Source organism: Triticum aestivum, chromosome 2D (genome assembly GCF_018294505.1).
Source record: "Triticum aestivum cultivar Chinese Spring chromosome 2D, IWGSC CS RefSeq v2.1, whole genome shotgun sequence".
Classification (NCBI taxonomy): Eukaryota; Viridiplantae; Streptophyta; class Magnoliopsida; order Poales; family Poaceae; genus Triticum; species Triticum aestivum.
The window spans coordinates 89251619-89323707 of NC_057799.1; positions in this window are offsets into that span (position 1 = coordinate 89251619).

The following is a 72089-nucleotide window of genomic DNA, read 5'->3' on the forward strand; positions in this document are numbered from 1 at the left end:
AATATGCCCTCATGAACTCTAGCCTCAAATTTAGACAAACGAACACCTTTCTTGAGAATGAAGCACTTACACCCGAACACCCGGAAGTACTTGAGGTTGGGCTTGTTACCAGTGAGTATCTCATATGGAGTCTTGTTCAAGCCTTTGCGGAGATAGAGCCGATTGGATGCATGACAAGCGGTGCTGATGGCTTCGGCCCGAAAGTTGTATGGAGACTTGAACTCCGCCATCATGGTCCTTGCCGCATCCATAAACGTCTGGTTCTTCCTCTCCGCTAGACCATTTTGTTGAGGGGTGTATGGTGCGGAATATTGATGCTTGATCCCCTCATCACTAAGAAACTCGTCCAAGGTGTAGTTCTTGAACTCGGTGCCGTTGTCACTTCTTATCGTCAAGATCTTTGCATTGTGTTGGCGTTGAGCTTCATTTGCAAAGTCAATAACGGTTTGTTGGATCTCACTCTTCCTCTTGAAGAAATATACCCAGGTGTATCTTGAATAATCATCCACAATCACGAAGCAATACTTTCTACCCCCAATACTATCAAAGGATGGAGGTCCAAAGAGATCCAAGTGAAGGAGCTCCAAGGGCCTCTTCGAGTAGATGATAGTCGTGGGAGGGTGAGCCTTCTCATGTAGCTTTCCTACAATACAAGCACTGCAAGCACGATCTTTGGCAAAACTAACATTTGTTAGTCCACGGACATGGTCCCCCTTGAGAAGACTTTGCAAAGATCTCATATTGACATGGGCTAAACGGTGATGCCAAAGCCATCCGACGTCAACTTTAGCCATTAGGCATGCCGCGGTCTTAGTGGGTCGCTCCGAAAAGTTAATCACATAGAGACCATTCTCGACATGCCCAACAAAGGCTACTTTAAGAGTCTTGTTGCACAAGAGGGCCATGGTATCAATATCAAAGAAAGTGGCAAAGCCCATGAGTGCAAGTTGACAAACAGAAAGTTAATTGTATGCAAGGGACTCAACAAGCACGACTTTCTTGATCGTGAGATCATGAGAAATGACAACCTTATCAAGTCCCAATACCTTAGAAGACGAGGCATCACCCCACTCGACATTGGTGGGCATATATGGAATCTTGTGCAAGTCCACCAACAAGTCCTTGCTTCCGGTCATATGATTTGTGGCTCCACTATCGAGCAACCATGATCCCCCACCAGAAGCAAACACCTACAAGAGATCAATGCTTGGTTTTAGGTACCCATTTTGTAATGGGTCCTTTGTTGTTAGTAACAAGGGTCTTAGGAACCCAAATAGACCATTCAATGTACTCATAAGGAGAACCAACAAATTTAGCATAAACATGCCCATCACTAGCACGGCATAACACATAAGAAGGGTTAAAGTCGCCGGCTTTGTTGGAAGGGATGGTGTTGCCCTTCTTGGCACCACCACGCTTCTTAGTGTTCTTCTTCTCCTTAGAAGCACCCTCTCCCTCCTTCACAAAGGTTTACTTGAGAGGAGGAGGTCGTTTTTACTTGAGAGGAGGAGGTCATTTGGCCTTGTCATTCTTCTTCTTGTTCTTGGACTTGGGTGCGAACCCAATTCCCTCCTTGGCCACAACTTCCTTTTGATTGCTCAAAAGGTCGTTGAGGTTCTTCTCACCTTGTATGCAAGACACAAGGCCTTTCTCAAGTTGCTCCTTCAACTTTGCATTCTCCTCAACAAGATGCACATGCTCACAATATGGGTTAGTAGCATTTGCATTATCAATTAAAACCATATGAGGAAATGTGGCTTTCTCCTTGGTTAGATTCACTTGGAGTTGATCATGAGACTATTTAAGGCTAGAATGAGTACCCTTAAAGGCCTTGTGAGCCTTTTCAAGTATATCAAACTCCTCCTTGAGTCTAGCAAGATCAACCCCAAGTTTGGCCTTTTCGGAATTGAGCACACAAGATACAACAAGAGCATGATCAAGATCTTTCTTTAATTTAGCATGGTCATCGTTTTGTGACTCCTCAAGAGCCAAACAATGACCACGCTCTTCCTCAAGCGCGTTAGAGAGATCCGATATCTCATCAGCATAGTCATGACTATGCCCCTCCATCTTAGAAATGGTTTCTTCGTGAGCCTCGTTGGCTTCACCAAGTTGTTCCAAGAGAGCAACAAAGTGCTTCTTGGACTTACCCTTGAGCTTACCCATAAAAGACTCAAATTCATTTTCTTCCTCATTAGACCCCTCACTTTCATCAATGCAATCCATCAAAGAAGGATTACTAATGATGGTAGTTATGATGTTGGGGTTACCTTGTTGGTGGCTTTAGCCATGAGGCACTTGGCGGTGATGTTCTCATTGGGTGAGTCGAAGAGGGACACCCGTGGAGTTGTCGCAATTGGCCACGGAGGCCATGGCAACCGACTCACTATCTTCATCATCATCATCATCATCATTGTACTCTTCTTGTGCCACCAACCCCTTGGGAGGAGTCTTCTTGGAGAAGTTGTTCTTGTTGGGGAAGGACTTGGCCTTGTCTTTTCGGATGAGCTTGCCACCATTGTCTTCCCTCTTCTCATATGGGCACTCCGCAACAAAGTGGCTCACATTGCCACAATTATAGCAAGTCCTCACACGTTGCTTGCCCTTGGAGACACTTGAGTTGTTCTTGTTGAAGTTGGGTCTTGAGCTCTTTTTGCTCCAAAATTGCCTTGAAGCGAGAGCCATGTGCTCATGATAAGCATATTTTGTATCTTCAGGGTTACTATACTCTTCTTCCTCTTCATCCTCTTCTTCAACACTAGCCTTGGCCTTCAAGGCACGGTTGGGCTTCTTTGCTCTTTGAGAACGCAACACCGCATTGTCGGCGTTCTTGTCCAAGATCCTCATCGCCACAAACTCATCCAACACTTCACTTGAGGACAAGGTGTGGAAGTCCGGCCTTTGACGGATGAAGGAGGACACGGCCTTATGGTAAGGCATCATGGCCTTGAGAAACTTGCGCTTGATCCAATTGTCATCCGTATCCTTGCTCCCATGATCTCGGAGTGAGACCGCGAGAGTGGCCGATACGTCCATTTTGCATCATGCTTTTATATCGATATTTATTGCATTATGAGCTGTTATTACACATTATGTCGCAATACTTATGCCTATTCTCTCTTATTTTACAAGGTTTACATAAGGAGGGAGAATGCAGGCAGCTGGAATTCTGGGCTGAAAAAGGAGCAAATATTAGAGACCTATTCTGCACAACTCCAAAAGTCCTGAAACTCCACGAAAGTTGTTTTTGGAAATAATAAAAATACTGAGCGGAAGAAATACCAGAGGGGGCCCACACCCTGGCCACGAGGGTGGGGGCGTGCCCTGCCCCCCTGGGCGCGCCCCCTGCCTCGTGGGCCCCCTGTTGGCCCTCCGGTGCCCATCTTCTGCTATATGAATTCTTTCGTCCGAAGAAAAATCATAAGCAAGCTTTTGGGACGAGACTCCGCCGCCACGAGGCGGAACCTTGGCGGAACCAATCTAGGGCTCTGGCAGAGCTGTTCTGCCGGGGACACTTCCCTCCGGGAGGGGGAAATCATCGCCATCGTCATCACCAACGCTCCTCTCATCTGGAGGGGGCCAATCTCCATCAACATCTTCACCAACACCATCTCCTCTCAAACCCTAGTTCATCTCTTGTATCCAATTCTTGTCTCTAAGTCTGGGATTGGTACTTGTAGGTTGCTAGTAGTGTTGATTACTCCTTGTAGTTGATGCTAGTTGGTTTATTTGGTGGAAGATCATATGTTCAGATCCTTTATGCATATTAATACTCCTCTGATTATGAACATGAATATGCTTTGTGAGTAGTTACGTTTGTTCCTGAGGACATGGGAGAAGTCTTGCTATTAGTAGTCATGTGAATTTGGTATTCATTCGATATTTTGATGAGATGTATGTTGTCTCTCCTGTAGTGGTGTTATGTGAACGTCGACTACATGACACTTAACCATTATTTGGGCCTAGAGGAAGGCATTGGGAAGTAATAAGTAGATGATGGGTTGCTAGAGTGACAGAAGCTTAAACCCTAGTTTATGCGTTGCTTCGTAAGGGGCTGATTTGGATCCATAAGTTTCATGCTATGGTTAGGTTTACCTTAATACTTCTTTTGTAGTTGCGGATGCTTGCAATAGGGGTTAATCATAAGTGGGATGCTTGTTCAAGTAGGAACAGCACCCAAGCACCAGTCCACCCACATATCAAATTATCAAAGTACCGAACGCGAATCATATGAACGTGATGAAAACTAGCTTGGCGATAATTCCCATGTGTCCTCGGGAGCGCTTTTCATTATATAAGAGTTTGTCCAGGCTTGTCCTTTTCTACAAAAAGGATTGGGCCACCTTGCTGCACTTTATTTACTTTTGTTACTTGTTGCTCATTACAAATTATCTTACCACAAAACTATCTGTTACCTATAATTTCAGTGCTTGCAGAGATTACCTTGCTGAAAACCGCTTATCATTTCCTTCTGCTCCTCGTTGGGTTCGACACTCTTACTTATCGAAAGGACTACGATAGATCCCCTATACTTGTGGGTCATCAAGACTCTTTTCTGGCGCCGTTGTCGGGGAGTGAAGCGCCTTTGGTAGGTGGAATTTGGTAAGGAAAAATTTATATAGTGTGCTGAAATTTACTGTCACTTGTTACTATGGAATGTAATCCTCTGAGGGGCTTGTTTGGGGTATCTTCACCCCGACCAGTAGAGCAAAGAGTTGCTCCTCAACCTACTGAACCTACTGAAAATGAAAATGTCTACTTTGAAATTCCTTCGGGTATGGTAGAAAAACTACTAGCTAATCCTCTGAGGGGCTTGTTTGGGGTATCTTCACCCCGACCAGTAGAGCAAAGAGTTGCTCCTCAACCTACTGAACCTACTGAAAATGAAAATGTCTACTTTGAAATTCCTTCAGGTATGGTAGAAAAACTGCTAGCTAATCCTTTTGCAGGAGATGGAACATTACATCCTGATGAGCACCTAATCTATGTGGATGAGGTTTGTGGATTATTTAAGCTTGCAGATGTGCCCGATGATTTTATTAAGAAGAAGGTCTTCCCTTTATCTTTGATGGGAGATGCATTGACATGGTATAGGCTATGTGATGATATGGGGTCATGGAACTACAAACGATTGAAATTGGAATTTCATCAGAAGTTTTATCCTATGCATCTTGTTCATCGTGATCACAATTATATATATATAATTTTTGGCCTCGCGAAGGAGAAAGCATAGATCAAGGTTGGGGGAGGCTTAAATCAATGTTATATTCGTGCCCCAATCATGAGCTCTCAAGAGAAATGATTATTCAAAAATTTTATGCACGGCTTTCTGATAACAATCGAACCATGCTAGATACTTCTTGTGCTGGCTCTTTTATGATGAAGACTATTGAATTCAAATGGGATTTATTGGAAAGAATTAAGTGCAACTCTAAAGATTGGGATCTCGACGAAGGTAAGGAGTCAGGTATGACACCTAAGTTTGATTGTGTTAAATCTTTTATGGATACCGATGTTTTTCGTAAATTTAGCACTAAATATGGACTTGACTCTGAGATAGTAGCTTCCTTTTGTGAATCTTTTGCTACTCATGTTGATCTCCCTAAGGAGAAGTCGTTTAAATATCATCCTCCCATAGAAGTAAAAGTAGCTGCACCTATTAACGTTGAAGAAAAGACTATCACATATAATGATCCTATTGTTCCTACTGCTTATGTTGAGAAACCACCTTTTCCTGTTAGGATAAAGGATCGTGCTAAAGCTTCAACTGTGGTTCGTAAAAGCAATATTAGAACTTATACACCTCCTGAGCAAGTTAAAGTTGAACCTAATATTGCTATGGTTAAAGATCTCTTGGCTAATAATATTGATGGGCATGTTATTTATTTCTGTAATGAGACTGCTAGAATTGCTAAACCTTGTGCTAAAGATAAACATAGACCTGTGGTAGGCATGCCTGTTATTTCTGTTAAAATAGGAGATCATTGTTATCATGGCTTATGTGACATGGGTGCTAGTGCTAGTGCAATACCTATTGACTTATACAAAGAAATTATGCATGATATTGCACCCGCTGAGTTAGAAGATATTGATGTCAAAATTACACTTGCCAATAGAGATACTATTTCACCAATTGGGATCGTTAGAAATGTTGAAGTCTTGTGTGGGAAAACTAAATATCCTGCTGATTTTCTTGTTCTTGGTTCGCCACAAGATAGCTTTTGTCCCATTATATTTGGTAGACCCTTCTTAAACGTTGTTAATGCTAAGATAGACTGCGAAAAGGATGTTGTTACTATTGGTCTAGGTGATATGTCTCATGAGTTTAATTTCTCCAAATTTCGTAGACAACACCGTGAAGAGGAATTGCCTAGTAAAGATGAAATTATTGGTCTTGATTCTATTGCCGTACCTCCTAATGATCCTCTAGAACAATATTTGCCAGACCATGAAAATGATATGTTTATGAATGAAAGAAGGGAAATAGATGCAGTGTTCTTTAAACAGGGTCCTATTCTGAAACACAACTTGCCTGTTGAAATCTTAGGGGATCCTCCTCCACCCAAGGGTGATCCTGTGTTTGAGCTTAAACCATTGCCGGATACTCTTAAATATGCTTATCTTGATGAAAAGAAGATATATCCTGTTATTATTAGTGCTCACCTTTCAGAGAAGGAGGAACAAAAATTATTGAAAACTCCGAAGAAGCACCGTGCTGCTATTGGGTATACTCTTGATGATCTTAAGGGCATTAGTCCCACTCTATGTCAACACAAAATAAATTTGGAGAAAGATGCCAAACCAGTTATTGATCATCAACGACGGCTGAATCCTAAAATGGAAGAAGTGGTAAGAAAGGAAATATTAAAGCTCCTTGAGGCAGGTATAATCTATCCCGTTGCTGATAGTCAGTGAGTAAGTCCTGTCCATTGTGTCCCTAAGAAGGGAGGTATTACTGTCGTTCCTAATGATAAAGATGAATTGATTCCGCAAGATGGTAATTGAGTTCCGCAAATTAAATAAATCTACAAAAAAAGACCATTACCCCGTACCTTTTATTGATCAAATGCTAGAAAGATTATCCAAACATACACATTTTTGCTTTCTAGATGGTTATTCTGGTTTCTCTCAAATACCTGTGTCAGCTGATGATCAAGCAAAGACCACATTTACTTGCCCTTTTGGTACTTTTGCTTATAGACGTATGCCTTTTGGTTTATGTAATGCACCTGCTACCTTTCAAAGATACATGATGGTTATATTCTCTGACTTTTGTGAAAAGATTTGTGAGGTTTTCATGGACGATTTCTCCGTTTATGGATCCTCTTTTGATGATTCCTTGAGCAACCTTGATCGAGTTTTGCAGAGATGTGAAGAAACTAATCTTGTCTTGAATTGGGAGAAGTGCCACTTTATGGTTAATGAAGGCATTGCCTTGGGGCATAAAATTTCTGAAAGGGGCATTGAAGTTGATAAAGCTAAAGTTGATGCTATTGAAAAGATGTCATGTCCCAAGGATATCAAAGGTATAAGAAGTTTCCTTGGCCACGCCGGATTTTATAGGAGGTTCATTAAGGACTTCTCAAAAATTTCTCGGCCTCTGACTAATTTATTACAAAAAGATATACCATTTGTCTTCGATGATGATTGTGTAGAAGCATTTGAAATACTTAAGAAAGCATTGATCTCTGCACCTATTGTTCAGCCACCTGATTGGAATTTACCCTTTGAAATTATGTGTGATGCTAGTGATTATGTTGTAGGTGCTGTTCTAGGGCAAAGAGTTGATAAGAAATTAAATGTTATTCAATATGCTAGTAAAACTCTAGACAATGCCCAGAGAAAATATGCTACTACTGAAAAAGAATCCTTAATTAGCAGTTGTATTTGCTTGTGATAAGTTCAGACCTTATATTGTTGATTCTAAAGTAACTATTCACACTGATCATGCTGCTATTAAATATCTTATGGAAAAGAAAGATGCTAAACCTAGACTTATTAGATGGGTTCTCTTGCTACAAGAATTTGATTTGCATATTATTGATAGAAAGGGAGCTGAGAACCCCGTTGCAGATAACTTGTCTAGGTTAGAAAACGTGCTTGATGACCCACTACCTATTGATGATAGCTTTCCTGATGAACAATTAAATGTCATAAATGCTGCTCATACTGCTCCATGGTCTGCTGATTATGCTAATTACATTGTTGCTAAATTTATACCACCTAGTTTCACATACCAGCAAAAGAAAAAGTTTTTCTATGATTTGAGACATTACTTTTGGGATGACCCACATCTTTATAAAGAAGGAGTAGATGGTGTTATTAGACGTCGTGTACCTGAGCATGAATAGGAACAGATCCTACGCAAGTGTAACTCTAAGGCTTATGGAGGACACCACGCTGGAGATAGAACTGCACATAAGGTATTGCAATCCGGTTTTTATTGGCCTACTCTCTTCAAGGATGCCCGTAAGTTTGTCCTATCTTGTGATGAATGTCAAAGAATTGGTAATATTAGTAGACGTCAAGAAATGCCTATGAATTATTCACTTGTTATTGAACCATTTGACGTTTGGGGCTTTGATTATATGGGACCGTTTCCTGCCTCTAATGGATATACACATATTTTAGTTGCTGTTGATTACGTTACTAAGTGGGTAGAAGCTATTCCAACTAGTAGTGCTGATCATAACACCTCTATTAAGATGCTTAAAGAAGTTATTTTTCCGAGCTTTGAAGTCCCTAGATTTTTAATGACCGATGGTGGTTCACATTTTATTCATGGTGCTTTCCATAAAATGCTTGCTAAGTATGATGTTAATCATAGAATTGCATCTCCATATCACCCGCAGTCTAGTGGTCAAGTAGAATTGAGCAATAGAGAGCTCAAATTAATTTTGCAAAAGACTGTTAATAGATCTAGAAAGAATTGGTCCAAGAAACTTGATGATGCATTATGGGCCTATAGAACTGCATATAAAAATCCTATGGGTATGTCTCCGTATAAAATGGTTTATGGAAAAGCATGTCACTTACCTCTCGAACAAGAACATAAGGCATATTGGGCCATTAAAGAGCTCAACTATGATTTCAAACTTGCCGGTGAGAAGAGGTTATTTGACATTAGCTCACTTGATGAATGGAGAACCCAAGCCTATGACAATGCCAAATTGTTTAAAGAAAAAGTTAAAAGATGGCATGACAAAAGAATACAAAAGCGTGAGTTTATTATAGGTGATTATGTATTATTATACAACTCTCGTTTAGGATTTTTTGCAGGAAAACTTCTCTCTAAATGGGAAGGTCCTTACGTTATCGAGGAGGTCTATCGTTCTGTTGCCATAAAAATCAACAACTTCGAGGGCACAAATCCGAAGGTGGTGAACAGTCAAAGAATTAAACATTATATCTCAGGTAATCCTATAAATGTTGAAACCAATGTTATTGAAACAATAACCCCGGAGGAATACATAAGGGACACTTTCCAGAACGTTTCAGACTCCGAAAAGGAATGGGTACGTGGTACGGTAAGTAAACCGACTCCAAAACAGTTCTAATGGCAATTTTTCTCTGTTTTGGAATATTTAGAAAAATAGAAAAATAAGAAGCAGTCCGGGAAGGACACGAGGTCTCCATGAGGGTGGAGGGTGCGCCCTACCCCCCTGGGCGCGCCCCCTGCCTCGTGGGCACCTCGTGCGCTCTTCGGACTCCGTTTTCTTGCATGATACGTATGTTGGTCGGTAAAAATTCATTATATAATCTCCCGAAGGTTTTGACTCCTGTATCATGCAAATATCCTCTATTTTCGTTTCGAGCTGTTTTTTTGACAGATCTAGATCATCATGACGTCTCCAAGCGCCCCCAAGGACAAGTTCTTCGAGAAGGTGATCAACCCTTACCTCGCGGAGGTGCTGCGACACCCGCAAACCATTGAGATGCGTGATGGGTTGCTGCACATCCGCGATGTTGAGGGACCGAAGGGGACGGAAGCGTGGAGACGAGGCTCGAAGTAATGGAGCAACAAGTTTTCAAGTGCCAGGGGATGGTGGAACGTGGACTCAACTCCAACCACATGATGATCGCGGAGTTCACCAACAACCACAAGCTGGATGCCAAGAACATTGGGGAGACCATCTTCAAGCTTCACGAGAAGATCGAGCACCTTCAAGCCCAAATCTATGACCTGCAAAACCAAAACTGTGAGTATGAATATAGATTCAAAAGGATGAGTTTGGCTGCAGATTTGAGGATCCCGGAGACTCGATCATCCTTCTATGATGGTGAGCCTATGCCTTGGAAGATGGACGACAAGCCCACATCATCAACAACTTCGCCACCTTCTTCACCAGCAAAGGAGATATAATCATATGGGTATGGGCACTCCCCTTGGCAACTGCCAAGCTTGGGGGAGGTGCCCCGGTATCGTATCACCATCACATCTCTATCCTTACCGTTTTTCTTAGTTCGATCCTTTTAGTAATATCTTGATCTAGTAGAATAAAGTTTTGGTATGATCTAGTTTTGAGTTTTGCTTTATGATCCCTCTATGTAATCGAGTCCGTGAGTTATATAATAAAGATTAGTGTTGAGTCAAGGGCTTGATCATCTTGCTATGATCTTGAGGGAATAAAAGAAAAGAGAGAAACAATAAAAAGAAATAAAGAGATCATATTAATCTTATGGAGAGTAATGACTTCACATATAAAGAGTATGATGATTAAAAGTTGTTGAGAGTTGGCAAACATAGTTTTGGTCATCGTTGCAATTAATAGAAAGTAATAAAGAAAGAGAGGTTTCACATATAAATATACTATCTTGGACATCTTTTATGATTGGGAGCACTCATTAAAATATGACATGCTAAAGAGTTGATGTTGGACAAGGAAGACAACGTAATGGGTTATGTTTTCTTATATCTGAGATAAAGTATATTGTCATGGATCATCCAACATGTTGAGCTTGCCTTTCCCCCTCATGCTAGCCAAATTCTTTGCACCAAGTAGAGATACTACTTGTGCTTCCAAATACCCTTAAACTAGTTTTGCCATGAGAGTCCACCATATCTACCTATGGATTGAGTAAGATCCTTCAAGTAAGTTGTCATCGACGCAAGCAATAAAAATTGCTCTCTAAATATGTATGATTGATTGGTGTGGAGGAAATAAGCTTTATACGATCTTGTGATGTCGAAGAAATAAAAGCGACGGACTGCATAATAAAGGTCCACATCACAAGTGGCAATATAAAGTGACGTTCTTTCGCATTAAGATTTTGTGCATCCAACCCTGAAAGCGCATGGCAACCTCTGCTTCCCTCTGCGAAGGGCCTATCTTTTACTTTTATATTCTACCTTATGCAAGAGTCATGGTGATCTTCACCTTTCCTTTTTACATTTTATCCTTTGGCAAGCACAGTGTGTTGGAAAGATCCTGATACATATATCTAATTGGATGTATGTTAGCATGAACTATTATTGTTGACATTACCCTTGAGGTAAAAGGTTGGGAGGCCAAACTATAAGCCCCTATATTTCTCTGTGTCTGATTAAAACTTCATAACCACGAGTATTGCGTGAGTGTTAGCAATTGTGAAAGACTAAATGATAGTTGAGTATGTGGACTTGCTAAAAAGCTCTGACATAGACTCTTTCTGATGCTATGATAAATTGCAATTGCCTCAATGACTGAGATTATAGTTTGTTAGTTCTCAATGAAGTTTCTGATTCATACTTTGCATTATGAATAGATTATTACTTGAGCATAAGAAATCATCTGACAATATCTATATATGTTGCTGTTATAAGATTAACCATGATGCCCTCATGTCCGTATTTTATTTTATCGACACCTCTACCTCTAAACATGTGGACATATTTATCGTTATCGGCTTCCGCTTGAGGACAAGCGAGGTCTAAGCTTGGGGGAGTTGATACGTCCATTTTGCATCATGCTTTTATATTGATATTTATTGCATTATGGGCTGTTATTACACATTATTTCACAATACTTATGCCTATTCTCTCTTATTTTACAAGGTTTACATAAGGAGGGAGAATGCCGGCAGCTGGAATTCTGGGCCGGAAAAGGAGCAAATATTAGAGACCTATTCTGCACAACTCCAAAAGTCCTAAAACTCCACGAAAGTTGTTTTTGGAAATAATAAAAAATACTGAGCGGAAGAAATACCAGAGGGGGCCCACACCCTGGCCACGAGGGTGGGGGGCGTGCCCTACCCCCCTGGGCGCGCCCCCTGTCTCGTGGGCCCCCTGTTGGCCCTCCGGTGCCCATCTTCTGCTATATGAAGTCTTTCGTCCGAAGAAAAATCATAAGCAAGCTTTCGGGACGAGACTTCGCCGCCACGAGGCGGAACCTTGGCAGAACCAATCTAGGGCTCTGGCGGAGCTGTTCTGCCGGGGACACTTCCCTCCGGGAGCGGGAAATCATCGCCATCGTCATCACCAACGCTCCTCTCATTGGGAGGGGGCCAATCTCCGTCAACATCTTCACCAGCACCATCTCCTCTCAAACCCTAGTTCATCTCTTGTATCCAATTCTTGTCTCTAAGTCTGGGATTGGTACTTGTAGGTTGCTAGTAGTGTTGATTACTCCTTGTAGTTGATGCTAGTTGGTTTATTTGGTGGAAGATCATATGTTCAGATCCTTTATGCATATTAATACTCCTCTGATTATGAACATGAATATGCTTTGTGAGTAGTTACGTTTGTTCCTGAGGACATGGGAGAAGTCTTGCTATTAGTAGTCATGTGAATTTGGTATTCGTTCGATATTTTGATGAGATGTATGTTGTCTCTCCTATAGTGGTGTTATGTGAACGTCGACTACATGACACTTAACCATTATTTGGGCCTAGAGGAAGGCATTGGGAAGTAATAAGTAGATGATGGGTTGCTAGAGTGACAGAAGCTTAAACCCTAGTTTATGCCTTGCTTCGTAAGGGGCTGATTTGGATCCATAAGTTTCATGCTATGGTTAGGTTTACCTTAATACTTCTTTTGTAGTTGCGGATGCTTGCAATAGGGGTTAACCATAAGTGGGATGCTTGTTCAAGTAAGAACAGCACCCAAGCACTGGTCCACCCACATATCAAATTATCAAAGTACCGAACGCGAATCCTATGAACGTGATGAAAACTAGCTTGACGATAATTCCCATGTGTCCTCGGGAGCGCTTTTCATTATATAAGAGTTTGTCCAGGCTTGTCCGTTTCTACAAAAAGGATTGGCCACCTTGCTGCACTTTATTTACTTTTGTCACTTGTTGCTCGTTACAAATTATCTTACCACAAAACTATCTGTTACCTATAATTTCAGTGCTTGCAGAGAATACCTTGCTAAAAACCGCTTATCATTTCCTTCTGCTCCTCGTTGGGTTCGACAATCTTACTTATCGAAAGGACTACGATAGATCCCCTATACTTGTGGGTCATCAAGACTCTGATACGTCTCCAACGTATCTACAATTTTTGATTGTTCCATGCTATATTATATTCTGTTTTGGACATTAATGGGCTTTATTATACACTTTTATATTATTTTTGGGACTAACCTATTAACCGGAAGCCCAGCCCAGAATTGCTGTTTTTTTGCCTATTTCAGAGTTTCGCAGAAAAAGAATATCAAACGGAGTCCAAATGGAATGAAACCTTCGGGAACGTGATTTTTGGAACGAACATGATCCAGAGGACTTGGACCCTACGTCAAGACATCAACCAGGAAGGCACGAGGTAGGGGGCGCACCCTCCACCCTCGTGGGCCCCACGTAGCTCCACCGACGTACTTCTTCCTCCTATATATACCTACGTACCCCCAAACTACCAGATACAGAGCCAAAAACCTAATTCCACCGCCGCAACCTTCTGTACCCGTAAGATCCTGTCTTTGGGCCTTTTCCGGAGCTCCGCCGGAGGGGGCATCGATCACGGAGGGCTTCTACATCAACACCATAGCCTCTCCGATGATGTGTGAGTAGTTTACCTCAGACCTTCGGGTCCATAGTTATTAGCTAGATGGCTTCTTCTCTCTTTTTGGATCTCAATACAATGTTCTCCCCCTCTCTTGTGGAGATCTATTCGATCTAATCTTCTTTTGCGGTGTGTTTGTTGAGACCTATGAATTGTGGGTTTATGATCAAGTTTATCTATGAACAATATTTGAATCTTCTCTGAATTCTTTTATGTATGATTGGTTATCTTTGCAAGTCTCTTCGAATTATCAGTTTGGTCTGGCCTACTCGATTGATCTTTCTTGCAATGGGAGAAGTGCTTAGCTTTGGGTTCAATCTTGTGGTGTCCTTTCCCAGTGACAGTAGGGGCGGCAAGGCACGTATTGTATTGTTGCCATCGAGGATAACAACATGGGGTTTATATCATATTGCATGAGTTTGTCCCTCTACATCATGTCATCTTACCTAAAGCGTTACTCTGTTCTTATGAACTTAATACTCTAGATGCATGCTGGATAGCGGTCGATGTGTGGAGTAATAGTAGTAGATGCAGGCAGGAGTCGGTCTACTTGTCTCGGACGTGATGCCTATATACATGATCATACCTAGATATTCTCATAACTATGCTCAATTCTGTCAATTGCTCAACAGTAATTTGTTCACCCACCGTAATACTTATGCTCTTGAGAGAAGCCACTAGTGAAACCTATGGCCCCCGGGTCTATTTTCCATCATATTTAATCTCCCGACAACAAGCTATTTCTGGCGCCGTTTTTATTTTACTTTCTTTACTTTGTATCTTTATCATAAAAATACCAAAAATATTATCTTATCATATCTATCAGATCTCACTCTCGTAAGTGACCGTGAAGGGATTGACAACCCCTTTATTGTGTTGGTTGTGAGGATTTATTTGTTTGTGTAGGTGCGAGGGACTCGTGCGTGGCCTCCTACTGGATTGATACCTAGGTTCTCAAAAACTGAGGGAAATACTTACGCTACTTCACTGCATCACCCTTTCCTCTTCAAGGGAAAACCAACGCAGTGCTCAAGAGGTAGCAAGAAGGATTTCTGGCGCCGTTGCCGGGGAGTCTAATCTCCAATAAATCTCACGAGGTTCTTCATCTTCATTCATTGCAAATTCATCCGCTTCATCTTGCACCACTTCATAGTTGGAGCGTTGAATGCTTGCGCTTCCCTTGTAAATGGAAACAACATGGTGTCATGCTTCCTTGGCCACGGTGAAAGATCGGGGATGCGCAGTATCTTCGGATGGAATTGCATCCTGGATGATGAAGAGAGCATTCTCGTTGAATTGATGATCCGAGGCTTCTCTAGGGGTGAAGTTGCTTGGGTCATGCAGATAGAAAACTTGCTCAATGATTCTCTAAAGATTAGTATTAACATGATTTAAATGACATTTAAAGCGATAGACCCAAGAGTCAAAATCCTCATTTTTCACAATCTTAGGAGGAGGACCAATATGATTCAAATGAGTGGAGGGAACCGGTCCTCCATAAGTAAGTGGAGCTTCAACATGGGCAAAGATGCCACTTCCATTTCTACCACTAGATAGAGAGACTTTTTCACTAGTAGCTTCCCCCTTGTCGGAGTTCGCATCCGTCACCTTGTTGGCGGGATCACCCACTTTCATAGGTGCGGTGGATAATTTAAGGCCTTCTAAGAACTTGTTGAGCATGCCTTCAACTTCGGTCGTCATGGAGGTTTTCAATGTGTCCAAAGCCGCATTGAATTCCTCACGAGAGACCGAGGATCCCCCATCGGTCGTAGATGAGAACGGATTCACACCGGAGTGCTCCTCCCCACCATCTACGATGTCAACCATACTCTTCGGATGGCAAAATCCTTAATAAAGAGACGAGGCTCTAATACCAATTGAAAGGATCGATATAGTTGACTAGAGGGGGGTGAATAGGAAACTAACAATTTTTAGTTTTTCTTTACCAATTTAAACTTTGCATCAAAGTAGGTTGTCTAGATATGCAACTAGGTGAGCAACCTATATGATGCAATAACAACAAGCACACAAGCAAGCAAGGGATACAACACGATATAGGCTTGCACAAGTAAAGGTAAGAGATAACCAAGAGTGGAGCCGGTGGAGACGAGGATGTGTTACCGAAGTTCCTTCCCTTTGAAAGGAAGTACGTCTACGTTGGAGCGGTGTGGAGGCACAATGCTCCCCAAGAAGCCACTAGGGTTACCGTATTCTCCTCACGCCCTCACACAATGTGAGATGCCATGATTCCACTATTGGTGCCCTTGGAGGCGGCGACCGAACCTTTACAAAGAAGGTTGGGGCAATCTCCACAACTTAATTGGAGGCTCCCAGTGACACCACGAAGCTTCACCACAATGGAATATGGCTCCGCGGTGACCTCAACCGTCTAGGGTGCTCAAACACCCAAGAGTAACAAGATCCGCAAGGGATTAGTGGGGAATCAAATTTCTCTTGGTGGAAGTGTAGATCGGGGCCTTCTCAACCAATCCCTAGAAAATCAACAAGTTTGATTGGCTAGGGAGAGAGATCGGGCGGAAATGGAGCTTTGAGAAACAATGGAGCTTGGGAAGGTAAGAGGTAGTCAACTTGGGGAAGAAGACCCCCCTTATATAGTGAGAGGAAAGATCCAACCGTTACCCACCTACTCAGCCCACGACTTGCGGTACTACCGCACAGGATTGCGGTACTACCGCTGGGACGTGTGGTACTACCGCTCGCGCGGCAGGAGCCAGGTGAGGCTCTGTTGCACGGGGCAGTGACCGGTAGAACCGCCAGAGCGGTACTACTGCGCACCCTTGCGGTACTACCGCAAGGCAGAGCTCACACAAGGCTGGGAAGGCACAGACTAATAAAAATAAATCCGTGGCTACTTCCACTGAGTATCAGTCAGTGCAAAAGTCCGACACGATACTACAACTCTTAGGGAACGGTACTACCGCGTAGGGTGCGGAAGTAAAAAAATTACTTCTGCCCCTACATCCGCTCATGCCACAGTACTGGGCCAGAGGCCACGGTACTACCACGATCCAGGAGCGGTACTACCGCTTCCCTGGGCACTACTACCGTGGCCGCAAGGCACAGACCAGTAGCACTGGGAGGCCATCATCTTCGCAATGACAAGGGGAACAACTGGTTCTCCAATGAAGTAAGGAAAGGTGGTGCAAAGGACAGATGTGTACGTGTTGATTCCACCCTAACCTTTCCGAAGCGGACCTCCTCTTAATAGTACGGCTTTCCTACGACTCAATTCCACTAAAAAGAAACATAGAGAAACACCGTCTTTGAAAAGCTCCGAGGGGCACCGAATCGTCTTGTGCTATACATGAGATATCTGAAATGCTCAATGCACACGATTAGTCCGCAAAAGCATTGTCATCAATCACCAAAACCACTTAGGAAGAAATATGCCCTTACAAGGTTGCCGCCAAAATAGAGCATGAATAGTTGGATATATGCGCATCAACACATCACTAACGAAGACATGACAGACAAAACCACTAATTAGCCGTTGAGCGGGTTCTTGCCTATGGGCCGTACAGATATATGTGCCTCTCCATCCTCACCACCTATGCCATAGTCATGCCCCAAGCCCACCAAAAATGCATAGAACGTCGGCCACGCGCCCCTGCCATCTAGTCTCTCACGCACGGCCGACAGACCCAAGTCCGTCTAAGGAAATGGACGAAATGGCCTCGGCCGCACCAGGGAGCATCTCCGTGATGTGTGCAACGACTACACTAAGGGTCGTGGTCTCGACCCAAAGACCATACCCGCTGCCTTGGTTTCTTCCTCATCTTAATCCTCCTTGTTAGCGAAAAGATTCTTGCTGAAAACATTTCACGACTGATTAGTAAGATTGCAAGCCATGGCCTTCCAAAATCCATTCGCAGCTAGTATACATGATGGCAAATGGCTTAGATTAACAACACAAGAAATAAACCAATTGCCAGAGACTGAAGTACAACCAAGGCCTTGGATTGCAAATAAAATAAACTAAAATGTGCTACATTATTTTAGCTAAAATATCTGGAAATGGTATTATTAGTATTTTCGAATTGCCGGTAATGTATACACTTGTAATAACATAACCAGTCCCTTTAAAAACTAACACATCACTTCCCATTTTAGAGAGTGATACAAGAATATAAGACTAACTCAATTGCCAATAATGTGAGATAATGGTTTCTTTTTCTCCAGACTGGTGATGAATAAGCTTGACTGGACTAATGGATAGTGTGATGCATTCCTCAATCATTTGACATTGAAATTTTAGAAATGGGAAGATTATAACTAACCATTTAAGAAACTTCAGTCAAACAAGACAGTACAGCTCCACCGAAAACCAGCACGAGAGAACCTACTACCAGTAAAGAAGGCGTCTGCAATAAGAGAACAACATAAGTATCTCTTTCTGCACATTTTATTTGTCAGGACGGACCACTTAAGAAAGCCTGAAAACAAATACCTGTGCAAGGAAGAAGACAGAGAATAGAATAGACAATATGGCCTCCATGGAGTGTGTTAAGGAGACAACTACCTTTCCCAAACTCAGTGTACCTATTTGTGTGTCTCGAACCTTCAGGGCACACACCAAAAAGCCTATTACAAGATAGGAATTTTGTTGCTTCCCTCCAACCCCAATTGCAATTGAAGTCTGACAAAAGAATGAATTACCACAATGATCAATAACCTGAAGGACATTAAATCTGCACTTGTTGTTCACCACTGGTGACTTTCAATTTCTATCCCTGGTGACGCATACAAAAGAACACAGTTATTTACGCTGCAAAAATTAATATCTTTATATCAATAGATCACCAGAACTAACGAGAGTGCGAACGTGGACTGTACATGAAATAATGAAGTGGCAGAAATAATTATAGAGATCATCTTTTACCACCAGAAAACATCAATACAACCAAAAGTTGTACCTGGTGGGGGGTCCTAGATCTTCCCTTGAGATAATTCTATCATATTAAAAGATAATCATGCTAATCAGAAACTAAAGAGGATGAGAAGACCATGGATCAGACAAAAAACATACCAGGAGGTTGCCACAAGATCGAGGCACTCGGAATAGGGTCATTGCGGACAGGGAAAGGACCTTGATAGAGGAAGTGTGAGAAGTGGTAAGGCGTTCAGAGCGGGGGAGGGGCAGGGGAGAATGATAGCGGGGTCCTAGACAGAAAAGGGGATCCTTTCCCAGGGATGTCGCTGCCGCCGACGCCGTGTTGTGCAAGGGCATCTGCGTCTCTAGACCTGCCGCCTCCGATCTGCCACCTACCCATCGATTGATCTCTTGGACAGCCTAGCAAAAATCTACCTACAGATGATCCTGGCGACTCCAACATTGGAAGAGGACAATGAGGCGGCGAGGGGATCCCGACGGAGGCGGCAGCACGGGTGGGGACGATTGGTAGTGAAGCGAGCCATCGCCAACCTCAGGTAGAGGGTTAGAGGACGGGGAAGGAAATACCAGGGGCACGATGCTGTCTTGTTGGTCTCCGGTCATCGCCACAGGGGGGGAGGAGGCGGCGGACGAAGACGGGATCCGGCGAGGAGACGAACGGGGCACAAGAGATGCGTGATGTGTGGATCTGGAGGGACGGCGGAGGCGGCGATCTGGAGAGACGACGATGGCGGCGATCTGGAGAGACGGCGACGGCGGCGATCACGCACAGGGATCGATCAAGAGACGTGCGTTGGTAACGGGGAGGCGGCGAGGGAATCGAAAGACATGCGCGTGGGGTGGGGGCGGCGGCGAGGGGATCGTGCATGGGGTGGGGAGTGAGGGGACGAAAAAACAGACAAAAAAACGGTTGAAAGTGGTGGGACAAAAATAAACCGTGGATACTATTCAACCAACTCAGACATTAGGAGCAGAGATTGCCGATTGTTTGGCAAAACACTGCTTTAGATCTAGTATGCCTGAATTGTGGGATTCTATTGCCCCTGATATTATTCTTCCGCAAATTGTAACGATATGGCTATTGTTTGAGGAATAAAGTTATCTTATGTTCAAAAAAATCGACCAAAATGGTTATTTAAGAGCGAGCAAAAAGAAGCGAAAACCTCTGCAATAAAAATTAATAAATACTTTTTGCAAACAAAATATCAAATAGAGAAGTATGTTTAGCCTACATGTCATGTGAAAATAAATAAGTGTGATATGGGCGAATAAACATGTTTCCCGATAAAAGGTGAAACTAACATTCAAATATATTATAAAAATTAAGGACACCTTGCTACTTACTCGGTTGAAAAATTAATAACCTATTGCATGAAGTTGCAATATGTTCACTCATGAATTAATTAGTAAGGTGTGAAAACCTTCATGATAATCCTCGCAATGAAAATATGCTAATGCCGATCATGATCGTTTATATTATGTGAGTTTGGATTATTTCTGATGGATTCATGCATATATATTTATCTGCACCTCATAAACTCATTGACTATGTTCTTACAAGCAGTGTTACTTACTCGGGACGAACAAGAGTTAATCATAGAAGAGTTGATGAGTCCAAATTTTAAGTTACTTTTTACCTTTTGTCTTGCACCTTAGTTGTAGGGTTTGCCAGATTTTACCGTGTTCGCGTACCTCTTTTGTCTGTTTTAGCCAGGATTGCGCCTTCAAAGGTACTTTGGGATACAAGAAAAGAACTCCAAGCATATGTTGTTCAAATCACATTGATTGACGTGATAAAATTCTATCATAAAAGAGAGAAGAAAAAGGGAGAAGAAAGAAAAGCAACATAAGTGCCACCGGTCGTACCAGCGTCGCCGCCGCTTGATCCAATATTTCTTCCCCGTGTGATCGGATCGAGGGTCAGATGCCCACAAACACTAGAAACCTTTCCATAACAAATAACCCTAACCTCTGAAAGGCATTCAGAGGGGGAATTGACGAGGACACCTCCATCCCCAACACCTTGTAGACACTGGCATCAACCATCTCGTCATCATCTTCACTGTCATCCATCTCCATTCATTTGTAATACTGAAACCTAGAGGATTCCTACGTGTATTACTCTAATCTATCATCCATGTTTGTTACCGCCATTCATATGATGCCTTTGATACCCACGTATGAGTAGTTCCCTTAGTTTTTAGGGATAGGGATGAACCCTGATATGTATATGCTTCGAACACTTATAAGGATCTGAGATCCTCTGCTGAATGTTTAATTTAACAGCCTCATGAATATTGCGAAGGGGCCTCACTTAGCATTTCCGCCCTATATGGCCATGGTGCATATTACTATGGTCGTAAAGGTTAGGACACAAGGGTAAAGAGGTGATAGTAAAATCCTCTCATACTAACTTTTGCAATTGATATGGGAATAACAAAGAACTCTTAATGTGCCCACGTCCATGGGGAATCCCTTAATTACTATATTGAGAACCAGAGTGAGGAAACTATGATAGTGATGTGCGTGATACGAAGACTACTTAAAGTAGCTCATATATTGTACCCGGTTCCGCCCACTTACAAACATGAAGAGTAGCTTAAGTATCCAACTTAGAACTATGAAATCACATATGTTACGTTATTGTAGGATCTAAGTATATCGTCCAGAGAGGGTGAATGGGATAATTAAAATTTCTTTCGAAAATTGCTCTTATAACAACACATCGACATATACTGAAACAAATGCAATACCACATAAGATAAACTACTGAAGGGAAAAACACTTACAAGAAAAACTAGGCAAATATTGCGAGATGTTCATTAGAGCTAACGACGGAAGAATAACTAAGTAGCTATGGATGAAAACCAAGCAAATAAACAGACAAACTATCTTAAGCAAGATGAGAGATAACACGAAATAGAACACGATCTCGACACGAATAAAATTGTGTGAGGTAAATGACCATACAAAGTCACGGAAGAATAAGCACATGAGATATAGCTCAACCGAAGGTTACTAAAAGTAATGCGGTAATGATAACGAACCAGTGGTCCTTGATGGTGACAAGGAATTTGTTCTGCTAATTCACTCATTTGCAAAATAGCTACGTCTAGTTGAAGGGACTTGTGAATGAATACACCGAGCAAATCTCTCTCCGTCCTACTCTCCTCTACGTGTTTTTCTCAAACTTCAGTTGATTTTACTCGTGGTAGATGTTGGGAATCGTAGCATAATTTTAAAATTTTCCTACGTTCACCAAGATGCATCTATGGAGTGTACTAGCAACGAGGGGAAGGGAGTGCATCTACGTACCCTTGTAGATCGCGAGCGGAAGCGTTCCAATGAACGTGGATGACGGAGTCGTACTCGCCGTGATCCAAATCACCGATGACCGAGTGCCGAACGGACGGCACCTCCGTGTTCAACACACGTACGGTGCAGCGACGTCTCCTCCTTCTTGATCCAGCAATGGGGAAGGAGAGGTTGATGGAGATCCAGCAGCACGACGGCGTGGTGGTGGATGTAGCGGGTCTCGTGCAGGGCTTCGCCGAGCTACTACGAGAGAGAGAGAGGTGTTGCAGGGGAGGAGGGAGGCGCCCAAGGCTGTTGTGTGCTGCCCTCCCTCCCCCCCTTTATATAGGCCCCCAGGGGGGGTGCGCAGCCCTAGGAGATGGGATCTCCAAGGGGGGGCGGCGGCCAAGGGGGGAAGGGGTTGCCTTGCCCCCCAAGGCAAGGGGGAACTCCCCCCTAGGGTTCCCAACCCTAGGCGCATGGGGGGAGGCCCAAGGGGGCGCCCCAGCCCACTAGGGGCTGGTTCCCCTCCACTTTCAGCCCACGGGGTCCTCCGGGACAGGTGGCCCCACCCGGTGGACCCCCGGGACCCTTCCGGTGGTCCCGGTACAATACCGATAACCCCCGAAACTTTCCCGGTGGCCAAAACTGGACTTCCTATATATAATTCTTCACCTTCGGACCATTCCGGAACCTCTCGTGACGTCCGGGATCTCATCCGGGACTCCGAACAACTTTCGGGTTTCGGCATACATATATCTCTACAACCCTAGCGTCACCGGACCTTAAGTGTGTAGACCCTACGGGTTCGGGAGACATGCAGACATGACCGAGACGCCTCTCCGGTCAATAACCAACAGCGGGATCTGGATACCCATGTTGGCTCCCACATGTTCCACGATGATCTCATCGGATGAACCACGGTGTCGAGGATTCAATCAATCCCGTATACAATTCCCTTTGTCAATCGGTATGTTACTTGCCCGAGATTCGATCGTCGGTATCCCAATACCTTGTTCAATCTCGTTACCGGCAAGTCTCTTTACTCGTACCGCAATGCATGATCCCGTGACTAACGCCTTAGTCACATTGAGCTCATTATGATGATGCGTTACCGAGTGGGCCCAGAGATACCTCTCCGTTATACGGAGTGACAAATCCCAGTCTCGATCCGTGCCAACCCAACAGACACTTTCGGAGATACCCGTAGTGCACCTTTATAGTCACCCAGTTACGTTGTGACGTTTGGCACACCCAAAGCACTCCTACGGTATCCGGGAGTTGCACGATCTCATGGTCTAAGGAAAAGATACTTGACATTGGAAAAGCTCTAGCAAACGAAACTACACGATCTTTTATGCTATGCTTAGAATTGGGTCTTGTCCATCACATCATTCTCCTAATGATGTGATCCCGTTATCAATGAGATCCAATGTCCATAGCCAGGAAACCATGACTATCTGTTGATCAACGAGCTAGTCAACTAGAGGCTTACTAGGGACACTTTGTGGTCTATGTATTCACACATGCATTACGATTTCCGGACAATACAATTATAGCATGAATAATAGACAATTACCATGAACAAAGAAATATAATAATAACCATTTATTATTGCCTCTAGGGCATATTTCCAACAGTAGATTCTTCTCAGCAATCTCCAAACCTTCGACAGACTTTGTCTTCAGTGACCATAATTACTCTTGGTCATTCTAGACTGATGCCTAACCATCTAGAGAGTGTGCAACTCTCGAGATTAATAGGCACAAGTTATCTCAACTTAGTTCTACGTGATGCTCAACCACAACTAAGTTTTGTCTCTAGGGTTTTTTCTCAGTGGATTCACTCAAATCTCCCAGAGAGGGGTGCTCAGACAAACACTTTTTGAATCAAACGAAGAAGCCAACCAACAATGGTTGGGTGGGGGTGATTGTTTATAGCTGATACTTCTCCAACTTATCTATAATTTTTTATTGTTCCATGTTATTATATTACCAATCTTGGATGTTTTATATATATTTACAAGCAACTCTATATCATTTTTTGGGACTAACCAATTAACTTGGTGCATAGTGCCAGTTCCTGTTATTTTGGCTTATTTTTGACTTTGAAGAATATCAGTACCAAACGAAATCCAAATGCCACGAAACTTTTTGATTTTTTTTCTGGCGATAAGAGACCCTAGAAGCTTCGGGAGGGAACCAGAAGATGAAGGAGGGGCCCACTAGGCACCAGGGCACGCTAGGGGCCTCTAGCATGCCTTGGTGGGTAGTGGGGCCCACATGCATCGTTTTGACCTACCTCTGCCTCTATAAATACTCTAAAATCCCAAAACCCTCAAGGGAGTCCACGAAACACTTTTTCTGCCACCGCAAGTTCCAGAACCACGAGATCCAGTCTAGAGGCCTTTTCCGGCACTCTGTCGATGGGGGAAACAATCACAGAGGGGTTCTTCATCATCCTTGCTACCCGTCAGATGATGCGTGAGTAGTTTACCACAGACCTACGGGTCCGTAGTTAGTAGCTAGATGGCTTCTTCTCTCTTTTTGATCTTCAACACAATGTTCTCCTTGGTGTTGTTGGAGATCTATTTAATGTAATGGCTTTTTGCGGTGTGTTTGTTGGGATCCGATGAATTGTGAGTTTATGATCAGATCTATCCATGAATATTATTTGGGTTTTCTCTAAACTCTTTTATGCATGACACTACTGGAGGATGCTGCTAACGCGACACTACGATCAGAGACCCTTCGACGAAACTGTGTGCGATGCCATAATCGCAAACGGTGGTGTAAAAAACCGTCAAAAAAGGTGCAAAATGTTTGCGAGGGAGGATGCATCAAACACGGTTCAGAGTTTAGTTGCGTGTGCAATGCAGGGCATACTATTCAGCTCAATCAACCGTTTGCGATGACGAGGAACAAAAGAAATAGGTAGACAGATGAAGGTCTATGCGATGTACATCATACGGTTCACTCGGACGAACTGTTTGTGATTAGGCAACATGAAAGAAACGGTCAGCCAGATCAACGTATATGCGATGTACAGCATACGGTTCACTCGGATGAACTGTTTGCGTTGAGATATGTGCTACCTCTTCAGCATGCGTTGGTTTTCCCTTGATGAGGAAAGGGTGATGCAGCAAACTAGCGTAAGTATTTCCCTCAGTTTTTGAGAACCAAGGTATCAATCCAGTAGAGACTACACACCAATCGCCTAGTACCTGCACAAACAATCAAGAACCTTGCAACCAACGCGAGTTGTCAATCCCTTCACGCCCGCTTGCAAAAGTGAGATCTGATAAAGATAATAAGATAAATATTTTTGGTATTTTTGTTGTATAGATTGAAAAGTAAAGATTGCAAAATAAATAGTAAACTAGAATTGTAGATTGGAAACTTATATGATGTAAAGTAGACCCGGGGGCCATAGGTTTCACTAGTGGCTTCTCTCAAGATAGCATGTATTACGGTGGGTGAACAAATTACTGCCGAGCAATTGATAGAAAAGCGCATAGTTATGAGAATATCTAGGCTTGATCATGAACATAGGCATCACGTCCGTGTCAAGTAGACCGAAACGATTCTGCATCTACTACTATTACTCCACACATTGACCGCTATCCAGCATGCATAGTTGGCCATATCATGTCACTATTTATGAGAATATCTAGGCTTGATCATGAATAAGTGTTTTTCAATGAAGGACAGTGGCATCATGAGCCAGGCCTATGCGTAGTTACTATGCACGAGTAGAACACAAAGCAGTTGTGGGCGTTGAGTTTGCCAATTCTTCTTGCCGCTACTAGTCGTTTCTTGTTTCGGCGGCATTGTAGGATGAAGCGGCCCGGACCGACCTTACACGTACGCTTACGTGAGACTGGTTCTACCGACTGACATGCACAAGTTGCATAAGGTGGCTAGCGGGTGTCTGTCTCTCCTACTTTAGTCGGAACAGATTCGATGAAAAGGGTCCTTATGAAGGGTAAATAGAAATTGGCAAATCACGTTGTGGTCATACGTAGGTAAGAAAACGTTCTTGCTAGAAACCTACAAACCATGTAAAAACTTGCAACAACAATTAGAGGACGTCTAACTTGTTTTTGCAGCAAGTGCTATGTGATGTGATATGGCCAGAAGATGTGATGAATGATATATGTGATGTATGAGATTGATCATATTTTTGTAATAGGAATCACGACTTGCATGTTGATGAGTATGACAACCGGCAGGAGCCATAGGAGTTGTCTTTATTATTTTGTATGACCTGCGTGTCATTAAATAAACGCCATGTAAATTACTTTACTTTATTGCTAAACGCGTTAGCCATAGAAGTAGAAGTAATTGTTGGCGTGACGACTTCATGAAGACACAATGATGGAGATCATGATGATGGAGATCATGGTGTCATGCCGGTGACAAAGATGATCATGGTGCCCCGAAGATGGAGATCAAAGGAGCATGATGATATTGGCCATATCATGTCACTATTTGATTGCATGTGATGTTTATCATGTTTTTGCATCTTATTTGCTTAGAACGACGGTAGCAAGTAGGATGATCCCTTAAAATAATTTCAAGAAAGTGTTCACCCTAACTGTGCACCGTTGCGAAGGTTCGTTGTTTCGAAGCACCACGTGATGATCGGGTGTGATAGATTCTAACGTTCGAATACAACGGGTGTTGACGAGCCTAGCATGTACAGACATGGCCTCGGAACACACGTAATACACTTAGGTTCACTTGACGAGCCTAGCATGTACAGACATGGCCTCGGAACACGGAGGACCGAAAGGTCGAGCATGAGTCGTATAGAAGATACGATCAACATGGAGATGTTCACCAATCTTGACTAGTCCGTCTCACGTGATGATCGGACACGGCCTAGTCGAATTCGGATCATGTTTCACTTAGATGACTAGAGGGATGTCTATCTGAGTGGGAGTTCATTAAATAATTTGATTATATGAACTTAATTATCATGAACTTAGTCTAAATCTTTACACTATGTATTGTAGATCAAATGGCCCACGTTGTCCTCAATTTCAACGCGTTCCTAGAGAAAACCAAGCTGAAAGATGATGGCAGCAACTATACGGACTGGGTCCGGAACCTGAGGATCATCCTCATAGCAGCCAAGAAAGATTATGTCTTAGAAGCACCGCTAGGTGAAGCACCAATCCCTGAGAACCAAGACGTTATGAACGCTTGGCAGCAGCGTGCTGATGATTACTCCCTCGTTCAGTGCGGCATGCTTTACAGCTTAGAACCGGGTCTCCAAAAGCGTTTTGAGAAACATGGAGCATATGAGATGTTCGAGGAGCTGAAACTGGTTTTTCAAGCTCATGCCCGGGTCGAGAGATATGATGTCTCCGACAAGTTCTTCAGCTGTAAAATGGAGGAGAACAGTTCTGTTAGTGAGCACATACTCAGAATGTCTGGGTTGCACAACGGCTTGTCTCAGCTGGGAGTTAATCTCCCGGATGATGCAGTCATTGACAGAATCCTCCAGTCGCTTCCACCAAGCTACAAGAGCTTTGTGATGAACTACAATATGCAGGGGATGGAAAAGACCATTCCCGAGGTATATTCAATGCTGAAATCAGCTGAGGTAGAGATCAGAAAAGAACATCAAGTGTTGATGGTGAATAAAACCACTAAGTTCAAGAAGGGCAAGGGTAAGAAGAACTTCAAGAAGGACGGCAAGGGAGTTGCCGCGCCCGGTAAGCCAGTTACCGGGAAGAAGTCAAAGAATGGACCCAAGCCCGAGACTGAGTGCTTTTATTGCAAGGGAAGTGGTCACTGGAAGCGGAACTGCCCCAAATACTTAGCGGACAAGAAGAAGGCCGGCAACACCCAAGGTATATGTGATATACTAGTAATTGATGTGTACCTTACCAGTACTCGTAGTAGCTCCTGGGTATTTGATACCGGTGCGGTTGCTCATATTTGTAACTCAAAACAGGAACTACGGAATAAACGGAGACTGGCGAAGGACGAGGTGACGATGCGCGTCAGGAATGGTTCCAAGGTCGATGTGATCGCCGTCGGCACGCTACCTCTGCATCTCCCTACGGGATTAGTTTTAAACCTCAATAATTGTTATTTAGTGCCAGCTTTGAGCATGAACATTGTATCTGGATCTCGTTTAATTCGAGATGGCTACTCATTTAAATCTGAGAATAATGGTTGTTCTATTTATTTGAGAGATATGTTTTATGGTCATGCCCCGCTGGTCAATGGTTTATTTTTTATAAATCTCGAACGTGATGTTACACATGTTCATAGTGTGAATACCAAAAGATGTAAAGTTGATAACGATAGTCCCACATACTTGTGGCACTGCCGCCTTGGTCACATTGGTGTCAAGCGCATGAAGAAGCTCCATGCAGATGGACTTTTGGAGTCTCTTGATTACGAATCATTTGACACGTGCGAACCATGCCTCATGGGTAAGATGACCAAGACTCCGTTCTCCGGAACAATGGAGCGAGCAACCAACTTATTGGAAATCATACATACCGATGTGTGTGGTCCAATGAGTGTTGAGGCTCGCGGAGGATATCGTTATGTTCTCACTCTCACTGATGATTTAAGTAGATATGGGTATGTCTACCTAATGAAACACAAGTCTGAAACCTTTGAAAAGTTCAAGGAATTTCAGAGTGAGGTTGAGAATCAACGTGACAGGAAAATAAAATTCTTACGATCAGATCGTGGTGGAGAATATTTAAGTCACGAATTTGGTACACACTTAAGGAAATGTGGAATAGTTTCACAACTCACGCCTCCTGGAACACCTCAGAGAAATGGTGTGTCCGAACGTCGTAATCGCACTCTATTGGATATGGTGCGATCTATGATGTCTCTTACCGATTTACCGCTCTCATTGTGGGGTTATGCTTTAGAGACTTCCGCATTCACTTTAAATAGGGCACCGTCTAAATCCGTTGAGATGACACCGTATGAATTATGGTTTGGGAAGAAACCTAAGCTGTCGTTTCTAAAAGTTTGGGGATGCGATGCTTATGTCAAGAAACTTCAACCTGAAAAGCTCGAACCCAAATCGGAAAAATGCGTCTTCATAGGATACCCTAAGGAAACTATTGGGTATACCTTCTACCTCAGATCCGAAGGCAAGATCTTCGTTGCCAAGAACGGGTCCTTTCTAGAGAAGGAGTTTCTCTCGAAAGAATTGAGTGGGAGGAAAGTGGAACTTGATGAGGTGATAGTCACCCCTTCCGAACCGGAAAGTAGCGCAGCACGGGAAAATGTTCCTGTGGTGCCTACACCAACTGGGGAGGAAGTTAATGATGATGATCATGAAGCTTCAGATCAAGTTGCTGAACTTCGTAGGTCCACAAGGACACGTTCCGCACCAGAGTGGTACGGCAACCCTGTCCTGGAAATCATGTTGTTAGACAACGGTGAACCTTCGAACTATGAAGAAGCGATGGCGGGCCCGGATTCCGACAAATGGCTAGAAGCCATGAAATCCGAGATAGAATCCATGTATGAAAACAAAGTATGGACTTTGACTGACTTGCCCGATGAGCAGCGAGCCATAGAAAACAAATGGATCTTTAAGAAGAACACGGACGCAGATGGTAATGTGACCATCTACAAAGCTCGACTTGTCGCTAAGGGTTATCGACAAGTTCAAGGGGTTGACTACGATGAGACTTTCTCACCCGTAGCGAAGCTGAAGTCCGTCCGAATCATGTTAGCAATTGCCGCATACTATGATTATGAGATAAGGCAGATGGACGTCAAAACGGCATTCCTTAACAGCTTCCTTAAGGAAGAGTTGTATATGATGCAGCCGGAAGGTTTTGTCGATCCTAAGAATGCTAACAAAGTATGCAAGCTCCAACGCTCAATTTATGGGCTGGTGCAAGCATCTCGGAGTTGGAACATTCGCTTTGATGAGATGATCAAAGCGTTTGGGTTTACACAGACTTATGGAGAAGCCTGTGTTTACAAGAAAGTGAGTGGGAGCTCTGTAGCATTTCTCATATTATATGTGGATGACATACTATTGATGGGAAATGATGTAGAATTCTTGGAAAGTATAAAGGCCTATTTGAATAAGTGTTTTTCAATGAAGGACCTTGGAGAAGCTGCTTATATATTAGGCATCAAGATCTATAGAGATAGATCAAGACGCCTCATTGGTCTTTCACAGAGTACATACCTTGACAAGATATTGAAGAAGTTCAGTATGGATCAGTCCAAGAAGGGGTTCTTGCCTGTATTGCAAGGTGTGCAATTGAGCACGGCTCAATGCCCGACCACGGCAGAAGATGTAGAACAGATGAGTGTCATCCCCTATGCCTCGGCCATAGGGTCTATTATGTATGCCATGCTGTGTACCAGACCTGATATAAACCTTGCCATAAGTTTGGTAGGAAGGTACCAAAGTAATCCCGGCAAGGAACACTGGACAGCGGTCAAGAATATCCTGAAGTACCTGAAGAGGACTAAGGATATGTTTCTCGTTTATGGAGGTGACGAAGAGCTCGTCGTAAAGGGTTACGTCGACGCTAGCTTCGACACAGATCTGGATGACTCGAAGTCACAGACCGGATACGTGTATATTTTGAATAGAGGAGCAGTAAGCTGGTGCAGTTGCAAGCAAAGCGTCGTGGCGGGATCTACATGTGAAGCGGAGTACATGGCAGCCTCGGAGGCAGCACAGGAAGCAGTCTGGATGAAGGAGTTCATTACCGACCTAGGGGTGATTCCCAATGCGTCGGGCCCAATGACTCTCTTCTGTGACAACACTGGAGCTATTGCCCTTGCGAAGGAGCCCAGGTTTCACAGGAAGACCAGGCATATCAAGCGTCGCTTCAACTCCATTCGTGAAAGTGTTCAAAATGGAGACATAGATATTTGTAAAGTACATACGGACCTGAATGTAGCAGATCCGTTGACTAAACCTCTCCCAAGAGCAAAACATGATCAACACCAGGACGCAATGGGTGTTCGACTCATCACAATGTAACTAGATTATTGACTCTAGTGCAAGTGGGAGACTGTTGGAAATATGCCCTAGAGGCAATAATAAATGGTTATTATTATATTTCTTTGTTCATGGTAATTGTCTATTATTCATGCTATAATTGTATTGTCCGGAAATCGTAATGCATGTGTGAATACATAGACCACAAAGTGTCCCTAGTAAGCCTCTAGTTGACTAGCTCGTTGATCAACAGATAGTCATGGTTTCCTGGCTATGGACATTGGATGTCATTGATAACGGGATCACATCATTAGGAGAATGATGTGATGGACAAGACCCAATTCTAAGCATAGCATAAAAGATCGTGTAGTTTCGTTTGCTAGAGCTTTTCCAATGTCAAGTATCTTTTCCTTAGACCATGAGATCGTGCAACTCCCGGATACCGTAGGAGTGCTTTGGGTGTGCCAAACGTCACAACGTAACTGGGTGACTATAAAGGTGCACTACAGGTATCTCCGAAAGTGTCTGTTGGGTTGGCACGGATCGAGACTGGGATTTGTCACTCCGTATAACGGAGAGGTATCTCTGGGCCCACTCGGTAATGCATCATCATAATGAGCTCAATGTGACTAAGGCGTTAGTCACGGGATCATGCATTGCGGTACGAGTAAAGAGACTTGCCGGTAACGAGATTGAACAAGGTATTGGGATACCGACGATCGAATCTCGGGCAAGTAACATACCGATTGACAAAGGGAATTGTATACGGGATTGATTGAATCCTCGACACCGTGGTTCATCCGATGAGATCATCGTGGAACATGTGGGAGCCAACATGGGTATCCAGATCCCGCTGTTGGTTATTGACCGGAGAGGCGTCTCGGTCATGTCTGCATGTCTCCCGAACCCGTAGGGTCTACACACTTAAGGTTCGGTGACGCTAGGGTTGTAGAGATATATGTATGCGGAAACCCGAAAGTTGTTCGGAGTCCCGGATGAGATCCCGGACGTCACGAGAGGTTCCGGAATGGTCCGGAGGTGAAGAATTATATATAGGAAGTCCAGTTTTGGCGATCGGAAAGTTTCGGGGGTTATCGGTATTGTACCGGGACCACCGGAAGGGTCCCGGGGGTCCACCGGGTGGGGCCACCTGTCCCGGAGGGCCCCGTGGGCTGAAAGTGGAGGGGAACCAGCCCCTAGTGGGCTGGGGCGCCCCCTTGGGCCTCCCCCCCATGCGCCTAGGGTTGGGAACCCTAGGGGGGAGTTCCCCCTTGCCTTGGGGGGCAAGGCAACCCCTTCCCCCCCTTGGCCGCCACAACCCCCTTGGAGATCCCATCTCCTAGGGCTGCGCACCCCCCTGGGGGCCTATATAAAGGGGGGGGGAGGGAGGGCAGCACACAACAGCCTTGGGCGCCTCCCTCCTCCCCTGCAACACCTCTCTATCTCTCTCGTAGAAGCTCGGCGTAGCCCTGCCGAGACCCGCTACATCCACCACCACGCTGTCGTGCTGCTGGATCTCCATCAACCTCTCCTTCCCCCTTGCTGGATCAAGAAGGAGGAGACGTCACTGCACCGTACGTGTGTTGAACACGGAGGTGCCGTCCGTTCGGCACTCGGTCATCGGTGATTTGGATCACGGCGAGTACGACTCCGTCATCCACGTTCATTGGAACGCTTCCGCTCGCGATCTACAAGGGAACGTAGATGCACTCCCTTCCCCTCGTTGCTAGTACACTCCATAGATGCACGACGGCGTGGTGGTGGATGTAGCGGGTCTCGTGCAGGGCTTCGCCGAGCTACTACTACGAGAGAGAGAGGTGTTGCAGGGGAGGAGGGAGGCGCCCAAGGCTGTTGTGTGCTGCCCTCCCTCCCCCCCCCTTTATATAGGCCCCCAGGGGGGTGCGCATCCCTAGGAGATGGGATCTCCAAGGGGGGGGGGGCGGCGGCCAAGGGGGGAAGGGGTTGCCTTGCCCCCCAAGTCAAGGGGGAACTCCCCCCTAGGGTTCCCAACCCTAGGCGCATGGGGGGGAGGCCCAAGGGGGCGCCCCAGCCCACTAGGGGCTGGTTCCCCTCCACTTTCAGCCCACGGGGCCCTCCGGGACAGGTGGCCCCACCCGGTGGACCCCCGGGACCCTTCCGGTGGTCCCGGTACAATACCGATAACCCCCGAAACTTTCCCGGTGGCCAAAACTGGACTTCCTATATATAATTCTTCACCTCCGGACCATTCCGGAACCTCTAGTGACGTCTGGGATCTCATCCGGGACTCCGAACAACTTTCGGGTTTCCGCATACATATATCTCTACAACCCTAGCGTCACCGGACCTTAAGTGTGTAGACCCTACGGGTTCGGGAGACATGCAGACATGACCGAGACGCCTCTCCGGTCAATAACCAACAGCGGGATCTGGATAACCATGTTGGCTCCCACATGTTCCACGATGATCTCATCGGATGAACCACGGTGTCGAGGATTCAATCAATCCCGTATACAATTCCCTTTGTCAATCGGTATGTTACTTGCCCGAGATTCGATCGTCGGTATCCCAATACCTTGTTCAATCTCGTTACCGGCAAGTCTCTTTACTCGTACCGCAATGCATGATCCCGTGACTAACGCCTTAGTCACATTGAGCTCATTATGATGATGCGTTACCGAGTGGGCCCAGAGATACCTCTCCGTTATACGGAGTGACAAATCCCAGTCTCGATCCGTGCCAACCCAACAGACACTTTCGGAGATACCCGTAGTGCACCTTTATAGTCACCCAGTTACGTTGTGACGTTTGGCACACCCAAAGCACTCCTACGGTATCCGGGAGTTGCACGATCTCATGGTCTAAGGAAAAGATACTTGACATTGGAAAAGCTCTAGCAAACGAAACTACACGATCTTTTATGCTATGCTTAGAATTGGGTCTTGTCCATCACATCATTCTCCTAATGATGTGATCCCGTTATCAATGACATCCAATGTCCATAGCCAGGAAACCATGACTATCTGTTGATCAACGAGCTAGTCAACTAGAGGCTTACTAGGGACACTTTGTGGTGTACGTATTCACACATGCATTACGATTTCCGGACAATACAATTATAGCATGAATAATAGACAATTACCATGAACAAAGAAATATAATAATGACCATTTATTATTGCCTCTAGGGCATATTTCCAACAGTAGATTCTTCTCAGCAATCTCCAAACCTTCGACAGACTTTGTCTTCAGTGACCATAATTACTCTTGGTCATTCTAGACTGATGCCTAACCATCTAGAGAGTGTGCAACTCTCGAGATTAATAGGCACAAGTTATCTCAACTTAGTTCTACGTGATGCTCAACCACAACTAAGTTTTGTCTCTAGGGTTTTTTCTCAGTGGATTCACTCAAATCTCCCAGAGAGGGGTGCTCAGACAAACACTTTTTGAATCAAACGAAGAAGCCAACCAACAATGGTTGGGTGGGGGTGATTGTTTATAGCTGATACTTCTCCAACTTATCTATAATTTTTTATTGTTCCATGTTATTATATTACCAATCTTGGATGTTTTATATATATTTACAAGCAACTCTATATCATTTTTTGGGACTAACCAATTAACTTGGTGCATAGTGCCAGTTCCTGTTATTTTGGCTTATTTTTGACTTTGAAGAATATCAGTACCAAACGAAATCCAAATGCCACGAAACTTTTTGATTTTTTTTCTGGCGATAAGAGACCCTAGAAGCTTCGGGAGGGAACCAGAAGATGAAGGAGGGGCCCACTAGGCACCAGGGCACGCTAGGGGCCTCTAGCATGCCTTGGTGGGTAGTGGGGCCCACATGCATCGTTTTGACCTACCTCTGCCTCTATAAATACTCTAAAATCCCAAAACCCTCAAGGGAGTCCACGAAACACTTTTTCTGCCACCGCAAGTTCCAGAACCACGAGATCCAGTCTAGAGGCCTTTTCCGGCACTCTGTCGATGGGGGAAACAATCACAGAGGGGTTCTTCATCATCCTTGCTACCCGTCCGATGATGCGTGAGTAGTTTACCACAGACCTACGGGTCCGTAGTTAGTAGCTAGATGGCTTCTTCTCTCTTTTTGATCTTCAACACAATGTTCTCCTTGGTGTTGTTGGAGATCTATTTAATGTAATGGCTTTTTGCGGTGTGTTTGTTGGGATCCGATGAATTGTGAGTTTATGATCAGATCTATCCATGAATATTATTTGGGTTTTCTCTAAACTCTTTTATGCATGACACTACTGGAGGATGCTGCTAACGCGACACTATGATCAGAGACCCTTCGACGAAACTGTGTGCGATGCCATAATCGCAAACGGTGGTGTAAAAAACCGTCAAAAAAGGTGCAAAATGTTTGCGAGGGAGGATGCATCAAACACGGTTCAGAGTTTAGTTGCGTGTGCAATGCAGGGCATACTATTCAGCTCAATCAACCGTTTGCGATGACGAGGAACAAAAGAAATAGGTAGACAGATGAAGGTCTATGCGATGTACATCATACGGTTCACTCGGACGAACTGTTTGTGATTAGGCAACATGAAAGAAACGGTCAGCCAGATCAACGTATATGCATGTACAGCATACGGTTCACTCGGATGAACTGTTTGCGTTGAGATATGTGCTACCTCTTCAGCATGCGTTGGTTTTCCCTTGATGAGGAAAGGGTGATGCAGCAAACTAGCGTAAGTATTTCCCTCAGTTTTTGAGAACCAAGGTATCAATCCAGTAGAGACTACACACCAATCACCTAGTACCTGCACAAACAATCAAGAACCTTGCAACCAACACGAGTTGTCAATCCCTTCACGCCCGCTTGCAAAAGTGAGATCTGATAAAGATAATAAGATAAATATTTTTGGTATTTTTGTTGTATAGATTGAAAAGTAAAGATTGCAAAATAAATAGTAAACTAGAATTGTAGATTGGAAACTTATATGATGTAAAGTAGACCCGGGGGCCATAGGTTTCACTAGTGGCTTCTCTCAAGATAGCATGTATTACGGTGGGTGAACAAATTACTGCCGAGCAATTGATAGAAAAGCGCATAGTTATGATAATATCTAGGCTTGATCATGAACATAGGCATCACGTCCGTGTCAAGTAGACCGAAACGATTCTGCATCTACTACTATTACTCCACACATTGACCGCTATCCAGCATGCATATAGAGTATTAAGTTCATAAGAACAGAGTAACGCATTAGGCAAGATGACATGATGTAGAGGGATAAACTCAAGCAATATGATATAAACCCCATCTTTTTATCCTCGACGGCAACAATACAATACGTGCCTTGCTGCCCCTACTATCACTGGGAAAGGACACCGCAAGATTGAACCCAAAGCTAAGAACTTCTCCCATTGCAAGAAAGTTCAATCTAGTAGGCCAAACTAAACTGATAATTCGAAGAGACTTGCAAAGGTATCAAATCATGCATATAAGAATTCAGAGAAGAACCAAATATTGTTCATAGAAAATCCTGATCATAAACCCACAATTCATCGGATCTCGGCAAACACACCGCAAAAAGTATTACATCGAATAGATCTCCAAGAACATCGAGGAGAACTTTGTATTGAGAACCAAAGAGAGAAGAAGCCATCTAGCTAATAACTATGGACCCGGAGGTCTGTGGTAAACTACTCACACATCATCGGAGAGGCTATGGTGTTGATGTTGAAGCCCTCCGTGATCGAATCCCCCTCCGGCAGATTGCCGGAAAAGGCCCCAAGATGGGATTTCACGGGTACAGAAGGTTGCGGCGGTGGAAAAGTGGTTTCGTGGCTCTCCTCGATGTTTTCAGGGTATAAGAGTATATATAGGCGAAAGAAGTAGGTCGGTGGAGCTACGAGGGGCCCACGAGGGTGGGGGGCGCGCCTACCCCCCTGAGCGCGCCCTCCTGCCTCGTGGCCGCCTTGTTCCTTCCTTGACTTCCACTCCAAGTCTCCTGGATTGCGTTTGTTCCAAAAAAGATCCTCGCGAAGGTTTCGTTCCGTTTGGATTCCGTTTGATATTTCTTTTCTGTGAAACACTGAAATAGGCAAAAAAAAACAGCAATTTGCACTGGGCCTTCGGTTAATAGGTTTGTCCCAAAAATAATATAAAAAGGTATATTAAAGCCCATTAAACATCCAAAACAGATAATATAATAGCATGGAACAATAAAAAATTATAGATACGTTGGAGACGTATCAAGCATCCCCAAGCTTAATTCCTGCTCGTCCTCAAGTAGGTAAATGATAAAAACAGAATTTTTGATGTGAAATGCTACCTAACATAATTTTCAATGTAATTCTCTTTATTGTGTCATGAATGTTCAGATCCGGAAGATTCAAGACAAAAGTTTAATATTGACATAAAAATAATAATACTTCAAGCATACTAGTCAAGCAATTATGTCTTATCAAAATAACATAGCCAAAGAAAGCTTATCCCTACAAAATCGTATAGTTTGGCCATGCTTCATTTTCGTCACACAAAATGCTCTCATCATGCACAACCCCGATGACAAGCCAAGCAATTGTTTTATACTTTAGTATTCTCAAACTTTTTCAACTTTCATGCAATACATGAGCATGAGCCATGGACATAGCACTATGGGTGGAATAGAATATGATGATGGAGGCTGTATGGAGAAGACAAAAAAAAGAAGAAAGTCTCACATCGACGCGGGTAATCAACGGGCTATGGAGATAGCCATCAATTGATGTCAATGCGAGGAGTAGGGATTGCCATGCAACGGATGCACTAGAGCTATAAATGTATGAAATCTCAACAAAAGAAACTAAGTGGGTGTGCATCCAACTTGCTTGCTCACGAAGACCTAGGGCATTTGAGGAAGCCCATTGTTGGAATATACAAGCCAAGTTCTATAATGAAAAATTCCCACTAGTATATGAAAGTGACAAAATAAGAGACTCTCTATCATGAAGATCATGGTGCTACTTTGAAGCACAAGTGTGGAAAAAGGATAGTAGCATTGTCCCTTCTCTCTTTTCTCTCTTTTTTGGGCCTTCTCTTTTTTGGCCTTTCTCCTTTTTTATTTGGCCTTTCTCTTCTTTTTTTGGCCTTTCTCTCTTTTTTTATTTGGCCTTTCTCTTTTTTTCCTCATACGGGACAATGCTCTAATAATGATGATCATCACACTTCTATTTATCTACAACTCAAGGATTACAACTCGATACTAGAACAAAATATGACTCTATATGAGTGCCTCCGGCGGTGTACCGGGATGGGCAATGAATCAAGAGTGACATGTATGAAACATTATGCATGGTGGTCTTGCCGCAAATACGATGTCAACTACATGATCATGCAAGGCAATATGACAATGATGAAGCGTGTCATAATAAACAGAACGGTGGAAAAAGTTGCATGGCAATAAATCTCGGAATGGCTATGGAAATGCCATAACAGGTAGGTATGGTGGCTATTTTGTGGAAGATATAAGGAGGCTTATGTGTGCTAGAGTGTATCATATCACGGGGTTTGGATGCACCGAGGAAGTTTGCACCAACTCTCGAGGTGAGAAACGGCAATGCATGGTACCGAAGAGGCTAGCAATGAAGGAAGGGTGAGAGTGCGTATAATCCATGGACTCAACATTAGTCATAAAGAAATCACATACTTATTGCAAAAATCTACAAGTCATCAAAATCAAGCACTACGTGCATGCTCCTAGGGGGATAGATTGGTAGGAAAAGACCATCGCTCATCCCCGACCGCCACTCATAAGGCAATCAAAGAACACCTCATGCTTCAGATTTGTCACACAACGTTTACCATACGTGCATGCTACGGGACTTGCAAACCTCAACACAAGTATTTCTCAATTACACAATTACTCAACTAGCACGACTCTAATATTACCATCTTCATATCTCAAAACAATCATCAAGTATCAAACTTCTCATAGTATTCAACGCACTCTATATGGAAGTTTTTATTATACCCATCTTGGATGCCTATCGTATCAGGACTAATTTTATAGCCAAAGCAGATTACCATGCTGTTCTAAACGACTCTCAAAATAATATAAGTGAAGCATGAGAGATCAATAATTTCTATAAAATAAACCCACCACCGTGCTCTAAAAAGATATAAGTGAAGCACTAGAGCAGAATTATCTAGCTCAAAAGATATAAGTGAAGCACATAGAGTATTCTAATAAATTACGATTCATGTATGTCTCTCCAAAAGGTGTGTACAGAAAGGATGATTGTGGGAAACTAAAAATCAAAGACTCAAATCATACAAGACGCTCCAAGCAAAACACATGTCATGTGGTGAATAAAAATATAGCCTCAAGTAAAGTTACCGATAGACGAAGACGAAAGAGGGGATGCCTTCCGGGGCATCCCCAAGCTTAGGCTTTTGGTTTTCCTTGAATTTTACCTTGGGGTGCCTTGGGAATTCCCAAGCTTAGGCTCTTGCCACTCATTATTCCAAAATCCATCAAATCCTTACCCAAAAACTGGAAAACTTCACAACACAAAACTTAAACAGAAAATCTCATGAGCTCCGTTAGTGTAAGAAAGCAAACCACCACTTTAAGGTACTGTAATGAACTCATTCTTTATTTGTATTGGTGTTAAACCTACTGTATTCCAACTTCTGTATGGTTCATAACCCCCGATACTAGCCATAGATTCATCAAAATAAGCAAAGAACACACGGAAAACAGAATCTGTCAAAAACAGAACAATCTGTAGTAATCTGTATCAAACGTATACTTCTGTAACTCCAAAAATTCTGAAATGAATTGGTGGATGTGAGAATTTATCTATTAATCATCTGCATAAATAGTCAACCTAAAAGCACTCTCCAGTAAAAAATGGCAGCTAATCTCGTGAGTGCTAAAGTTTTTGTTTTTTACAGCAAGATCGCAAAGACTTCACCCAAGTATTCCGAAAGGTTCTACTTGGCACAAACACTAATTAAAACATAAAACCACATCTAAACAGAGGCTAGATGAATTATTTATTACTAAACAGGAACAAAAATAAAATTGGGTTGCCTCCCAACAAGCGCTATCGTTTAACGCCACTAGCTAGGCATAAAAACAAGAATAGATCTAGGTATTATCATCTTTGGTAGGCAATTCTTCAATAGAACACTTATAACCCTTAGGGGTTTCCTTCTTTTTATTAATGATCAAACTCCTAGGCAAGAAATCAAGAAATTCATTTGTAGCAAAAGGTTCCTTAATAATAGCAAAAAAGTTGGGGTGAACACTTATTGATTTGAGATCCGCATTCTCCTTACTGGAAGATTCACCCTTATTTTTAGGAACATACATAAACTTGGCAAATTTGGTAGGAGGAGGGTTTGAAGTGTTTCCCACGGCAGAAAAGGCAGACCCTAAGTTGGTAATAATATCCTCAAGTTTATCAATTCTAGTGGAATCTTGATCTATCTTTTCATTAACTATGGGTTCTTTTTCTCTAAAAAATTTCAGAGTAACTCCTACCTTAGATCCATATTGGGTAATTTGGTTGTGGATCTTTTTATCCAAATTCTCGATCAACTCTACGGTGGCAACTTTATTTTCAATAATTTCAAGCCTTTGCATCACATGTTCCAAAGTTAAAATAGTTCCATTAACCAAAAGAGGTGGTGGGCCAAACAAATCTATCATAGCATTATAAGAATCAAAAGTATGGCTACCCAAGAAATTCCCTCCGGTAATGGTATCAAGAATATATCTGTTCCAAGGAGTCATGCCTACATAAAAATTGCGAAGAAGAACGGAAGTATATTGCTTCCTAGTGGATCTATTCTGAGCATTGCAAATTCTATACCAAGCATCTTTTAGATTTTCTCCCTCCCTTTGTTTAAAATTAAGAACTTCATTATCGGGAGTACTAACAATGATAGAAGGACTGGCCATGACGGTGAAACAAACGATCTAACACATGGACACACAAGAAGCAAGTGAAATTGTTGGGGAACGTAGTAATTTCAAAAAAATTCCTACGCACACGCAAGATCATGGTGATGCATAGCAACGAGAGGGGAGAGTGTTGTCCACGTACCATTAGACCGAAAGCGGAAGCGTTAACACAACGCGGTTGATGTAGTCGTACGTCTTCACGATCCGACCGATCAAGTACCGAACGCACGGCACCTCCGAGTTCAGCACACGTTCAGCTCGATGACGTCCCTCGAACTCCGATCCAGCCGAGTGTTGAGGGAGAGTTACATCAGCACGACGGCGTGGTGACGATGATGATGTTCTACCGACACAGGGCTTCGCCTAAGCTCCGCTACGATATTATCGAGGTGTAATATGGTGGAGGGGGGCACCGCACATGGCTAAAATATCGTATATCAATTGTGTGTCGAGAGGTGCCCCCCTGCCCCCGTATATAAAGGTAGAAGGGGGAGGCCGCCGGCCTAGGAGGTAGAGGTGTGCCAGGAGGAGTCCTACTCCTACCGGGAGTAGGACTCCCCCCCTTTCCATGTTGGACTAGGAGTGGAAGGGGGGAAGAGGTGGAGGGGAGGAAGGAAGGGGGGGCGCCGCCCCCCTCTCCTTGTCCTATTCAGACTGGGGGGGAAGGGGGGCGCGGCCCTGCCCTAGCCTCCTCTCCTCTCTTCCACCTAGGCCCAATAAGGCCCATTAAGTTACCGGGGGGTTCCGGTAACCTCCCGGTACTCCGAAAAAATCCCGATTTCACCCGGAACACTTCCGATGTCCAAACATAGGCTTCCAATATATCAATCTTTATGTCTCAACCATTTCGAGACTCCTCGTCATGTCCATGATCACATCCGGGACTCTGAACAACCTTCGGTACATCAAAACATATAAACTCATAATATAACCGTCATCGTAACTTTATGCGTGCGGACCCTACGGGTTCGAGAACTATGTAGACATGACCGAGACACCTCTCCAGTCAATAACCAATAGCGGAACCTGGATGCTCATATTAGTTCCCACATATTCTACGAAGATCTTTATTGGTCAGACCGCATAACAACATATGTTGTTCCCTTTGTCATCGGTATGTTACTTGCCCGAGATTCGATCGTCGGTATCTCGATACCTAGTTCAATCTCGTTACCGGCAAGTCTCTTTACTCGTTCCGTAATACATCATCCCGCAACTAACTCATTAGTTACAATGCTTGCAAGGCTTATAGTGATGTGCATTACCGAGTGGGCCCAGAGATACCTCTCTGACAATCGGAGAGACAAATCCTAATCTCGAAATACGCCAACCCAACAAGTACCTTTGGAGACACCTGTAGAACACCTTTATAATCACTCAGTTACGTTGTGACGTTTGGTAGCACACAAAGTGTTCCTCCGGTAAACGGGAGTTGCATAATCTCATAGTCATAGGAACATGTATAAGTCATGAAGAAAGCAATAGCAACATACTAAACGATCGAGTGCTAAGCTAACGGAATGGGTCAAGTCAATCACGTCATTCTCCTAATGAGGTGATCCCGTTAATCAAATGACAACTCATGTCTATGGCTAGGAAACATAACCATCTTTGATTAACGAGCTAGTCAAGTAGAGGCATACTAGTGACACTCTGTTTGTCTATGTATTCACACATGTATTATGTTTCCGGTTAATACAATTCTAGCATGAATAATAAACATTTATCATGATATAATGAAATAAATAATACTTTATTATTGCCTCTAGGGCATATTTCCTTCAGTCTCCCACTTGCACTAGAGTCAATAATCTAGATTACACAGTAATGATTCTTACACCCATGGAGTCTTGGTGCTGATCATGTTTTGCTCGTGGAAGAGGCTTAGTCAACGGGTATGCAACATTTAGATCCGTATGTATCTTGCAAATTTCTATGTCTCCCACCTGGACTAAATCCCGGATGAAATTGAAGCGTCTTTTGATGTGCTTGGTTCTCTTGTGAAATCTGGATTCCTTTGCTAAGGCAATTGCACCAGTATTGTCACAAAAGATTTTCATTGGTCCTGATGCACTAGGTATGACACCTAGATCGGATATGAACTCCTTCATCCAGACTCCTTCATTTGCTGCTTCTGAAGCAGCTATGTACTCCGCTTCACACGTAGATCCCGCCACGACACTTTGCTTAGAACTGCACCAACTGACAGCTCCACCGTTCAATGTAAATACGTATCCGGTTTGCGATTTAGAATCGTCCGGATCAGTGTCAAAGCTTGCATCAACGTAACCATTTACGATGAGCTCTTTGTCACCTCCATAAACGAGAAACATATCCTTAGTCCTTTTCAGGTATTTCAGGATGTTCTTGACCGCTGTCCAGTGATCCACTCCTGGATTACTTTGGTACCTCCCTGCTAAACTTATAGCAAGGCACACATCAGGTCTGGTACACAGCATTGCATACATGATAGAGCCTATGGCTGAAGCATAGGGAACATCTTTCATCTTCTCTCTATCTTCTGCAGTGGTCGGGCATTGAGTCTTACTCAATCTCACACCTTGTAGTACAGGCAAGAACCTTTTCTTTGCTTGATCCATTTTGAACTTCTTCAAAACTTTGTCAAGGTATGTGCTTTGTGAAAGTCCAATTAAGCGTCTTGATCTATCTCTATATATCTTAATGCCTAATATATATGCAGCTTCACCGAGGTCTTTCATTGAAAAACTCTTATTCAAGTATCCCTTTATGCTATCCAGAAATTCTATATCATTTCCAATCAGCACTATGTCATCCACATATAATATCAGAAATGCTACTGAGCTCGCACTCACTTTCTTGTAAATACAGGCTTCTCCAAAAGTCTGTATAAAACCAAATGCTTTGATCACACTATCAAAGCGTTTATTCCAACTCCGAGAGGCTTGCACCAGTCCATAAATGGATCGATGGAGCTTGCACACTTTGTTAGCTCCCTTTGGATCGATAAAACCTTCCGGTTGCATCATATACAACTCTTCTTCCAGAAATCCATTCAGGAATGCAGTTTTTACATCCATTTGCCAAATTTCATAATCATAAAATGCGGCAATTGCTAACATGACTCGGACAGACTAAAGCATCGCTACGGGAGAGAAGGTCTCATCGTAGTCAATCCCTTGAACTTGTCGAAAACCTTTCGCAACAAGTCGAGCTTTATAGACAGTAACATTACCATCAGCGTCAGTCTTCTTCTTGAAGATCCATTTATTTTCAATGGCTTGCCGACCATCGGGCAAGTCAACCAAAGTCCATACTTTGTTCTCATACATGGATCCCATCTCGGATTTCATGGCCTCAAGCCATTTTGCGGAATCTGGGCTCACCATCGCTTCTTCATAGTTCGTAGGTTCGTCATGGTCTAGTAACATAACCTCCGGAACAGGATTACCGTACCACTCTGGTGCGGATCTTAATCTGGTTGACCTACGAGGTTCAGTAATAACTTGATCTGAAGTTTCATGATCATTATCATTAACTTCCCCACTAACTGGTGTAGGTGTCGCAGAAACTGGTTTCTGTGATGATCTACTTTCCAATAAGGGAGCAGGTACAGTTACCTCATCAAGTTCTACTTTCCTCCCACTCACTTCTTTCGAGAGAAACTCCTTCTCTAGAAAGGATCCATTCTTAGCAACGAATGTCTTGCCTTCGGATCTGTGATAGAAGGTGTACTCAACAGTCTCCTTTGGGTATCCTATGAAGACACATTTCTCCGATTTAGGTTCGAGCTTATCAGGTTGAAGTTTCTTCACATAAGCATCACAACCCCAAACTTTAAGATACGACAACTTTGGTTTCTTGCCAAACCATAGTTCATAAGGTGTCGTTTCAACGGATTTCGATGGTGCCCTATTTAGAGTGAATGCAGCCGTCTCTAAAGCATAACCCCAAAACGATAGCGGTAAATCAGTAAGAGACATCATAGATCGCACCATATCTAGTAAAGTACGATTATGACGTTCGGACACACCATTACGCTGTGGTGTTCCGGGTGGCGTGAGTTGCGAAACTATTCTGCATTGTTTCAAATGAAGACCAAACTCATAACTCAAATATTCTCCTCCACGATCAGATCGTAGAAATTTTATTTTCTTGTTACGATGATTTTCAACTTCACTCTGAAATTCTTTGAACTTTTCAAATGTTTCAGACTTATGTTTCATTAAGTAGATATACCCATATCTGGTCAAATCATCTATGAAGGTGAGAAAATAACGATATCCGCCACGAGCCTCAATATTCATCGGACCACATACATCTGTTTGTATGATTTCCCATAAATCTGTTGCTCTCTCCATAGTTCCGGAGAACGGTGTTTTAGTCATCTTGCCCATGAGGCATGGTTCGCAAGTACCAAGTGATTCATAATCAAGTGATTCCAAAAGTCCATCAGTATGGAGTTTCTTCATGCGCTTTACACCGATATGACCTAAACGGCAGTGCCACAAATAAGTTGCACTGTCATTATCAACTCTGCATTTTTTGGCTTCGACATTATGAATATGTGTGTCACTACTATCGAGATTCATTAAAAATAGACCACTCTTCAAGGGTGCATGACCATAAAAGATATTATTCATATAAATAGAACAACTATTATTCTCTGATTTAAATGAATAACCGTCTCGCATTAAACAAGATCCAGATATAATGTTCATGCTCAACGCTGGCACCAAATAACAATTATTTAGGTCTAAAACTAATCCCGAAGGTAGATGTAGAGGTAGCGTGCCGACCGCGATCACATCGACTTTGGAACCATTTCCCACGCGCATCGTCACCTCGTCCTTAGCCAATCTTTGCTTAATCTGTAGCCCCTGTTTCGAGTTGCAAATATTAGCAACAGAACCAGTATCAAATACCCAGGTGCTACTGCGAGCATTAGTAAGGTACACATCAATAACATGTATATCACATATACCTTTGTTAACCTTGCCATCCTTCTTATCCGCCAAATACTTGGGGCAGTTCCGCTTCCAGTGACCAGTCTGCTTGCAGTAGAAGCACCCAGTTTCAGGCTTAGGTCCAGACTTGGGTTTCTTCTCCTGAACAGCAACTTGCTTGCTGTTCTTCTTGAAGTTCCCCTTCTTCTTCCCTTTGCCCTTTTTCTTGAAACTAGTGGTCTTACTGACCATCTACACCTGATGCTCCTTTTTGATTTCTACCTCCGCTGCCTTTAGCATTGCGAAGAGCTCGGGAATTGTCTTATTCATCCCTTGCATGTTATAGTTCATCACGAAGCTCTTGTAGCTTGGTGGCAGTGATTGAAGAATTCTGTCAATGACGCTATCATCCGGAAGATTAACTCCCAGTTGAATCAAGTGATTATTATACCCAGACATTTTGAGTATATGCTCACTGACAGAACTATTCTCTTCCATCTTGCAGCTGTAGAACTTATTGGAGACTTCATATCTCTCAATCCGGGCATTTGCTTGAAATATTAACTTCAACTCCTAGAACATCTCATATGCTCCATGACGTTCAAAACTTCATTGAAGACCCGGTTCTAAGCCGTAAAGCATGGCACACTGAACTATCGAGTAGTCATCAGCTTTGCTCTGCCAGACGTTCATAACTTCTGGTGTTGCTCTTGCAGGAGGCCTGGCACCTAGCGGTGCTTCCAGGACGTAATTCTTCTGTGCAGCAATGAGGATAATCCTCAAGTTATGGACCCAGTCCGTGTAATTGCTACCATCATCTTTCAACTTTGCTTTCTCAAGGAACGCATTAAAATTCAACAGAACAACAGCACGGGCCATTTATCTACAATTAACATAGACAAGCAAGATACTATCAGGTACTTAGTTCATGATAAATTCAAGTTCAATTAATCATATTACTTAAGAACTCCCACTTAGATAGACATCCCTCTAATCATCTAAGTGATTACGTGATCCAAATCAACTAAACCATGTCCGATCATCACGTGAGATGGAGTAGTTTCAATGGTGAACATCACTATGTTGATCATATCTACTATATGATTCACGCTCGACCTTTCGGTCTCCGTGTTCCGAGGCCATATCTGCATATGCTAGGCTCGTCAAGTTTAACCTGAGTATTCCACGTGTGCAACTGTTTTGCACCCGTTGTATTTGAACGTAGAGCCTATCACACCCGATCATCACGTGGTGTCTCAGCACGAAGAACTTTCGCAACGGTGCATACTCAGGGAGAACACTTTTATCTTGAAATTTTAGTGAGAGATCGTCTTATAATGCTACCGTCAATCAAAGCAAGATAAGATGCATAAAAGATTAACATCACATGCAATCGATATAAGTGTATGATATGGCCATCATCATCTTGTGCTTGTGATCTCCATCTCCGAAGCACCGTCATGATCACCATCGTCACCGACCCGACACCTTGATCTCCATCGTAGTATCGTTGTCGTCTCACCAACTTATTGCTTTTACGACTATCGCTACCGCTTAGTGATAAAGTAAAACAATTACATGGCGATTGCATTGCATACAATAAAGCGACAACCATATGGCTCCTGCCAGTTGCCGATAACTCGGTTACAAAACATGATCATCTCGTACAATAAAATATAGCATCATGTCTTGACCATATCACATCACAACATGCCCTGAAAAACAAGTTAGACGTCCTCTACTTTGTTGTTGCAAGTTTTACGTGGCTGCTATGGGCTTAGCAAGAACCATTCTTACCTACGCATCAAAACCACAACGATAGTTTGTCAAGTTGGTGCTGTTTTAACCTTCGCAAGGACCGGGCGTAGCCACACTCGGTTCAACTAAAGTGAGAGAGACAGACACCCGCCAGTCACCTTTAAGCAACGAGTGTTTGCAACGGTGAAACCAGTCTCGCGTAAGCGTACACGTAATGTCGGTCCAGGCCGCTTCATCTCACAATACCGCTGAACCAAAGTATGACATGCTGGTAAGCAGTATGACTTATATCGCCCACAACTCACTTGTGTTCTACTCGTGCATAACATCAATGCATAAAACCTAGCTCGGATGCCACTGTTGGGGAACGTAGTAATTTCAGAAAAATTCCTACGCACACGCAAGATCATGGTGATGCATAGCAACGAGAGGGGAGAGTGTTGTCCACGTACCCTCGTAGACCGAAAGCGGAAGCGTTAACACAACGCGGTTGATGTAGTCGTACGTCTTCACGATCCGACCGATCAAGTACCGAACGCACGGCTCCTCCGAGTTCAGCACACGTTCAGCTCGATGATGTCCCTCGAACTCCGATCCAGCCGAGTGTTGAGGGAGAGTTTCGTCAGCACGACGGCGTGGTGACGATGATGATGTTCTACCGACGCAGGGCTTTGCCTAACCTCTGCTACGATATTATCGAGGTGTAATATGGTGGAGGGGGGCACCGCACACGGCTAAAATATCGTATATCAATTGTGTGTCGAGAGGTGCCCCCCTACCCCCTTATATAAAGGTGCAAGGGGGAGGCCGCCGGCCTAGGAGGTAGAGGCGCGCCAGGAGGAGTCCTACTCCTACCGGGAGTAGGACTCCCCCCTTTCCATGTTGGACTAGGAGTGGAAGGGGGGAAGAGGTGGAGGGGAGGAAGGAAGGGGGGCGCCGCCCCCCTCTCCTTGTCCTATTCGGACTGGGGGGAAGGGGGCGCGGCCCTGCCATAGCCTCCTCTCCTATCTTCCACCTAGGCCCAATAAGGCCCATTAAGTTACCGGGGGGTTCCGGTAACCTCCCGGTACTCCGGAAAAATCCCGATTTCACCCGGAACACTTCCGATGTCCAAACATAGGCTTCCAATATATCAATCTTTATGTCTCGACCATTTCGAGACTCCTCGTCATGTCTGTGATCACATCCGAGACTCCGAACAACCTTCGGTACATCAAAACATATAAACTCATAATATAACTGTCATCGTAACTTTAAGCGTGTAGACCCTACGGGTTCGAGAACTAAGTAGACATGACCGAGACACCTCTCCAGTCAATAACCAATAGCGGAACCTGGATGTTCATATTGGTTCCCACATATTCTACGAAGATCTTTCTCGGTCAGACCGCATAACAACATACGTTGTTCCCTTTGTCATCGGTATGTTACTTGCCCGAGTTCGATCGTCGGTATCTCGATACCTAGTTCAATCTCGTTACCGGCAAGTCTCTTTACTCGTTCCGTAATACATCATCCCGCAACTAACTCATTAGTCACAATGCTTGCAAGGCTTATAGTGATGTGTATTACTGAGTGGGCCCAGAGATACCTCTCCGACAATCGGAGTGACAAATCCTAATCTCGAAATACGCCAACCCAACAAGTACCTTTGGAGACACCTGTAGAGCACCTTTATAATCACCCAGTTACGTTGTGACGTTTGGTAGCACACAAAGTGTTCCTCCGGTAAACGGGAGTTGCATAATCTCATAGTCATAGGAACATGTATAAGTCATGAAGAAAGCAATAGCAACATACTAAACGATCGAGTGCTAAGCTAACGGAATGGGTCAAGTCAATCACATCATTCTCCTAATGATGTGATCCCGTTAATCAAATGACAACTCATGTCTATGGACAGGAAACACAACCATCTTTGATCAACGAGCTAGTCAAGTAGAGGCATACTAGTGACACTCTATTTGTCTATGTATTCACACATGTATTATGTTTCCGGTTAATACAATTCTAGCATGAATAATAAACATTTATCATGATATAAGGAAATAAATAATAACTTTATTATTGCCTCTAGGGCATATTTCCTTCAACCATGGGCCCTGGACCCTCGTGGCCAGGTGCTTGCTCCCCCTGCTGTGTTCTTAGTGCCAGATATTCTCAAATATTCCAGAAAAATCATATTGCAATTTCGGGGCATTTGGAGAACTTTTATTTTCAGGGTATTTTTTATTGCACAGATAATTCAGAAAACTGACAGAAAATACTGTTTTTGCTTTATTTCAACTAAATAACAGAAAGTAAAAGGAGGGTACAGAAGGTTGTGCTTTCTAACTTCATCCATCTCAGGCTCATCAAAAGGAATCCACTAACAAGGTTGATCAAGTCTTCTTAACAAACTCATTCCGAATAACATGGAACCGGAGAAATTTCGAATAACACTATGTTACCTCACCGGGGAGATGCACGTCCCCCACAATAAGAATATCATATCTCTTCTTGACAGTAGGAAGAGGAAATTCAAAACCTCCAATAATAATCGATGGAATTTTTCCAATAGAATTTATGCTATGGACTTGAGGTTGTTTCCCCGGAAAGTGTACCGTATGCTCATTACCATTAACATGAAAAGTGACATTGCCTTTGTTGCAATCAATAATAGCCCCTGCAGTATTCAAAAAGGGTCTACCAAGAATAATAGACATACTATCGTCCTCGGGAATATCAAGAATAACAAAGTCCATTAAAATAGTAACGTTTGCAACCACAACAGGCACATCCTCACAAATACCGACAGGTATAGCAGTCGATTTATCGGCCATTTGCAAAGATATTTAAGTAGGTGTCAACTTATTCAAATCAATTCTACGATATAAAGAGAGAGGCATAACACTAACACCGGCTCCAAGATCACATAAAACAGTTTGAACATAGTTTCTTTTAATGGAGCATGGTATAGTTGGCACTCCTGGATCTCCTAGTTTCTTTGGTATTCCACCCTTAAAAGTATAATTAGCAAGCATGGTGGAAATTTCAGCTTCCGGTATCTTTCTTTTATTTGTGACAATATCCTTCATATACTTGGCATAAGGATTCATTTTAAGCATATCAGTCAAACGCATACGCAAAAAGATAGGTCTAATCATTTCAGCAAAGCGCTCAAAATCCTCGTCATCATTTTTCTTGGATGGTTTGGGAGGAAAAGGCATGGGTTTCTAAACCCAAGGTTCTCTTTCTTTACCGTGCTTCCTAGCAACAAAGTCTCTCTTATCATAACGTTGATTCTTTGATTGTGGGTTATCAAGATCAACAGCAGGTTCAATTTCTACATCATTATCATTAATAGGTTGAGCATCAACATGAACATCATCATTAACGTTATCACTAGGTTCATGTTCATTACCAGATTGTGTTTCAACATCAGAAATAGAAATATCATGTTGGGGAACGTAGTAATTTCAAAAAAATCCTACGCACACGCAAGATCATGGTGATGCATAGCAACGAGAGGGGAGAGTGTTGTCCACGTACCCTCGTAGACCGAAAGCGGAAGCGTTAACACAATGCGGTTGATGTACTCGTACGTCTTCACGATCCGACCGATCAAGTACCGAATGTACGGCACCTCCGAGTTCAGCACACGTTCAGCTCGATGACGTCCCTCGAACTCCGATCCAGCCGAGTGTTGAGGGAGAGTTTCGTCAGCACGACGGCGTGGTGACAATGTTGATGTTCTACCGACGCAGGGCTTCGCCTAAGCACCGCTACGATATTATCAAGGTGTAATATGGTGGAGGGGGGCACCGCACACGGCTAAGAGATCAATGATCAATTGTGTGTCTAGAGGTGCCCCCCTGCCCCGTATATAAAGGTGCAAGGGGGGTTCGGCCGGCCTAAGGGAGAGGCGCGCCAGGAGGAGTCCTACTCCTACCGGGAGTAGGACTCCCTCCCTTTTCCATGTTGGACTAGGAGAGAAAGGGGGAAAAGGTGGAGGGGAGGAAGGAAGGGGGGGCGCCGCCCCCCTCTCCTTGTCCTATTTGGACTGGGGGGAGGGGCGCGCGGCCCTGCCCTGGCCTCCTCTCCTCTCTTCCACCTAGGCCCACTAAGGCCCATTAAGTTACCGGGAGGTTCCGGTAACCTCCCGGTACTCCGGAAAAATCCCGATTTCACCCGGAACATTTCCGATGTCCAAACATAGGCTTCCAATATATCAATCTTTATGTCTCGACCATTTCGAGACTCCTCGTCATGTCCGTGATCACATCCGGGACTCCGAACAACCTTCGGTACATCAAAACATATAAACTCATAATATAACTATCATCGTAACGTTAAGCGTGCGGACCCTACGGGTTCGAGAACTATGTAGACATGACTGAGACACCTCTCCGGTCAATAACCAATAGCGGAACCTGGATGCTCATATTGGTTCCCACATATTCTACGAAGATCTTTATTGGTCAGAGCGCATAACAACATACGTTGTTCCCTTTGTCATCGGTATGTTACTTGCTCGAGATTCGATCGTCGGTATCTCGATACCTAGTTCAATCTCGTTACCGGCAAGTCTCTTTACTCGTTCCGTAATACATCATCCCGCAACTAACTCATTAGTCACAATGCTTGCAAGGCTTATAGTGATGTGTATTACTGAGTGGGCCCAGAGATACTTCTCCGGTAATCGGAGTGACAAATCCTAATCTCAAAATACGCCAACCCAACAAGTACCTTTGGAGACACCTATAGAGCACCTTTATAATCACCCAGCTACGTTGTGACGTTTGGTAGCACACAAAGTGTTCCTCCGGTAAACGGGAGTTGCATAATCTCATAGTCATAGGAACATGTATAAGTCATGAAGAAAGCAATAGCAACATACTAAACGATCGAGTGCTAAGCTAACGGAATGGGTCAAGTCAATCACATCATTCTCCTAATGATGTGATCCCGTTAATCAAATGACAACTCATGTCTATGGCTAGGAAACATAACCATCTTTGATCAACGAGCTAGTCAAGTAGAGGCATACTAGTGACACTCTGTTTGTCTATGTATTCACACATGTATTATGTTTCCGGTTAATACAATTCTAGCATGAATAATAAACATTTATCATGATATAAGGAAATAAATAATAACTTTATTATTGCCTCTAGGGCATATTTCCTTCAGTCTCCCACTTGCACTAGAGTCCATAATCTAGATTACATAGTAATGATTCTTACACCCATGGAGTCTTGGTGCTGATCATGTTTTGCTCGTGGAAGAGGCTTAGTCAATGGGTCTACAACATTCAGATCCGTATGTATCTTGCAAATTTCTATGTCTCCCACCTGGACTAAATCCCGGATGGAATTGAAGCGTCTTTTGATGTGCTTGGTTCTCTTGTGAAATCTGGATTCCTTTGCTAAGGCAATTGCACCAGTATTGTCACAAAAGATTTTCATTGGTCCCGATGCACTAGGTATGACACCTAGATCGGATATGAACTCCTTCATCCAGACTCCTTCATTTGCTGCTTCCGAAGCAGCTATATACTCCGCTTCACACGTAGATCCCGCCATGACACTTTGCTTAGAACTGCACCAACTGACAGCTCCACCGTTCAATGTAAACACGTATCCGGTTTGCGATTTAGAATCGTCCGGATCAGTGTCAAAGCTTGCATCAACGTAACCATTTACGATGAGCTCTTTGTCACCTCCATAAACGAGAAACATATCCTTAGTCCTTTTCAAGTATTTTAGGATGTTCTTGACCGCTGTCCAGTGATCCACCCCTGGATTACTTTGGTACCTCCCTGCTAAACTTATAGCAAGGCACACATCAGGTCTGGTACACAGCATTGCATACATGATAGAGCCTATGGCTGAAGCATAGGGAACATCTTTCATCTTCTCTCTATCTTCTGCAGTGGTCGGGCATTGAGTATTACTCAATCTCACACCTTGTAGTACAGGCAAGAACCCTTTCTTTGCTTGATCCATTTTGAACTTCTTCAAAACTTTGTCAAGGTATGTGCTTTGTGAAAGTCCAATTAAGCGTCTTGATCTATCTCTATAGATCTTGATGCCCAATATATATGCAGCTTCACCGAGGTCTTTCATTGAAAAACTCTTATTCAAGTATCCCTTTATGCTATCCAGAAATTCTATATCATTTCCAATTAGCAATATGTCATCCACATATAATATCAGAAATGCTACTGAGCTCCCACTCACTTTCTTGTAAATACAGGCTTCTCCAAAAGTCTGTATAAAACCAAATGCTTTGATCACACTATCAAAGCGTTTATTCCAACTCCGAGAGGCTTGCACCAGTCCATAAATGGATCGCTGGAGCTTGCACACTTTGTTAGCTCCCTTTGGATCGACAAAACCTTCCGGTTGCATCATATACAACTCTTCTTCCAGAAATCCATTCAGGAATGCAGTTTTGACATCCATTTGCCAAATTTCATAATCATAAAATGCGTTAATTGCTAACATGATTCGGACAGACTTAAGCATCGCTACGGGTGAGAAGGTCTCATCGTAGTCAATCCCTTGAACTTGTCGAAAACCTTTCGCGACAAGTCGAGCTTTATAGACAGTAACATTACCGTCAGCGTCAGTCTTCCTCTTGAAGATCCATTTATTTTCAATGGCTTGCCGATCATCGGGCAAGTCAACCAAAGTCCATACTTTGTTCTCATACATGGATCCCATCTCGGATTTCATGGCCTCAAGCCATTTTGCGGAATCTGGGCTCACCATCGCTTCTTCATAGTTCGTAGGTTCGTCATGGTCTAGTAACATAACCTCCAGAACAGGATTACCGTACCACTCTGGTGCGGATCTTAATCTGGTTGACCTACGAGGTTCAGTAATAACTTGATCTGAAGTTTCATGATCGTTATCATTAACTTCCTCACTAATTGGTGTAGGTGTCGCAGAAACTGATTTTTGTGATGATCTACTTTCCAATAAGGGAGCAGGTACAGTTACCTCATCAAGTTCTACTTTCCTCCCACTCACTTCTTTCGAGAGAAACTCCTTCTCTAGAAAGGATCCATTCTTAGCAACGAATGTCTTGCCTTCGGATCTGTGATAGAAGGTGTACCCAACAGTCTCCTTTGGGTATCCTATGAAGACACATTTCTCCGATTTAGGTTCGAGCTTATCAGGTTGAAGTTTCTTCACATAAGCATCGCAACCCCAAACTTTAAGATACGACAACTTTGGTTTCTTGCCAAACCATAGTTCATAAGGTGTCGTTTCAACGGATTTTGATGGTGCCCTATTTAGAGTGAATGCAGCCGTCTCTAAGGCATAACCCCAAAACGATAGCGGTAAATCAGTAAGAGACATCATAGATCGCACCATATCTAGTAAAGTACAATTACGACGTTCGGACACACCATTACGTTGTGGTGTTCCGGGTGGCGTGAGTTGCGAAACTATTCCGCATTGTTTCAAATGTAGGCCAAACTCGTAACTCAAATATTCTCCTCCACGATCTGATCGTAGAAACTTTATTTTCTTGTTACGATGATATTCAACTTCGCTCTGAAATTCTTTGAACTTTTGAAATGTTTCAGACTTATGTTTCATTAAGTAGATATACCCATATCTGCTCAAATCATCTGTGAAGGTGAGAAAATAACGATATCAGCCACGAGCCTCAATATTCATCGGACCACATACATCTGTATGTATGATTTCCAACAAATTAGTTGCTCTCTCCATAGTATCGGAGAACGGTGTTTTAGTCATCTTGCCCATGAGACACGGTTCACAAGTACCAAGTGATTCATAATCAAGTGATTCCAAAAGTCCATCATTATGGAGTTTCTTCATGCGCTTTACACCGATATGACCTAAACGGCAGTGCCACAAATAAGTTGCACTATCATTATCAACTCTGCATCTTTTGGCTTCGACATTATGAATATGTGTGTCACTACTACCGAGATTCATTAAAAATAGACCACTCTTCAAGGGTGCATGACCATAAAAGATATTACTCATATAAATAGAACAACCATTATTCTCTGATTTAAATGAATAACCATCTCGCATCAAACAAGATCCAGATATAATGTTCATGCTCAACGCTGGCACCAAATAACAATTATTTAGGTCTAATACTAATCCCGAAGGTAGATGTAGAGGTAGCGTGCCGACGGCGATCACATAGACTTTGGAACCATTTCCCACGCGCATCGCCACCTCGTCCTTAACCAATCTTTGCTTAATCCGTAGCCCCTGTTTCGAGTTGCAAATATTAGCAACAGAACCAGTATCAAATACCCAGGTGCTATTGCGAGCATTAGTAAGGTACACATCAATAACATGTATATCACATATACCTTTGTTCACCTTGCCATCCTTCTTATCCGCCAAATACTTGGGGCAGTTCCGCTTCCAGTGACCAGTCTGCTTGCAGTAGAAGCACTCAGTCTCAGGCTTAGGTCCAGACTTGGGTTTCTTCTCCTGAACAGCAACTTGCTTGCTGTTCTTCTTGAAGTTCCCCTTCTTCTTCCCTTTGCCCTTTTTCTTGAAACTAGTGGTCTTATTGACCATCAACACTTGATGCTCCTTTTTGATTTCTACCTCTGCTGCCTTTAGCATTGCGAAGAGCTCGGGAATTGTCTTATTCATCCCTTGCATGTTATAGTTCATCACGAAGCTCTTGTAGCTTGGTGGCCGTGATTGAAGAATTCTGTCAATGACGCTATCATCCGGAAGATTAACTCCCAGTTGAATCAAGTGATTATTATACCCAGACATTTTGAGTATATGCTCACTGACAGAACTATTCTCTTCCATCTTGCAGCTGTAGAACTTATTGGAGACTTCATATCTCTCAATCCGGGCATTTGCTTGAAATATTAACTTCAACTCCTGGAACATCTCATATGCTCCATGACGTTCAAAACGTCGTTGAAGACCCGGTTCTAAGCCGTCAAGCATGGCACACTGAACTATCGAGTAGTCATCAGCTTTGCTCTGCCAGACGTTCATAACTTCTGGTGTTGCTCTTGCAGCAGGCCTGGCACCCAGCGGTGCTTCCAGGACGTAATTCTTCTGTGCAGCAATGAGGATAATCCTCAAGTTACGGACCCAGTCCGTGTAATTGCTACCATCATCTTTCAACTTTGCTTTCTCAAGGAACGCATTAAAATTCAACGGAACAATAGCACGGGCCATCTATCTACAATTAACATAGACAAGCAAGATACTATCAGGTACTGAGTTCATGATAAATTTAAGTTCAATTAATCATATTACTTAAGAACTCCCACTTAGATAGACTTCCCTCTAATCCTCTAAGTGATCACGTGATCCATATCAACTAAACCATGTCCGATCATCACGTGAGATGGAGTAGTTTCAATGGTGAACATCACTATGTTGATCATATCTACTATATGATTCACGCTCGACCTTTCGGTCTCCATGTTCCGAGGCCATATCTGCATATGCTAGGCTCGTCAAGTTTAACCTGAGTATTCCGCGTGTGCAACTGTTTTGCACCCGTTGTATTTGAACGTAGAGCCTATCACACCCGATCATCACGTGGTGTCTCAGCACGAAGAACTTTCGCAACGGTGCATACTCAGGGAGAACACTTTTATCTTGAAATTTTAGTGAGAGATCATCTTATAATGCTACCGTCAATCAAAGCAAGATAAGATGCATAAAAGATTAACATCACATGCAATCGATATAAGTGTATGATATGGCCATCATCATCTTGTGCTTGTGATCTCCATCTCCGAAGCACCGTCATGATCACCATCGTCACCGGCGCGACACCTTGATCTCCATCGTAGCATCGCTGTCATCACGCCAACTATTGCTTTTACGACTATCGCTACCGCTTAGTGATAAAGTAAAACAATTACATGGCGATTGCATTTCATACAATAAAGCGACAACCATATGGCTCCTGCCAGTTGCCGATAACTCGGTTACAAAACATGATCATCTCATACTATAAAATATAGCATCATGTCTTGACCATATCACATCACAACATGCCCTGCAAAAACAAGTTAGACGTCCTCTACTTTGTTGTTGCAAGTTTTACGTGGCTGCTACGGGCTTAGCAAGAACCGTTCTTACCTACGCATCAAAACCACAACGATAGTTTGTCAAGTTGGTGTTGTTTTAACCTTCGCAAGGACCGGGTGTAGCCACACTCGGTTCAACTAAAGTGAGAGAGACAGACACCCGCCAGTCACCTTTAAGCAACGAGTGCTCGCAACGGTGAAACCAGTCTCGCGTAAGCGTACGCGTAATGTCGGTCCGGGCCGCTTCATCTCACAATACCGCTGAACCAAAGTATGACATGCTGGTAAGCAGTATGACTTATATCGCCCACAACTCACTTGTGTTCTACTCGTGCATATGACATCTACGCATAAAACCAGGCTCGGATGCCACTGTTGGGGAACGTAGTAATTTCCAAAAAATTCCTACACACACGCAAGATCATGGTGATGCATAGCAACGAGAAGGGAGAGTGTTGTCCACGTACCCTCGTAGACCGAAAGCGGAAGCGTTAACACAACACGGTTGATGTAGTCGTACGTCTTCACGATCCGACCTATCAAGTACCGAACGTACGGCACCTCCGAGTTCAGCACACGTTCAGCTCGATGACGTCCCTCGAACTCCGATCCAGCCGAGTGTTGAGGGAGAGTTTCGTCAGCACGACGGCGTGGTGACAGTGTTGATGTTCTACCGACGCAGGGCTTCGCCTAAGCACCGCTACGATATTATCGAGGTGTAATATGGTGGAGGGGGGCACCGCACACGGCTAAGAGATCAATGATCAATTGTGTGTCTAGAGGTGCCCCCCTGCCCCCGTATATAAAGGTGCAAGGGGGGGTTCGGCCGGCCTAAGGGAGAGGCGCGCCAGGAGGAGTCCTACTCCTACCGGGAGTAGGACTCCCCCCATTTTCCATGTTGGACTAGGAGAGAAAGGGGGAAAAGGTGGAGGGGAGGAAGGAAGGGGGGGCGCCGCCCCCCTCTCCTTGTCCTATTCGGACTAGGGGGGAGGGGCACGCAGCCCTGCCCTGGCCTCCTCTCCTCTCTTCCACCTAGGCCCACTAAGGCCCATTAAGTTACCGGGGGGTTCCGGTAACCTCCCGGTACTCCGGAAAAATCCCGATTTCACCCGGAACATTTCCGATGTCCAAACATAGGCTTCCAATATATCAATCTTTATGTCTCGACCATTTCGAGACTCCTCGTCATGTCCGTGATCACATCCGGGACTCCGAACAACCTTCGGTACATCAAAACATATAAACTCATAATATAACTGTCATCGTAACGTTAAGCATGCGGACCCTACGGGTTCGAGAACTATGTAGACACGACCGAGACACCTCTCTGGTCAATAACCAATAGCGGAACCTGGATGCTCATATTGGTTCCCACATATTCTACGAAGATCTTTATCAGTCAGCCCGCATAACAACATACGTTGTTCCCTTTGTCATCGGTATGTTACTTGCCCGAGATTCGATCGTCGGTATCTCGATACCTAGTTCAATCTCGTTATCGGCAAGTCTCTTTACTCGTTCCATAATACATCATCCCGCAACTAACTCATTAGTCACAATGCTTGCAAGGCTTATAGTGATGTGTATTACTGAGTGGGCCCAGAGATACCTCTCCGACAATCGGAGTGACAAATCCTAATCTCGAAATACGCCAACCCAACAAGTACCTTTGGAGACACCTGTAGAGCACCTTTATAATCACCCAGTTACGTTGTGACGTTTGGTAGCACACAAAGTGTTCCTTCGGTAAACGGGAGTTGCATAATCTCATAGTCATAGGAACATGTATAAGTCATGAAGAAAGCAATAGCAACAAACTAAACGATCGAGTGCTAAGCTAACGGAATGGGTCAAGTCAATCAAATCATTCTCCTAATGATGTGATCCCGTTAATCAAATGACAACTCATGTCTATGGCTAGGAAACATAACCATCTTTGATCAACGAGCTAGTCAAGTAGAGGCATACTAGTGACACTTTGTTTGTCTATGTATTCACACATGTATTATGTTTCCGGTTAATACAATTCTAGCATGAATAATAAACATTTATCATGATATAAGGAAATAAATAATAACTTTATTATTGCCTCTAGGGCATATTTCCTTCATATCATTGGGATTCTCAGGTGTGTCAACAACAAGTTCACTAGAAGCATGCAAAGTCCTATCATTTTTCTTTTTCTTCCTCTTAGAAGGACTAGGTGTATCAACATTATTTCTTTGAGAATCCTGCTCAATTCTCTTAGGGTGGCCCTCAGGATACAAAGGTTCCTGAGTCACTTTTCCCCCTCTAGTTGCAACTGTAACAGCATAGTCATTATTCTTACTATTCAATTCATTGAGCAAATCATTCTGAGCTTTAAGTACTTGTTCAACTTGAGTGGTAACCATAGAAGCATGTTTAATAATGAGTTTAAGTTCACCTTTAACTCTAGACATATAATCACTCAAGTGTTCAATCGTATAAACATTATGTTTTAATTGTCTACCAAAATAAGCATTGAAGTTTTCTTGTTTGACAATAAAATTATCAAACTCATCTAAGCATTGGCTAGCAAACTTAGTAGGAGGGATTTCAGCTCTATCATATCTATAGAGAGAATTTACCTTTACTACCTGTGTCGGGTTATCAAGACCATGTATTTCTTCAACAGGCGGCAAATTAAGACCATGTATTTCTTCAATAGGAGGTAAATTCTTAACATCTTCAGTTTTAATACCCTTCTCTTTCATAGATTTCTTTGCCTCTTGCATATCTTCAGGACTGAGAAATAGAATAGCCCTTTTCTTCGGAGTTGGCTTAGGAGTTGGTTCAGGAAGTGTCCAATTATTTTCATTAGTCAACATATTATTCAATAGAATTTCAGCTTCATCAGTTGTTCTTTCCCTGAAAACACAACCAACACAACTATCCAGGTGGTCTCTCGAAGCATCGGTTAGTCCATTATAAAAGATATCAAGTATTTCATTTTTCTTAAGAGGATGATCAGGCAAAGCATTAAGTAATTGGAGAAGCCTCCCCCAAGCTTGTGGGAGACTCTCTTATCAATTTGCACAAAATTATATATTTCCCTTAAAGCAGCTTGTTTCTTATGAGCGGGGAAATATTTAGCAGAGAAGTAATAAATCATATCCTGGGGACTACACACACAACCAGGATTAAGAGAATTAAACCATATCTTAGCATCACCCTTTAATGAGAACGGAAATATTTTAAGGATATAATAGTAGCGAGTTTTCTCATCATTAGTGAACAGGGTGGCTATATCATTTAATTTAGTAAGATGTGCCACAATAGTTTCAGATTCATAGCCATAGAAAGGATCAGATTCAACCAAAGTAATTATATCAGGGTCGACAGAGAATTCATAATCCTTATCAGTAACAAAGATGGTGAAGTAGCATAAGCAGGATCATATTTCATTCTAGCATTCAGAGATTTTTGTTTCAGCTTAGCTAATAATTTCTTAAGATCACTTCTATCATTGCAAGCAAGAAAATCTCTAGCAGTTTCTTCATCCATAACATAACCCTCAGGCACAACAGGCAATTCATATCTAGGGGGAGAATCTTCATCATCACTTTCATCAATATTATCAGTTTCAATAATTTCATTCTCTCTAGCCCTAGCAAGTTGTTCATCAAGAAATTCACCAAGTGGCACAGTAGTATCAAGCATAGAAGTAGTTTCATCATAACTATCATGCATAGCAGAAGTGGCATCATCAATAACATGCGACATATCAGAATTAATAGCAGAAGCAGGTTTAGGTGTCGCAAGCTTACTCAAAACAGAAGGTGAATCAAGTGCAGAGCTAGATGGCAGTTCCTTACCTCCCCTCGTAGTTGAGGGATAAATTTTGGTTTTCTCGTCTTTCAAGTTCCTCATAGTGACCAGCAGATATAAATCCCAAGTGACTCAAAGAATAGGGCTATGCTCCCCGGCAACGGCGCCAGAAAATAGTCTTGATAACCCACAAGTAGAGGGGATCGCAACCGTTTTCGAGGGTAGAGTATTCAACCCAAATTTATTGATTCAACACAAGGGGAGCCAAAGAATATTCTCAAGTATTAGCAGTTGAGTTGTCAATTCAACCACACCTGGATAACTTAGTATCTGCAACAAAGTATTTAGTAGCAAAGTAGTATGATAGTAACGGTAACAGTGGCAAAGGTAACAGTAGCAGTATTGTAGTGATTGTAACAGTGGCAACGGAAAAGTAACTAAACATAGTAGGTGACTATTGACTTGCAAGATAGGATCAAGAAATCACATATATTCATGAAAACATAATAGGTTCAGATCTGAAATCATGGCACTCGGGCCCTAGTGACAAGCATTAAGCATAGCAAAGTCATAGCAACATCAATCTCAAAACATAGTGGATACTAGGGATCAAACCCTAACAAAACTAACTCGATTACAGGATAAATCTCATCCAACCCATCACCGTCCAGCAAGCCTACGATGGAATTACTCACGCACGGCGGTGAGCATCATGAAATTGGTGATGGAGGATGGTTGATGATGACGATGGCGACGGATTCCCCTCTTCGGAGCCCCGAACGGAGTCTAGATCAGCCCTCCGAGAGAGTTTAGGGCTTGGCGGCGGCTCCGTATTGTAAAACACGATGAATCCTTCTCTTTGATTTTTTCTCCCCGAACGTGAATATATAGAGTTGGAGTTGCGGTCGGTGGAGCTCCAGGGGGCCCACGAGGCAGGGGGCGCGCCCCCACCCTCGTGGATAGGGTGTGGGCCCCCTGGCCTTGATTCTTTTGCCGGTGTTTTTTATTATTTCCAAAAATAATCTCCGTGAAGTTTCAGGTCATTCCGAGAACTTTTGTTTCTGCACAAAAATAACACCATGGCAATTCTGCTGAAAACAGCGTCAGTCCGGGTTAGTTCCATTCAAAGCATGCAAGTTAGAGTCCAAAACAAGGGCAAAAGTGTTTGGAAAAGTAGATACGACGGAGACGTATCAGGCCCCAAGATGGGATCTCATGGGTACAGAAGGTTGCGGCGGTGGAAAAGTGGTTTCGTGGCTCTCCTTGATGTTTTCAGGGTATAAGAGTATATATAGGTGAAAGAAGTAGGTCGGTGGAGCTACGAGGGGCCCACGAGGGTGGGGGCGCGCCTACCCCCCTGGGCGCGCGCTCCTGCCTCGTGGCCGCCTCGTTGCTTCCTTGACTTCCACTCCAAGTCTCCTGGATTGCGTTTGTTCCAAAAAAGATCCTCGCAAAGGTTTCGTTCCGTTTGGATTCCGTTTGATATTCCTTTTCTGCAAAACACTGAAATAGGCAAAAGAACAGCAATTTGCACTGGGCCTTCGGTTAATAGGTTAGTCCCAAAAATAATATAAAAAGGTATATTAAAGCCCATTAAACATCCAAAATAGATAATATAATAGCATGGAACAATCAAAAATTATAGATACGTTGGAGACGTATCAATATGGGAACAGAAACGGTTCAACTTAACAAGATGTATGTGATACGCGGCAAACAGGTCTGTAATCAGAAATGTGTGTGAAGACCGATAATAAGACAGACGACTGCTTCTAATAAGATGTATGTGATATGCTCTGTCTACACAACATCTGTTGGCCATTGGGGGACGGGCGGTCATCCGGATACGCCATAAGGAAGCGAAGAGGCATCCTATATCAGCAAGGACTAGTTGTTCCACCAATAGCTCATTAAGAGAACTCTCAAGTTAAGTGTGCTCAGGCTGGAGCAGCCATCAGATGGGTGACTGGATGGGAAGTTGTAGTTAAATTAACCTTGAGGTCCTTGTTTTTATTTTTTTATTTTGTTAACACATGTTAAAGAAGGTCTACCGCATTACTATTTGACAATGTACTATACGTGGCATACAGTTGATCCATCCCACCTGTTAATGATGGAATAAGCCGTGTGTGTTTTGGGCAAACGCTTGCTAGTATTCAACAGTTTGCGATTGATGAATTCATCACCGACGGGTTCCCTAGTGTGTTCCTTGTTCATCTGATCATCATCTACTTCTTGTGCTAGCTCGATGTTCCTTCTATGCTAAGTTTCCATTAATTGATGGCGTTTTATGAACACGCCACCATTTCCCGCCATTTCCCCACATGTTTCCCACCAACTAGCGATATTGCGCAGGCGGCGCGCGACGCACGGAGGCAACAAGCGCAGCCTGTAGCACATCCACCTTTTCCAAGCATGCCAACCCACCAAAGCGCCGCCTCTGCCATCAACCTCGTCAACAAGGAAAACGAGTAGGCGCCACGGCCCGTCAAGGCCGAGGCGCTCCCTGGCAACGCGATGGACGATGCCGTGATGCGCGTCATCGCTAGGGTTGAGCAGACCTTTGGCGCATGGCGCTTGAGCGCCTCGGATCAAGATAGGCATGTCAGCGCTGACAGGCTGCAGCTCGCCGCACAACATGATCGATGGTGTGCAGCAGAGCAAGCTAGGCGTGTCCGTGCCGATAGGCCGCGGCTCGCTGCATGGCGAGACCGTTGGAGCGCCGCAGAGTGAGAGGCGCGGCGCGCCGCACAGCAAGAGTGGATCTATCGATGCTTGCCTGCTGCCAACACAGCGTCGCAGTTGGGTACACGTCCCGTCAGTACCCCCATTCCTCGCTAGGAGTGGGCAGAGGCCCTCAGCGCCGTACTTGCACCAGAGGCCAGCCGCGTCGTACTTGCACCGGACACCCGCCGCGCCGTTCGCATGGGTGCCGCTGTTCGCCTTGTCCGCTGCCCGTTGGATGCCAACGCGCTGGTCCTTAGGCTCGACCGCCTCCTTGGCCCAGGTGTCCACCTGGGCGCAGTAGAGGAACATGGATGTCGCATCCTCGAGCTGGTGATCTCCAATAAAATAGCCAACTTGGAGCTCGAGATCGCGCTCCAGATGTACCACGAGCGTGTCGACCGCTTAGACGAACGCATGCATGAGTTCAGGCAGAGCCAAGAGCTACCGTAGGCAAGGGCTGCTGGTCATGGTCTCATGGACGCGTTTTATTTTGTTGAGTCTTTTCGACGTGGATAGCTATGTATTCACAGCCATCATAGTATTGCTCTGTTTATTCCTCTGTTTCAATGTGTGTGCTCTATTTTCCGTTCCTATATGTTCTGTTTCAATGTGTGTATATACGCTTTCCATTCTGTATATGTGGATGATAACAGCTAGATTCAAATTAGTATACATAAACAGATAGAAAATGGAATTCATAATATATATATATATATATTAATTGTTCATTAGTTCATCACAGAAAATATATATATATATATAATATCATCACATATACGTGATGATGCTTAACTACTAGGTACAATGCATAAAGTTGAAAAAAAATACTAAAACTAATAATCCCTTCTGGGGCCAGTATTCCGGCAGCCCCTCGCCAGCAGCTCCCTGGTGCGCAGCGTCTTTCCAGTGCAGAGGCAGTACTCCGCCTCGCAACGCTTGACGTACCGATCTGCCTCTTGCTGGCGGACGTGCGCGAACGATCTTGCCAATTCGTTGGGCGCCCACCGAAGCTCCTCGTCGGTGGCACGCTAGAGCTTATCGGCCCACCTCCACGCAACAACGAGGCGCCCAGCGCCTATGACCTTCCTCATGAAGTACCCGTCTTCGTACACCTCCTCGGCACGACGACGTGTGATACGTCTCCATGGTATCTATAATTTTTTATTGTTCCATGCTATTATATTATCTGTTTTGGATGTTTAATGGGCTTTAATATGCTCTTTTATATTATTTTTGGGACTAACCTATTAACCGAAGGCCCAGTGCCAGTTTCTATTTTTTTTGCCTATTTCAGTGTTTTGCAGAAAAGGAATACCAAACGGAATGAAACCTTCGCGATGATCTTTCTTGGAACAACCGCAATCCAGAAGACTTGGAGTTGAAGTCTGGAATTCCACAAGGCGGGCAAGAGGCAGGAGGGCACTCCCCCACCCTCGTGGGCCCCACGGAGCTCCACCGACGTACTTCTTCCTCCTATATATACTCTTATACCCTAAAAACATCAAGGGGAGCCACGAAACCACTTTTCCAACGCCGCAACCTTCTGTAGCCGTGAGATCCCATCTTGGGGCCTTTTCCGGTGATCTGCCGGAGGGGGATTCGATCACGGAGGGCTTCTACATCAACACCATAGCCTCTCCGATGAAGCGTGAGTAGTTTACCACAGACCTTCGGGTCCATAGTTATTAGCTAGATGGCTTCTTCTCTCTCTCTGGTTCTCAATACAAAGTTCTCCTCGATGTTCTTGGAGATCTATTCGAGTAATACTTTTTGCGGTGTGTTTGCCGAGATCCGATGAATTGTGGATTTATGGTCAAGATTATCTATGAATAATATTTGGTTCTTCTATGAATTCTTATATGCATGATTTGATATCTTTGCAAGTCTCATTGAATTATCGGTTTAGTTTGGCCTACTAGATTGATCTTTCTTGCAATGGGAGAAGTGCTTAGCTTCGGGTTCAATCTTGCGGTGTCCTTTCCTAGTGACAGTAGGGGCAGCAAGGCACGTATTGTATTGTTGCCATCGAGGATAAAAAGATGGTGTTTATATCATATTGCTTGAGTTTGTCCCTCTACATCATGTCATCTTGCTTAATGCTTTACTATGTTCTTATGAACTTAATACTCTAGATGCATGCTGGATAGCGGTCGATGTGTGGAGTAATAGTACCAGATGCAGAATTGCTTCGGTCTACTTGACACGGACGTGATGCCTATATTCATGATCATTACCTAGATATTCTCATAATTATGCGCTTTTCTATCAATTGCTCGGCAGTAATTTGTTCACCCACCGTAATATATGCTATCATGAGAGAAGCCACTGGGGAAACCTATGGCCCCCGGGTCTATTTTCCATCATATAATCTTCTATTTTACATCATATTAGTTTCCCGTCAACTTGCCAATTTCTATCGCCGTTTATTTTGCAATCTTTACTTCCAATCTATACAACAAAAATACCAAAAATATTTACTTTACTATCATTATTAGATCTCACTTTTGCGAGTGACTGTGAAGGGATTGACAACCCCTTTATCGCGTTGGTTGAAAGGTTCTTGATTGTTTGTGCAGGTACTAGGTGACTTGCGTGTAATCTCCTACTGGATTGATACCTTGGTTCTCAAAAATTGAGGGAAATACTTACGCTACTTTGCTGCATCACCCTTTCCTCTTCAAGGGAAAACCAACGCATGCTCAAGAGGTAGCAAGAAGGATTTCTGGCGCCGTTGCCGGGGAGTTTGGCGCCAAGTCAACTCAAGATTTGATCTCCCGTCAACTAGCCATTTCTGGCGCCGTTGCCGGGGATATCTACGCTCAAGTCAAAACATACCAAGTACCCATCATAAACTCTTCTCCCTCGCATTACATTATTTGCCATTCGCCTCTCGTTTTCCTCTCCCCCACTTCTAAAACGATTTTCAAAAAACCTTTGCCTTTTCTTCGCCTCTCTCCTGTTTGCCTCTTTTCGCTTGCCTCTTGTTTCCTTGTGTGTTGGATTGATTGTTTGTCACAATGGCTCAAGATAATACTAAATTATTTGACTTTTCCAATACCAACAACAATAATTTTATTAGCACTCCGATTGCTCCTATTACCGATGTTGAATCTTGTGAAATTAATGCCGCTTTGTTGAATCTTGTTATGAAAGATCAATTTTCTGGCCTTCCTAAGATGCCGCTACTCATCTAAACAACTTTGTTGATTTGTGTGATAAGCAAAAGAAGAAAGATGTGGATAATGATATTGTTAAATTAAAGCTATTTCCGTTTTCGCTTAGAGATCGTGCTAAAACTTGGTTCTCTTCTTTGCCTAAAAATAGTATTGATTCATGGAATAAGTGCAAAGATGCTTTTATCTCTAAGTATTTTCCTCCCGCTAAGATCATCTCTCTTAGGAATGATATTATGAATTTTAAGCAACTTGATCATGAGCATGTTGCACAAGCTTGGGAGAGGATGAAATTAATGATACGTAATTGCCCTACACATGGTTTGAATTTGTGGATGATTATACAAAAAATTATGCCGAATTGAATTTTGCTGCTAGAAATCTTTTAGATTCGGCCGCGGGAGGCACTTTTATGGAAATCACTTTAGGTGAAGCTACTAAACTCCTAGATAATATTATGGTTAATTATTCTCAATGGCACACCGAAAGATCCACTAGTAAAAAAGTTCATGTGATTGAAGAGATTAATATTTTGAGTGGAAAGATGGATGAACTTATGAAATTGTTTGCTAATAAGAGTGTTTCTTCTGATCCTAATGATATACCTTTGTCCACTTTGATTGAGAATAATAATCAATCTATGGATGTGAATTTTGTTGGTAGGAACAATTTTGGTAACAACGCGTATAGAGTAAACTTTAATTCTAGGCCGTTCCCTAGCAATTCCTATAATAATTATGGTAATTCCTACAGCAACTCTTATGGAAATTTAATAAGATGCCCTCTAATTTTGAGACTAGTGTTAAAAAATTTACGAATTCGCAAAAGAATTTCAATGCTTTGATTGAAGAAAAATTGCTTAAGATTGACGAGTTGGCTAGGAACGTGGATAGAATTTCACTTGATGTTGATTCTTTGAAACTTAGATCTATTCCACCTAAGCATGATATCAATGAGTCTCTGAAAGCCATGAGAATTTCCATTGATGAGTGCAAAGAGAGAACCGCTAGGATGCGTGCTAAAAAAGATTGCTTTGTGAAAGCGTGTTCTTCTAGTTTGCATGATAATAATGATGAAGACCTAAGAGTGATTGATGTGACTCCTATTAAATCTTTGTTTTCCAACATAAATCTTGATAAAGATGGGACTGGAGATGAGTCAACTTTAGTTAAAAGGCGTCTCAATGATTCAGAGTTTTTAGATCTTGATGCTAAAATTAATAAAAGTGGGATTGAAGAGGTCAAAACTTTACATATCAATGAACCCGCTATTTTGGATTTCAAGGAATTTAATTATGATAATTGCTCTTTGATAGATTGTATCTCCTTGTTGCAATCTGTGTTGAATTCTCCTCGTGCTTATAATCAGAATAAAGCTTTCACTAAACATATTGTTGATGCTTTAATGCAATCTTATGAAGAAAAGCTTGAGCTAGAAGTTTCTATCCCTAGAAAACTTTATGATGAGTGGGAACCTACTATTAAAATTAAGATTAAAGATCATGAATGCTATGCTTTATGTGATTTGGGTGCTAGTGTTTCCACGATCCCAAAAACTTTGTGCGATGTGCTAGGTTTCCGTGAATTCGATGATTGTTCTTTAAATTTGCATCTTGCGGATTCCACCATTAAGAAACCAATGGGGAGGGTTAATGATGTTCTTATTTTTCAAAATAGGAATTATGTGCCTGTAGATCTCATTGTTCTTGATATAGATTGCAATCCTACATGTCCTATTATTCTTGGTAGACCTTTCCTTAGAACGATTGGTGCAATTATTGACATGAAAGAAGGAAATACTAGATTCCAATGTCCGTTAAGGAAAGGCATGGAACACTTCCCTAGAAATAAAATTAAATTTCCTTATGAATCAATTAAGAGATCCACTTATGGATTGCATACCGAAGATGGCAATACCTAGATCTATTCTTGTTTTATGCCTAGCTAGGGGCGTTAAACGATAGCGCTTGTTGGGAGGCAACCCAATTTTATTTTTGTTCCTATTTAGTAATAAATTATTCATATAGCCTCTTTTTAGATGTGGTTTTATGTTTTAATTAGTGTTTGTGCCAAGTAGAACCTTTGGGAAGACATGGGTAAAGTCTTTGCAATCTTGCTGTAAAAAACAGAAACTTTGTGCTCACGAGATTAGATGCCATTTTTTACTGGAGAGTTCTTTTAGGTTGATTCTTTTTGAAGATGATTAATAGACAAATTCCTCACGTACACCAATTTATTTCAGAATTTTTGGAGTTCCAGAAGTAATATTTTGATACAGATTGCTACAGACTGTTCTGTTCTGACAGATTCTGTTTTTCGTGTGTTGTTTGCTTATTTTGATGAATCTATGAGTAGTATCGGGGGGTATGAACCATAGAGAATTTGGAATACAGTATGTTTAAAACCAATATAAATCAAGATGAGTTCATAACAGTACCTTAAAGTGGTGGTTTATTTTCTTATACTAACGGAGCTCATGAGATTTTCTGTTTAAGTTTTGTGTTGTGAAGTTTTCAAGTTTTGAGTAAAGATTTGATGGATTTTGGAATAAGGAGTGGCAAGAGCCTAAGATTTGGGATGCCCAAGGAACCCCAAGGTAAAATTTAAGGACAACCAAAAGCCTAAGCTTGGGGATGCCCCAGAAGGCATCCCCTCTTTTGTCTTCGTCTATCGGTAACTTTACTTGAGGCTACATTTTTATTCACCACATGATATGTGTTTTGCTTGGAGAGTCTTGTATGATTTGAGTCTTTGCTTTTTAGTTTACCACAATCATCCTTGCTGTACACATATTTTTTAGAGACATGCATGAATCAGAATTTATTAGAATACTCTTTGTGCTTCACTTATATCTTTTGAGCTAGATAATTTTGCTCTAGTGCTTCACTTATATCTTTTTAGAGCGCGGTGGTGGTTTTATTTTATAGAAATTATTGATATATTATGCTTCACTTATATTATTTTGAGAGTCTTTTAGAACAGCAGGGTAATTTTCTTTGGCTATAAAATTAGTCCTAAGATGATGAGCATCCAAGATGGGTATAATAAAAACTATCATATAAAGTGCATTGAATACTATGAGAAGTTTGATTCATTATGATTGTTTTGAGATATGAAGATGGTGATATTAGAGTCATGCTAGTTGAGTAGTTGTGAATTTGAGAGATACTTGTGTTAAAGTTTGTGATTCCTGTAGCATGCACGTATGGTGAACCGTTATGTGATGAAGTCGGAGCATGATTTATTTATTGTTTGTCTTCCTTATGAGTGGCGGTCGGGGATGAGCGATGGTATTTTCCTACCAATCTATCCCCCTAGGAGCATGCGCGTAGTACTTCATTTCGATAACTAATATATTTTTGCAATAAGTATGTGAGTTCTTTATGACTAATGTTGAGTCCATGGATTATACGCACTCTCACCCTTCCAACATTGCTAGCCTCTCTAATACCGCGCACCTTTCGTCGGTATCATACACCCACAATATACCTTCCTCAAAACAGCCACCATACTGTCGGTGTGGAACGACACCTATGGGATCACAAGAATCCCTACTACGGTTGCCGGGGCGCGGGGTTGCGAGAAGAGCAGGGCTAGTAGACAGCACAAGGATCGTTTACCCAGGTTCGGGCCGCGAGGATGCGTAAAACCCTAGTCCTGCTTTGGTGGGTGTGTTTCAGAGAGTTGTTGAGCTCTCGAACTAGCTGTGGTCAGTGCATGGTTTGAAAGAGCCGAATCCTTCTCTAGTATGCCATGGGCCTCCTTTTATAGTCAGAAGGGGCTGCCACAGTGGCACACAGGAGGTGGAAAGGTGTACAGTGCCCTGAGCTTATTGCTCGTATTACAGGACAAGACGCATTTAATGCGTAGCTTAGGTGTCCCCTTGCTTTATTGGGGACGGGGGCGAGGCCCGTCCCGTCCGTCGCCGCTCCTCCTCGCTTTGACACGCGCCCTGGCCAGTGAGGCGTGTGGTGCCATGTAGGCAGGCAGGCAGCTGAGGTGGTGCAGTGGTGGAGCCTTCACGAAGATCTGCATGCCGCCACGCAGGCGCTCGATGAGTTGGCCTGGGAGCTGCATGTTGCCACGCAGGTGCCCGCCCAGCTGGTTGGGCTGGCAGCTGCATGTGAACAACGGTGGAAGCTTGGTTGCCGTGGGCCTGGCGGTGGCCCTGCTGGCGTCCTTGGTGAGGGCCTTGCCGGGTGGCCCGGCAAGGGTCTTGCCGTGGCGCGCTGTTGTCGCAGTAAATGGCCACGGGTAGCCTAACCGACTACCCCTGGCTCTTCAAAAATTATCGGGCCATCTGAGCCTTCAAGCATTCGAAGCATTGGGCCGCCTTCCCCCGGCCGGCTACCCCAGGAGCCGACTCCCAGAAGGTGACCCAGTCTCAGAAACCTCCCCCAAGATAACTACGAGATGGCCGACACCAGGGAGCCGACCATGGAGAACGCCGACTCCCAAGAGCCGGCGATGTAGAACGCCGACTCCAAGAAGCTGGCCAAGACCGCACCCACCAAAACTACACCCACATAACGGTGACAAGACGGGGTGTGGCTATAGTACGGCCCACTACCCCCGAATCCCGAGGCAGGCATGGCCACAGGACGCCGTACG